The following is a 60948-nucleotide window of genomic DNA, read 5'->3' on the forward strand; positions in this document are numbered from 1 at the left end:
ACTCTAATGTGTCTTTTTTTTTTTTTTTTTCCTGGCTGTTTTTAAGATTTTTCTCATTACTACCACTTTTCAGCAATTTTATTATGAGTTGGTGTGGCTTTATTCGTGTTTCTTGTTTGGTGTTTGTCATGCTTCTCATAGCTATAGGTTTATAGTTTCATCAATTTTGCAGAATTTTGAATCTTTTTTTTTTTTCAAATATTTTTCTCTCCCCTCTTCCTCTTTTCCTGGGAATCCAGTTACATGTAGTTTTGATTGCTTGATATTGTCCCACAGATCATGATGCTCTGTTGATGTTTTTTTTTAAGGCTTCTTGTACTCTGTGACTTTTTTTTTTTTTTGAGGCAGAGTATCACTCTGTCGCCAGGCTGGAGTGCAGTGGTGCAACCTGGGCTCACTGCAACCTCCCCCTCCCGGGTTCAAGCGATTTTCCTGCCTCAGCCTCCTGAGTAGCTGAAATTACAGGCACTCACCATCACACCCAGCTAATTTTCGTACTTTTAGTAGAGACAGGGTTTCACCATGTTGGCCAGGCTGGTCTCGAAGTCCTGCCTTCAGGTGATCCACCCGCCTTGACCTCGCAAAGTGCTGGGATTACAGGCATGAGCCACCACACTCGGCCAGGCCAGTGAAAGGCTAATTTAGTTTCAATACTAAGATAACACTCTAGAGGTTTCTTCCCAATGTGTTGTATATAATGAAATCTTTCCACTATGTCTGGTGGGCAAATTAACTATTCCCAGCCTTGAGCTCCAGTCACGATTGTTCTACACCTTTCCGATGGTTGTTATTCTGGTCTTGGAGAATTTTTTTCTCACACACGTACAAATCAATACTTAGGACCCCTCCGCAGCTCAGTCTCTCCTTCCCTCTTCTTCCTTCCCTCCCTTTCATTTTTTTCTTTCTCTCCCTTTCTCCCTCCCTCTCTATGCCTTTTCTTCTCTTGTCTCCTTTGGGAATTCCTTTTCTTTTTTGAGACAGTCTCCCTCTGTCGCCCAGACTGGAGTGCAGTGGCCGGATCTCGGCTCACTGCAAGCTCCGCCTCCCGGGTTCACACCATTCTCCTGCTTCAGCCTCCTGAGTAGCTGGGACTACAGGCTCCTGCCACCGTGCCCGGCTAATTTTTTGTATTTTTAGTAGAGACGAGGTATCACTGTGTTAGCCACGATGGTCTCCATCTCCTGCCCTCCTGATCCACCCGCCTCGGCCTCCCAAAGTGCTGGGATTACAGGCCTGAGCCACCAGCCCAGCCAGGAATTCCTTTTATGAGGAGGTTAGTTAGCTTGATGGTATTTCATAATTCTTGTAGGCCTTCTTAAGTCTTTTTCATTCTTTTTTTCCTTTTGCTTCTCTGATTAGGTGATTTTATATGTTCTGTCTTTGGTCTTGCTAATTCTTTCTTCTGGTTGATCACGTCAGCTGTAGAAGCTTTCTAATGAGTTTTTCAGTTCAGTTACTGTATTATTTCTAGGATTTCTATTTGGTTAAAAAAAAATTTGGTTTCTATTTATTTATTAAATTTGTTATTTTGTTCCTGGGCTGTTTTCTGAATTTCATTTAATTTTCTATCCATATTTTTTGTGATTCCCTGAACTTTAAGAGAATTATTCTCAACTCTCTGTCTGACATTGTATACATCTTCAATTCTAGGTCCATTGGTTCTTTTTGATGGTGTCATATTTCCCTGAGTTTTCACAATCTTTGCACCTTTACATTGATGGCAGTGCATTTGAGGAGACAGTCACCCCTTCAAGTTTTTTTTGTCGGTGTTCTTTGGTAGTATTAGACCTTTACTAATTAGTATCAGAACTTAAATCTCGGACTGTTGTCTCTTCTCATTCTAGGGAGGACCTGTAATGAGCACCAGAACTAAAACACTGCAGTGGAAGTGATTCATTGTCCTGTTGTTATTTCCTGCTCTGGGGAAGACTTAGAGTGAGCACCAGAACTTAATGTTGCTCCAGAAATACATTGCTGCTCTGCCATTGTTTTCCAGGATGGGGAAGAATAAGTGGGTACTGGACCTTAATCCTGACCTTTTAGTTGTTTCTAGGCCAGGGAAAGGCTCCACACAAGAACCTGGGCTTAATGAAAAATCTGACCAGGGAATTCAGGCCTTCCTGTGAATTGTGCCCCCTGTGGCACTATGGCCTCAGCCTGTCTCTTTATCATGGCATCCCTGCTGATGGGAGCACAAAGTATCCATCAAAATCCACATGCTATTTGCTGCAATCTGTGTCCTGCTCTTTGTCTGCAATTCACTCTGGGTGGTTCAGCCCTCATTGCACCCCAGTGGTTCCTATGGGACAGGACTAGAGTAGGATTCCCTTGAAGATTTCCAGACTGATGGGAGATCAAATGTCCTCCTCTGATTCTCTTCTCAAACCTGGGAAATTCTCTGTAAGTGATGTTATGCAGGCTTGCCGGAGGGGCAGCACAGTCTGAAATGACTATTTCTCTTGCAAGTCATAATTCTCTCTGTCTGTGGGCCCAGGGGGTTTTTCTGCTTCTCCCCTGATTTCTGGTAAATTCAGGATGGTATTTTTTCCTGTCTTGGAGTAGTTTCAAGTTGCAATTTTTTGGGGCAGGGAGTGATGGTATGGGACCTTTTATCCCACCATCTTGCTCATATCTTCTCCCTCCCTCCCTCCCTTCTCCCCTCTCTCTGTCTCTCCCTCTCTGCAACTCCATTCTCTGTGGTACTCTGACCCACAAATTCTTGCTACTTTGGCCTCCCCAAACTGTAATCTGTCTTTTCTTTTTTTTTTTTTTGAGACGGAGTCTCGCTGTGTCGCCCAGGCTGGAGCCAGTGGCCGGATCACAGCTCACTGCAAGCTCTGCCTCCCGGGTTAATGCCATTCTCCTGCCTCAGCCTCCCGAGTAGCTGGGACTACAGGCGACCGCCAGCTCACTCGGCTAGTGTTTTTTTGTTTTTGTTTTTTTTTTTTGTATTTTTTAGTAGAGACGGGGTTTCACCGGGTTAGCCAGGATGGTCTTGATCTCCCGACCTCGTGATCCGCCCGTCTCGGCCTCCCAAAGTGCTGGGATTACAGGCTTGAGCCACCGCACCCGACCCTGTCTTTTCACTTATCGGAGAATGCCAGGTTCTATTTGGGCCCCCCTCCCTGTGTTGTGGCCTGGAAACTGCCTCCAGGCAATAAGCTGGCACAGTCACAGAGCTAACCTTATTTGTTTTCCTTCTCCCAGAAATATATCTCTGTGTTGCCTGTCATCCAATGTCTGAAAACTGTTGCTTCACATATATTTTGCCCAGGTTTTTAGTTAAGGTAAGAAAGCAAATCTTGTCCCTTTATTCCACCCTGATCAGAAACTTCTCAAGGTAGCTTTAATTTACATTTCTCTGATGCTGAATTCCTTTTTTTTTTTTTTTTTTTTCCTGAGACGGATTCTCGCTCTATCACCCAGGCTGGAGTGCTGGAGTGCAGTGGCGCGACTGATGCTGAATTCTTGATCAAAGAGTAGATGCATTTCAACTGCTGAGAATACTGCCTACTTGCTCTCCAGAAAAAATGTTACAAATTTATATTTTAAGAATTTGGGGGCCAGGCGCAGTGGCTCACACCTGTAATCCCAGCACTTTGGGAGGCTGAGGTGGGTGGATCACCTGAGGTCAGGAGTTCGAGACCAGCCTGACCAACATGGAGAAACCCTGTCTCTACTAAAATTAGACAGATGTGGTGGCACACACCTGTAATCCTAGCTACTTGGGAGGCTGAGGCAGGAATCACTTGAACTCAGGAGGCAGAGGTTGAGGTGAGCCAAGATCAGCCATTGCACTCCAGCCTGGGCAACAAGAGTGAAACTCCGTCTCAAAAAAAAAAAAAAAAAAAAAAGAGTTTTGGAGAGTGAGTATTTTCTTACATTCAGGACAATCCTAATGTTGCTAATCTTAAAACACTGGATATAGATAGGCAGTGATTAGAATAGGAAATACAAATGCCTTTAAACATATGAAAACATGCTCAACCCAATATGGAATACAGAGACCCAAAGCACAAAATTAGGAAAAAAAGTAATTTAGTAGAAGGAAACACCATGCAAAAACAGAAAATATCAACATGCTTTGTCTTTTGAGATGGAGTCTCGCTCTGTCACCCAGGCTGGAGTGCAGTGGTGCAATCTCGGCTCACTACAGCCTCTACCTCTCAGGTTCAAGCAATTATCCTGCCTCAGCCTCCCAAGTAGCTAGGATTTTAAGCACCTGCCACCATGCCTGGCTAATTTTTGTATTTTCAGTAGAGATGGAGTTTTGCCATGTTGGCCAGGCTGGTCTCGAACTCCTGATCAGGTGATCCGCCCACCTCAGCCTTCCAAAATGCTGGGATTATAGGTGTGAGCCACTGCACCCAGCCAAACAATATGTTTTTGATCAGAGAAGACAATGCATTCATAAAACAAGATGCTATTTTTTAAAAGAGACGTTTCCGAGAAAAAAAAAATGCTCTCATAAATTTAAAATGTGATCACAAAAGTTAAAAAAACAACAAGAAAACCCCAAGAAACAAAAGAAGGGTTGATAAAAGTTCTCATAAGTTGTACACTCACACACACTAAAGGACAAAGATACGGGAAATAAGAGGAAAACAAAGATTAAAAAAAAAAAAATAGAGCCAATCCAAAAAATCCAGTGCTTACATAGTAGGAGTTTCAGAAACAGAGAATATAGAGGAGGAAATTATCAACAAAATAATTGAGAAAAATTTCCCAAAACTGAGATACTAGATTGAAAGGGTCCAATGAGTGCCCAATACAGTGGATGAAAATAAGAATGAAACATATTATGGTGACATTTCAAAACACTAGGACCAAGAAAAGATTCTCTAAGTTTCCAGAGAGAAAGGGAGAGGAAGAGGAGGAGACAGAGGAGGAGGAAGAGGACAATGAGGATGAGGAAAAGAACGTGGTGACCATACAAAGAATCTGATATGAGAATAACATTGGACATCTCAATAGCTGTACTGGAAGCTGGAAGACAATGGAAAAATGACTTCAAATGATATCCAACTTAAAATTCTATACCCAACCAAATATCAAGCAAGTGGATGAAAGTGGAATACAGGCATTTTCAGGCATTCAAGATCTCAAAACAAATATATATATATATATATATATCCTACTAACTCAACATTAAGTGAAACATTAAGTGGGATATATATATATATCCCACTAACTCAACATTAAGTGACACTGATGAATATGTTCTACCAAAACAAGGAAGTAAACCAAGAAAGAGGAAAACAGGATATTTAGGAAAATAGGAGATCCAACACAAAAGGGAACCAAATGGAATATCCAGGAAAAAGTGAAGGATGATCCCAAGATTACAGTCATACAGCAAGTATAGAGGCCAATCAGAACCGTGTTATTTAAATGGCTGTCATATTGAGAAGTATCATGAGCAAGATTCTCCTTCCTTTTTGCTATTATTTTAATCTGAGAACTGAATGCCCAAATAAAGCCTGGCCCAGATTTTCATATATACTTGGCTTATTTGAATCATGTGCAGGTGCATCTCTTCGCTGCACACCCTGCCTCTTGGATTAGCTAAGAACACTAATTTCTCTCCCGTGAAAGGTTTTGCTTTGACCTATTCCTGAAAGTTTGAGGTAGGCCATAGTGAGGCCGTAAGCAGAAAATACAATGCAGCCTTTTCCCCTGTTCCTATTGGACATCCAGTACCTGAACATCCACATTCCTTCCAGATACCTCAACTGTGGTAAACCCTGTTTCACCGCATTCACTCATGACCATGTCCCCTGACATCCCAAAAGAGGCCCCTGAATTTTTTTAGGAAAGCTGAGGCCAGGCTATAGTCTAGTGATTCTGCACAAGTTGTTTTCTTGGAAGTTTTCATCTAATAGTGGCAATATTGACTTCTCCTTACACAGCTAAGTTTGTGCTTGCCACTTAATTTCTTTAAAATTAAGCAATGTTTTCTTAAAAGATACAAATATAGGTGGTACAGCTTTGTTACACAGGCTGGAGTGCAGCAGCATGGTGTTGCCTCACTGCAACCTCCGCCTCCCAGGATCAAGCGATTCTCCTGCCTCAGTCTCCCAAATAGCTGGGATTACAGGCACCCGCCACAGCGCCTGGTTAATTTTTTTTTTTTTTTTTTTTGTATTTTTATTAGAGACAGGGTTTCACCATGTTGGCTAGGCTGGTCTCGAACTCCTGACCTCAGGTGATCCACCCGCCTTGGCCACCCAAAGTGCTGGGATTACAGGCATGAGCCACTGCACCCAGTCAACTTTTCATTTTCTAATTATTCTTTAAATGCGTGTGTGTGTATATATATATATATACACACACACACAGATATATACATTTTATATACTCTTCCATGTGTGATACACTTCACAAACTTTACAATAAAAAAGAAAAAACATATAACAATGTTCATAACTGGAAAAGTTGGCCATAAAATTGAATGCATGCTATGATTACAACTATGTGCCTTATATAACTAGAGGGGAAAGAATGGAAGCCAGTTATATCTAAATAAGAATAGTGAATTATATTTAAAAGATTACACATAATTTTCTAACAAATGCAACAGTTTTCAAGTGACTCCAAATGCATTATCCCATTTGATCCTCACCATTCTGTGACACAAAGATTTTTAATGACTTTAATATTACTTATGAAGCAGAGGGCTCACATAGTTTAACAAAGTTTGTCCATAATCTGACAGCCAAGGGTAGTGGGCCTGGAACTCAATTCTCAGTCTTCTGGTTTTAACTTTGCCCTTTGCTCTGTCCTCTATGCCATACAACATCTCTATACCGTGCTATGTGCCTGCCTTGGTCAAGTGACAACTTACTAAGCCTCAACTTCTTCATCTGTAAAGTAATAATAACAATGATAGGGCTTCATTCAGAGTTATCAGGATTAAATGAAATAAATCATGTAAAGCACATAATAAGTGCTCAATAACTGTTAAGTATCAGTAATGGTAATGTTAAAATTAAAAACTAATTAGCTGAGTTCAAGTACTATTCAACTAGGCATTAGGCATACAAGAAAGAATATGAGCTCACTGTCCAGAACAGACACATAAACAAATTCAGGAACCTGTGGAAATGATGGCAGTATACACAGGATGCTATGGGAATCGGGAAAAGGAACATTTGGATTGAGATTGGCTGGGTAAAGGCAGCTGGGGAAGGCTTCCTTGAGATGTTACATCCTCTGAGATGTACAATTGAATTGGAAAAGGTATCTGAGATGATTATACTATCCCCTCAACCTCCACCTGAGAAAAGGAGACATGATGATAGTTAGAGTAGAGGCCAGGATATGACTATATCCAGAGTTTAATATTACCTTACTGAAAAGGTCTACAGTGGCTGTTAAAACAAATCAAAGGAATAAATACAAAAGATCACTTTTGACAAAAGATAAACAGTATTTTAAAAATCTTGAATATGTACTGGGGATTAGATAATATCAAGGAATTGTTAATTTTGTTGTGTGTGCTATGGTTACAATTTTTATAATAATTTTTAAAATGTCTTTATTAGAAATAGAGTTCAGTTTCCATAGTTATATTTAATTTATACATTTGGCCCACAATGCAAATGAGATGGAAGGAGTCAGGATTATTAAAAGAAGTATCCCAAGAAAAAAATCACCAGGAATTAAATGAGAAGAATAATTTTATCTGTACTTTTATATATTTTTGGCATTTTTATAATACAAAATTTAAATTAAAAAAAAAAAGTCAGCCAGGTGCAGTGGCTCACGCCTGTAATCTCAGCACTTTGGGAGGCCGAGGTGGGCGGATCACTTGAGGTCAGGAGTTCGAGACCAGCCTGGCCAACATGGTGAAACCCCATCTCTCCTAAAACTACAAAAATTAGCCAGGCGCCCTGGTGCACATCTGTAGTTCCAGCTACTCAGGAGGCCGAGGCAGGAGAATCACTTGAACCCAGGAGGTGGAGGTTGCAGTGAGCCAAGATCACGGCACTGCACTCCAGCCTGGGCGACAGAGCAAGACTCCATCTCAAAAAATTAAAATAAAATAAAGTCACTAGTGACCTTGATGGAAGCCATATCAGTGCTGTGGAGAGAAGACAGATGGCAAAGGATCAAAGAGTGCATGGGTGAAGAACTATGAAGGTAATGAGTCTAGCATGACTCAGGAATGTGGGCCATAGCTCAGTGGAATATCGGGTTGAGAAAGCACAGAGAGTTATATAAATACATAGATATATACAAAAATAAACATACTTTGGTTAATTCTTTTTTTTTTTTTTTTTTTTTTTTTTGAGGCGAGGTCTCACTCTGTTGCCCAGGCTGGAGTGCAGTGGCGCGATCTCGGCTAACTGCAACCTCTGCCTCCCGAGTAGCTGGGACTACAGGCATGCACCACCATGCCTGGCTAATTTTTGTATTTTTTAGTAGAGACAGGGCTTCACCATATTGGCCAGGCTGGTCTCGAACTCCTGATCTTGTGATCCGCCCACCTCGGCCTCCCAAAGTGCTGGGATTACAGGCATGAGCCATCTTGCCCAGCCTACTTTGGCTAATTCTAAAAGAAAGCTAAACACATATGTAGGTCTAAACAGATCATGCCATTGCCCTCCAGCCTGGGGGATAGAGCGAGACCTGTCTCAAAGAAAGAAAGAGAGAGGGAGAAGGGAAGGGGAGGGGAGGGAAGGGGAGGAGAGGGGAAAGGAGGGGAGCAGACGAGAAAGGAGAGGAGGGGGCAGAGGGGAAAAGAGAGGAGGGGGCAAAGAAAGACTAAAAAAGTAAAAGAGAAGGATGATAGATTAAAAACCCTGATGACAAAATACAAACAATTAGCCGGGCGAGGTGGCGGGTGCCTGTAGTCCCAGCTACTCGGGAGGCTGAGGCAGGAGAATGGCGTGAACCCGGAAGGGGGAGCTTGCAGTGAGCGGAGATCGCGCCACTGCACTCCAGCCTGGGCGACAGAGCGAGACTCCGTCTCAAAAAAAAAACAAAAACAAAAAACAAAAAACAACCCTGATGACAGACATGGTCCTAAAAGGGGAGGTGATTCAACTGTCAACAAAAAAGCAAAAGAAACTATATTCAAAACCGCATCCAATGGGACAAAATCTTCAGCTTTCTTTCAGCCCAATCCCCCACTAGTTTCAGGGAGACAGCAGCCATTGCCATTATGGCTGGGATAGAGCTATTCTGATGGAAGACCTGACACACTGGAGATGCCAACAAAAAGGAGAGAAAGCAACATAGCTACTCAGAGTGAAAAGTTCCATATTGAAAGACTCTGGCGTTGGGGTGAATCATGCCATTCACCCACAGCCCTGCTGCTTCACCACCAAGTTTAATCAGACTTGTTCCAGCAAATGACCTACCCACACCCTCAGGCCTCAAGTTCAGGAAAGGCAAGAGGTCTGACCTAGGTTGGAGTAACCCAAAAGGGTTAATATGGGCTCTGCCTGAGGTAACTGGGGCAGGGTTGGGGACTGGAGGTGTCAGTATCCATGTCAGAGAAATTCTAAGTCCCAAATTTGGTAGGTTTTTAATCTCAGGGGTCAGTCCAAACTTAGGCCAACTTTCTTTTGGTTTGAAATAGCAGCAGGCTGAGGCCAGGCATGGTGGCTCACGCCTGTAATCCCAGTACTTTGGGAGGCTGAGGCAGGCGGATCACAAGGTCAAGAGATCGAGACCATCCTGACCAACATGGTGAAACCCCATCTCTACTAAAAATACAAAAATTAGCTGGGCGTGGTCGCGCACCTGTATTCCCAGCTACTCGGGAGGCTGAGGCAGAAGAATCGCTTCAACCCAGGAGGCAGAGGTTGCAGTGAGCCGAGATCATGCCACTGCACTCCAGCCTGGGCGACAGAGCGAGACTCCATCTCTCCGTCTCAAAAAAAAAAAAAAAAGAAAAAGAAAAAAGAAATAGTAGCAGGCTGCTTGAATGGCTACTCACTAACAGTACTCATGCTCTTATTCTATACTAAATTCAATGATACAGGAATTTTGGCTCACCATTTCTCTGTAATTGAATTTCCACAGTTACCCCTAAGTTGGCCCCACAGCAGAAGAAAAATATTTCAAAATAATCATCATAAGAAAAAAAATTAATTTCAATGAGAGGAATAAAATTATTCCTCTCCTGTATGCAAACCAAAAAAAAAAAAAAAAAAAAATTTCCTTCCTTTCCCGCTACACCATCCAAAGATGTATCTGAATCAGTGGTCTTTTGAGAGCCAACAATAACTCCCAATTGTTAAGGAACTAGAATTCTACTAGAATAAATCATTTTCCTAACAATGCCATGCAAGAACTGGAAACTATTTGTTGCACTCTTTAGTTGTCTTAATAGGACATCATTAAAATTCCCTTTTCCATTCACTACTTGAGATGCAAAGCCAGGGAAATGGTCCACTACATGTGGGTAAAGACACTCTAATTAGTGTTATTGTAACCCGGTTTCCTGCCCGTGGATATGCTAAATCATGTGAACTGCATGAATAGCGAAATACAGTGGCAAGTGTTTCAGATCTGCCTGCTGTGCTGAATCTATATTCTGCCTCTAATTAGAGCTACAAAGATTTCCTATATACAAGTCCACATTTCTAACTCTCCACCCGTTATTGACTCTTCCTTGAAGCCACCTCACCCCACAGTCCTCTTGGCAATACTCACTCCTATGTATGTTTTTTATTCCCTGGAACACAATCCATTTCCCCTGGCCAGGAATTCTCACTGACGATACCTGGAGAGCAGAGTTATTCTCAGAGAACAGCTTGCCCAGTGCCAGGCTTCATTTGTCTTTCCTTATGGGTCATTTATCACAGGAAGGTGGCCTGTTGAGGTAAATCTCGATTGAAAGCCTGTATATTCTCCTGTGTGCAACCTGATTCCGGCACTGAGCAAAGGAAATTACTTTGCACCCTGCATATAGGGTGCACCAGTACAGAAATGAAAACGTCTCACCAGCTGGCAATAACACATGCCCTATCACTGTCTTTGGAAGACAGTCTTGAGTTCTTAGAGAAGAGTAATCACGTGGTATGGTGATTTACATATGCTACCTGAGATTTCCCCCATTCCAAAGGCTTTAACTACCTTAACATCAGAATCCAATGTCAGAGGTCAGGTTCCTAAACTTAGGCATGTTCCTACATTCATTTCCTCACCCTTTCCCACCTTCTCTCCACCCTGTTGAACTTGACATTACAGGTAGAATCCATTTATAAACAACTCAGGTACATTTATTCTTCATTCAGTAAACATCTGTAGGTTGCTGGTATGCACTAGGCACAATAGTAATAAGCAAATCCAAATCATTGAAGGAAAGTAGAATTCTGATTCTGAAGAATTATACATCACACTAATACAAGCATTCATTATTGATTTTCAATTTTTAGCGTCAATCTATACACAAAACTTAAACTCGATAAAAATATACAGGGTAGCATGTAAATGTTAGCAAACATGACAATGTGAAAACACAGATGACACGGTCTGGGAAGGGGAAGGCAGGAATCATTGTTCATAGGAAGGGTTGGGGAATCAAGAAACAATTTCTACGGTCAATGGAAGAATAAAAAAAGGTATAAATAAATTAAACCTATGAAGCTAATTATAGCAGACATGATTTGTGCCTGTCCTATTGCTGCCTCTCCTTCTCCCTCCCTTCCTACTGCTTTTTGTTGTTGTTGTCGTGAGCAGAGGCCATATTTTACTCATGTGTCCACATTATTCTTTGGGATTGGGTCAGAGCTCAGAAGGATTGAGGTAAATCATGATTTTGTAGATTATGGTAATGGCACACCCCTTGTCAGTCATGAATAGTGGGTATATGGCTGGTTTTAGTCGGAGACATGAGGAGGAATCTGCACTGGGCTTCCAGGAGTACTGTAAAGGAAGAAACAGACTCTCATATTCTTCTAGACATTATCTGAATTAATTAATCTTATAGCTGACTTATCTTGGGAAATGTTATTGTGAGAAAAATACATTTTCCTTACTGCTTCAATATTGAAATTGATTTTCAGTTACTAGCAGTGAATGTACCTTTACATAAGATAAACTACTGAGGAATTAAAAATGATGATTTAACTATACTGGAAGGAAGGAGAAAAGATGGGGGAGGAAATCCAAGTGAAGAAAACTTTCATGTAAATAGTAGAAAGTCAGTAGATAATAGATATATAACTGATTTTTTTTAAAGGGAATGGAGTAGTGGTATAATACTATTTAGAGAGATGGAAGTAGACATCAAAATAAACAGGAGTTAAAAATGGGACCAGAGTTGAGGAGGGGAGCAGTGGGTAAACGTTGCTTTCCATTATTAAGTCCTTTTGCACTATTTTCTTTTTAAACTATGTGCATGTATTATTTTGATAAAAGTTTTAAAATTGACATAAAAAAGAAAATGAATTTAAAATCACAAATTAATTTCCTCTTCTGGAGGCACTAGAAAGAAAGAAAATAGGAATTTTTCTCTGAGACAAATCAGCAAGTTAATAGAAGTGCTTTTAACCCAGGAAGAGTTCCAAGGGCTCCAGTGCTTTTCCTTGTGCTATTAGTGCAGTAGTATTCTCTTTGTGCAGATGTGGATTAGGCTTTTGGCAGTGAAAGTGTTTGAAACAGGAAGAGATAAAGGAGCTTGGAAGGCAAATAAAGAGAAAAATCCCCTAGCTACAGTCTAATCCGTTTTCCTTTCCCCATCCAAATAATGCAAATGACACAGATTCTCAGATTCCATTTTGTGACTGTCTGCCTGTTTGTTTTAGAGATGGGGGTCTCACTATGTTGCCCAGTCTGCAGGGCAGTGGCTATTCACAGGTGCAATCCCACTACTGATCAACACAGCAGTTTTGACCTGCTCCATTTCTGACCTGGGCTGGCTCACCCCTCCTCAAGCAACCTGGTGATCCCCTGATTTGGGAGGTTACTACATTGTGGCCAGACATAGTGTGGACACTCTATCAGCATAGCACACTACAGCCCAAAACTGCTGGACCCAGGCGATCCTCCCACCTCAGCCTCCTGAATAGTTGTGACTATACGCGTGCACCACAGCGTCCAGCTCCATTTTGTTAAAACAGTATTATATGAATTAGATAACTCAGCATGCTGGATTTCTCTCACTAAAGTAACTCACCAATTTTCTCCAAGCTAATTTCACTCTTAGAAGTACAACAGAAAATTGTCTTGGTTATCTTGACAGTGTCCTCAGGGATATGAACACAGATCACCCTTCAAAGTGGATCTCCCACACTTCTTTGATGTTGTTAACTAAAAGGTACTAATGCCCTAACTTGAGCGACCAGCACTGCTTTAAATCAGCCAGACGTTCCTCTCCAATAAATTCCAAAGCCTCCAAAGCTACAATTGTGTTCTCAGGAGAACAGAGTTACTAAAACAAGTTCTAGGAAGAGGATGATCCTATAACTTCCAAAGTCCAAGAGAAATAAACATTTAACTTCCAACTTTATTCACTTAGTGATGTCCCATTGAACCCACTGGTCAACAGGCCATTTGCTTTAAGTTGTTTTTCAGTAATGTAAGCCATACATATTGGTTTAAAGTCAGCTAAAATAAATCCTAACCTGAATCTAGTGAAGTCTTCTTTAACCTACTACAATATTAAATATATCTTTATCTAGCCATACATATTTCTATTAATATGTCCTTCAGAAAAACATACAATGTTGTACATTGCAGCATCTTTTCTTGAGGCAAAACTTAAAACAGAATCTGGAAACAATCTGAAAGTCAAATAGCAGGAGACTAATTGAATAAATAATGATGTAATCACTTTGTGGAATATCATGCAGCTATAAAATCAAAAACAAACTAGATAAAATTCCATGAATTGACAGAGAAAGTCGTTCATGATACATTGTTATATATTTAAAAAGCAAGTTGCAGAAATATGCACCCAATTTCATTCTATTTTTCTAAGAAAAGATAAGGTATGTATTCTTTTTTCATATAACTGAGGAAAGGTATGAAAGGGTATATGACAAACTTTTAATGATGATCATCTTAGTGCATGGAATTAGAGCACAGTAGAGTTTTACTTTGTATACTAGTGAATATTTTGAATTACCATATCAACCATGCATTATTTTGCATCAAGGGAAAAAATAAAATTCGTCTGTTGGGAATGTGAGAAAGTTATCAAATCCTTCTTTCCAAGATACTCCTAATATCACAATTTAATAAAAATATACCCAGTTTTTTCAATATCTTCAGTACATAAAGATTTTACAAACTTCTATAATTTTGTCATAATACTAGTTTTGTTTATCAAAAGGCTAAGACGTATAATATAGTAGGTAATTCACATACAGTTACTTATCTACTCCTCTACTAACAGCACAGGCTCTATTAGGTCCATTTTACAGACAAGAAAACAAAATAACTTAAACAAGATCACATAATTCTAGAAGGTAGCCTAGCCAAGATAATAGATAGACTGGAAAGCAGACCTAACTAGAAAGCCAATGTTCTTCCTAACACTATACTAGATCTATTAGGCACATACATCTAAGTTAAATCATTCACTTCATTTCAAATTCATTTGTAAATGAAAATAGCATTACTATGGGGATCTAAAAAACCTACCTTTTAGAGTTGATTTAAAAGGATCAAAGTGTTTAAAAAGGATCAAAGGAGCTTTCCCAGTCTTCAACAAATCCCTCTTCTTCCACTCATCACACTCGTTTCCTAAAGAAAACTGTCCTTCATGAGCCACCATGTCTTCTGGTACTCAAAGTCATACTCTTCCTGCCTTACATTCTCCTTCAATCTGTTTTACTTTTTTTGAGACGGAGTCTCGCTCTGTCACCCAGGGTGGAGTGCAGTGGGGCGATCTCAGCTCACTGCAACCTCAGCCTCCCGGGTTCAAGGGATTCTCCTGCCTCAGCCTCCTGCGTAACTGGGATTACAGGCATATGCCACCACACCCAGCCAATTTTTATATTTTTAGTAGACACAGGGTTTTGTCATGTTGGCCAGGATGGTCCTGACCCTCCCAAAGTGCTGGGATTATAGGCGTGAGCCACTGCGTCTGGCCTACATTCAATCTATTTTTCAAAAATTACCTCAGTGAAGTCTCTCCAAATTCTCTAGGTTTCTCTAGACTTCATACCTGATCAGGGATCTTCAATATTGAAGATTACCTCACGACTTCTAAAAGCTAAGATTGTATTCATATATCAGAATATCCTGCAGGTGTAGTGTTATGTTTTGTACATTAACAAAATAAAAAGTATTGCAGACTCACAGTCATTTAACTCTAATCTTTTTCAGTTCTACTTGCATATGGTTTGTCATTCCTGGCCTTGAATTTGTAATATTTGTTAGCAACTCTATTAGGGGGACAGTGGCCAACCATTTTTACAGGGAAATGCTCATTACAGCAAAAGACGAAAACTCAGTGGGGTTTAGAAAATGCAAAGCATAGTAAATAAGAAATGGGAAAATACACTAGGCGCCAGAGAGGAGGTAGCTCTGTCCCCTATTGTGTACCCTGAGACATGACTGATTTTATTACTGATGCTGTATTCCTACACAGTTTCAGGGACCAGAAATGCTTTTCATCCCATCTCTGGCTGGTCCAAAGATCATACTCCCCAGGGACCTAGCACTTCATAATAATGATTCATTATTTATTCTAGCCCCAGGACATTTCAAATGAGTGTTTCAAACCACTGCTGGTTATTATATTGGATTTAACTTTACTGATGCATTTATTGACACCACAGGATCCACTGAAATGCAGTGGTCTCCATAGCTCTTTGAAAGCTGCATCTTTATTTGATTTTCTTTCTCGAATCCTGAAACCTAGCACAAGAATCTTTCTGTGATAATTAATCAAAATAAACATATTTGTTGAATTAATTAATAAATGAATATTTAAACAAACTAGCAGAGTAAAATCTAATGACTTTCGAGTTTTAAAGAATTAATTATTTTTCTTAATGAGCATACCAAACGTTTTCCAAGCCCATGCCAAAATAGCCATGAAAGTAGGAGTGGCATCTGGTGTTACCTGGCATACTGAAGAACTAAATAGTTGCTGAGACAATGAATGACAAGCTAGATTACCAAAACAAGTTATCTTATTATTTTTCCTGATATCATACAAGTGCTATGGAGTAGAAATTGGAAACATGTCTGCTCCTTTTTTATCTACCTTTAACCTTTCTGCCTGGGGTCATTGCTACCTGAGTTACAGTGTCTATATATCCTACAAATAGAAAGAGACATAGGTCATCAGAGAGAAAATTCAGAAGGGTGCTTCCAAGTCATTTCCAGAAAACCAGCCTTCAGGATCAACAGAAGAAAAGAAAACAAAATAACACACCCCACCCCCAACCCTACCCCATATCTCCCTAAAGCACAGATACTGCTGATTGGAAAGGGTGCTTTAAACCCTGGAGAGAAACCTCGTCTGGAGTCTACTACAAGTAAATCTTCACAGTTGCATTTGCTTGAGCCCATAAGAAAGGACGTAGAGGAGTGAAAAGAAGAGGCTGTTAGTGTAAATGGTCAACCACATGCAGTCATGTGCCATATAACATTTTGATCAATGACAGATCATATTAATGATACTGGTCTCATAGGATTATAATACCATATTTTTACTACACTATATCATGTTTGGACACACAAATACTTACTGTTGTGTTACATTTGCCTACAGGATTGAATACAGTCACATGCTATACAGGTTTGTAGCCTAGGAACAAAAGGCCATACCATAGAGCGTAGGTGTGTAGTAGGCTATACCATCTAAGTTTGTGTCAGTACACTCTGATGTTCGCACAGTGGTAACACCAAACAACGCATTTCTCAGAATGTGTCCCCTTTGTTAAGAAACACATGACTATACTTCCCTTGGAAAATCCTTGGATTGGAATATGACTCAAATGATACAATAAAGCAACTGAATTATGAGATTTAAAAGCTACTGGTATTAACTGGTTTGGCAGCTTTCTTACTCTGATCTACAAGAATTTGCTTATGGAATTTCAAGGAGGCACACATGAACCTATCTTTCCTAAGAGCACCAAATGCACTAATGGTGGCTAAGTCACAAGCCTATGTATACGGAGAGACCTAGGAGGGAGGGCACATGTCTTGGCGGAGGGGTGAAAGGTACTGGTATTTATTTACTTTTCATGGCCATACTGTTGCCATAGAGATCTAAGTAACTCCCACATGTAAAACCCTTCAGTGGCTCCCCATTGCCCTGAAGATTACTCCCCTCCCTTAACATGTTTACCCTCTTTCAGGATCTGGCACAAAACTTCTCTATCTGGGATTTAATCAAATTAAACTTGTTGCTATTACTCATTTTAACTATGAGAAGAGGTAATAATAATTGCCAGAAAAAACTAATAGGCCGGGCACAGTGGCTCACGCTGTAATCCCAGCACTTTGGGAGGCCGAGGTGGGCGGATCACCTGAGGTCAGGAGTCCAAGACCAGCCTGGTCAACATGGTGAAACTAAAAATACAAAAATAAGCTGGGCGTGGTGGTGCATGCCTATAATCCAGCTACTCCGGAGGCTGAGGTGGGAGAATCGCTTGAAACCAGGAAGCAGAGGTTGCAGTGAGCCAAGATCGTGCCATTGCACTCTGGCCTGGACAACAAGAGTGAAATTCTGTCTAAAACAAACAAACAAACAAAACTAATAGATTATTTAAGTTTTTGTATCCAGAGGAGCTAAGCGAGTGCTTAAAAACAGTAGATGCATAATGACTAAATTAATGAATGAATAAATAAAAGAACAAACAAATGAGACATTTTTCTTATGTGATTCTGTCCACTTGTTTTGATACAAAATTTGCTAGTTTATATTCACAGGAGGAAAAAATTTTAAATATATCTACATATGCTAATATTCACAGGAATAAAAAATATCTATCTATCCATCTATCCATCTGAAAGCCCAACAGAATCAGGCATTTTAGATATGGTTGTTATCTTCAGTGGGGATTGCTGAACCCAAGAAAGCAAGGGATTTACTTGTGTTTACCTTTTCATCCTCAAGTCTAATTTTTTTTTTTTTTTTTTTTTTTGAGACGGAGTCTCGCTCTGTCGCCCAGGCTGGATTGCAGTGGCCCGATCTCGGCTCACTGCAAGCTCCGCCTCCCGGGTTCACGCCATTCTCCTGCCTCAGCCTCCGGAGTAGCTGGGACTACAGGCGCCCGCCACCACGCCCGGCTAGTTTTTTGTATCTTTTAGTAGAGACGGGGTTTCATCGTGTTAGCCAGGATGGTCTCGATCGCCTGACCTCGTGATCCGCCCGTCTCGGCCTCCCAAAGTGCTGGGATTACAGGCTTGAGCCACCGCGCCCGGCCAAGTCTAATTTTTTTTAATCATTCAACAAGCCAAAAGTCCCTGAAGCCAACTAAGCAAACCATATGATTGAAAATAAAATTGTAACCTGGTCATCTACTGACTAGGGAATTAATCAGGACCCCAACTCACTTCCTTAGTACCATTTTAGTCTGAAAAAAGAAAACAACTAAAGAAATCATGGCCAGGCACGGTGGCTTATGCCTGTAATCCCAGCACTTTGGGAGGCCGAGACAGGCAAATCACCTGAGGTCAGGAGTTCAAAGCTAGCCTGGCCAACATGGCAAAACCCCATCTCTACTAGAAATACAAAAATTAGCCAGGTACGGTGGTGGGCACCTGTAATCCCAGCTACTTGGGAGGCTGAGGCAGGAGAATCGCTTGAACCCGGGAGGCAGAGGTTGCAGTGAGCCGAGATCGTGCCATTGCACTTCAGCCTGAGTGACAGAGTAAGACTCTGTCTAAAAAATAAAATAATAAAAAAAAAGAGATAAAAAATATCTGGTATTAATGTATCACCCAGGCCAAAAATTGCAGACCACTGAGTATCAGAAAACAAACTGTCATCTAAAAATGTCTCCTGAATAGATATCACTAGTTTAAAAAGTATTAATGCAGTTTTCTAATTACATTAATGAAGTAGTTTAGAACAGAATGACTAATTCCTTTGCACAAATACGAAGAGACCTCTAGAGAATTACTTTGCCATAGAATCCCCCTTTCTCCCCAATGCTACCAGCAGCCTTAATAATAGTACCACCATCTACTACTCATTGCTCAGATCAAAAACCTAGTAGTCATCCTGGGTTCTTCTCTTTCACATCCAATCCATTTATAAGTCTTGAGAGCCCTGGCTACAAGAAATGTCTCTAAACTGACCATTTCTCACCTTCATTGTTACCACCCTTGTTTAAAGCAATTAACAGGTCTCCTTGACATCACATTTGCCATCACATTGGCAAGTCATTGACAACCCATTTGGCCATCTTCTTCACAGCAGACAAATTAATTTTTTCTAATTACATCAGACCTCATCCCTTTTCTGCATAAAACACTCAATGACTCTTCATTGCAACATGAATAAACTCCAAGCTCCCTACCATGGCCAAAAACGCCTTCAGTGATGCAGTCTCTGCCTTCCTCTTTAGCCTCATCTCCCTGACCATTCTCCCTTGTTCACCCCATCCCAATCTACTGGTCTTGTTTCTATCAGACATGCTGAGCTCAATCTCTTTCCCCTCAAAATTGTCAAATGATTGCCTTTTCCCCAACATTCACACTTTAATTCAGATATCATTCTTCTGAGAGATCTTTTTTTTTTTTTTTTTTGATATGGGAGTTTTGCTCTGTCACCCAGGCTGGAGTGCAATGGTGCGATCTCAGTTCACTGCAACCTCCACCCCTTGGGTTCAAGCCATTCTCTGCCTCAGCCTCCCAAGTGGCTGGGACTACAGGTGCCCACCATCACACCCAGCTAATTTTTTGTATGTTTAGTAGAGACAGGGTTTCACTATCTTGGCCAGGCTTATCTTGAACTCCTGACCTCGTGATCCATGCGCCTCAGCCTCCCAAAGTGCTGGGATTACAGGTGTGAGCCACGGCACCCAGCCTCTTCTGAGAGATCTTTCTTAACCAATTTAGTCAGTCTGTAATGCAACACTTTATCTTTTCATGGCTGGACTTATCATTTGTCTCCTCCCACTAAAGGGGAAGCTACTTATGGGGTCATCTGTGTTGTCCTTTTCCCTGTCCTGTGAACAGAACAGTTCCTAGCACAAAGTATGCATTAGTAAATACTTGCCAACTAACCCAGTACCACCATAAAAGGATATTCTTCTCCAAATAACAAAGCCTCACGTTCAGAATTAACACACCTGGAAGCTCCATTTTGAAAAACAAACAGTTTATCTCTTTGAAAGGAATATTCCAGACCACTGTGTGATAAGATTTGCATCCCTAAGTAAAGAAATGACTTGTCATGGGCAGACACCATAGGTAGTTCATCTTTCATTCTCACTGGATTAAGATGTAAAAGTCTGATTTCAACATCCTGAGACCTTCAAGCTAAACTTGATGAATTATTTCCCTTCTCTGGTCAATGGATAAACAGAAACTTCTTGTCAATTCTCACTATAATTTACTGAATCTTACATCTTTGGAAATCTGTTTGCTCCATCTCAGTGCAGTTACAGCTCCACTCTGTGGAAAAACAAGAAAGATAGGCAATACAATGTAGGTATGTTACCTAAGTGATCAGTGAGAAAATTTGGGAAACTATGTATAAGAGATTATAATCTGTAAAAACCTATGCACAAAATGTCAGAATGATAAAGAATATTTTATTCTTATCTAGACTGGATATGGTACTTCTAAAAATTAATTACGTATCAGGGCCCAATAAATATTTGATTATTTACATGCTGTCTTTCCCATCTTCCCGCCTCTTATTTCCATAGCACACTTGAAGCTGTTCAGCAATTTTCGCTTTTAACTATTGCATCTCTGTCAGTAAATACTCTGACATGTATAAAAATCACAAATACAAAACACAAAATTCATTCTAGTCAGATCCAGAAATGAGACAATTTAAAGCAAATAATTCCCTATATGTAAATACATAGAGATGCAGCCATGGAAACCAGCAGAGGCAGCACTCTCTTTTCTGAAAAGAAAAGACATATTTTTCACTGACTTGCATCCCTTGACCTTTGCCTAGGAAAAAAGATCCTTCATAAAATTGTCAATAGTTATGAATGACACTAAATCAAGACCTAGTCAATGTCCAACTGGCTCAGTTTCCAGGAGATCAGGTGCGGAAATAAGTTAATCTCTTCCCAAAAGGCTCAGAAATATTTTTAACATTTCTTAGGATTTAATACATTGCAATTTTGGGTCCTCGAGGCACCAAAGCATAGTCTGATTTCTAGTAACACAGCAACACCCAAACAAACAGCTACACAGTTTCTACTGGTTTACTGTTTAAGACTTTAAAACCATTTCAGGCCCAGTTTCAACATATGATTGATGGAAATAGGATAATTCTTTCCCTCCCTAGCCTCAGTTGGTAGAATTTGAGCTCCACTATATACTACTGGGTCTTTCATTGGACTAACTCATTAGAAGGCTTCAACTGTTAATGAAATTAGAAACTAGGCAAAGTTTGTCTTTGGTGACTCAAGAAAGATAAACCCTCATCTCCACTCTCCCCCATGCTCCTGTTGCTCTTTAGCTCTCAAGTTCTTTTCCTATCAAAACATCCTCTGTGCAAGAAATCAAAACTCCTTAGCATTAAAATAAATGTTTGCTAGAAGCTTCAAGGATGACCTTTCTCAAGGAGCTAAGGAAACAAACAGGAATCAGGGCTCTGAATTATCGTATGTTTTCCAGAATAAGAGAACAGGTAGGGAGATGACTGGGGAGTTTTCCCTGAACCTGTAAAATTGTACCACACAGCAGCTGCCTGCTTTGGCTACACTGTGGTTGTCAATTCAGTTAAAAACTTCAAAACCAGACTCTTCTCTCAAGTCGTTCATAATTCAGACAAGTAAACAATTAATTTTCATTTATGAAATAATTGCAAGGATATTTAAAGGACAGAATTAGTACAAAAAAGGTTACGTTTTACAGAGGAGGCAATGATTGAGTTTGGTTTTCAAGAATGAATAAGAATTTGTCAGTGGTTGAGGTTAAAGGACATTTTAAGCAATGGGATCAAAATGAGCAAGGTAAGGTGAACTGAAAAGCATTATATTAGTAGCATGGACTCTAATTCACCCTCTTCCCCCTCCAGAAGATTCTGACCTTAAGTATTATGAACTCTGCTTACAACTATCAGTGCTCAGTTTTAGGACACAAATATGTATTGAGAATATTATTGATGGATACTCACTGTGTGGAATACAGTGACGAACAAGGTACAGCCCAACCCCAAAGCAGTTTACAATACAATGAATGGGTTTAGACAGAAATGTATGCAAATAACATAAGATCACTCAAAATGAAATTCAGGATATCCCCCAATCTGGCCATAGTTCCCTGTATGGCTGCCAGCAGCTGCTTAGACCAGCCTTTACTCAGCTAACAGTATGCAGGCCTGTTAGAATAAGGAGAGCTCTGCTCCAAGTGTTGACAAATGTCCCTCCCACTGTAGCTAGATCAGCCTGCCTGATCATCCATGATGGAAGTTTGAGCTCACCAGGAAGCCTTGACTCCTTTGGCCAGATATCCAGCTGATTGTTTTGGACAATTATGAATTGGGTAAATATTTTCTTAAGGCGGAAACGTTAACAGTTTGGGTAAATGCTCTCCAAAGCTTCAGGTACGGAGTCAACCACACTTTTCCTTTAGAAAGTCTCATCCTCTTGCTTTTAACCTTTTAAAGTAGTATGGCAAGATTGGAATTCTCTGCTGCTTTTCTTTTTGCCTTTTTTATTTTCTTGAGTGCAGAAGCATGGAGGACCCATGTTAAGAGGTCCTTCCCTCTTGAGAAAGCATCTGAAGTCCAATCATCTGCCTTGAGATTCCCACTTATGGAATGATAGGAGCCCCTCATGTAAAATGAATGCAGTAACAAAAGATGAAAGCAATCTCAGTAAACACTGAGATCTCATTATATGAAAAAAAAATGTGAATGGGGTATTCTCTAGTTCAGAATCACAGAAGCATAGACTCAAAAAGACCTCAGAGGCCATTTCATCTAATTTCTCATTTTATGATTTCGGGAATTCATTTTCATTCATTGACTTATTCAAAACTCGAAATGATTCATCCTAGGTCAGCATTCATCTTACTGACTCTCAAAGTATAATCCCAGCAGCATTAACATCACCTGGGGCTTCCTAAAAACAAAAATTCTTTTTCATTTTACTTACTCATTTATTTATGAGACAAAGTCTCACTTTGTTGTGCAGGCTGGTTTCAAACTCCTGGCTTCAAGTGATCCTCCCACCTCAGCCTCGCAAAGTGTTGGGATTACAGGCATAAGCCACTGTGCCCAGCCAAAAAAACTTAAAATTCTTGAGTCCCGTCCCAGATCTACTGCATTGGAAGCTGCGGCAGTAGGGCCCAGCATCTGTATTTTAACAAATCCTTCAATTTATTATAGTGCATGTAGAAGTTCGAGAATTACTTCCCTATACACTATAAGTGAAATGTATTAGTCAGGGCTATATAGTTTAACTGGTTTAAGCAAAAAAGGGAATCTGTGCTCTATGCAACTATTAAGTTCAGGGAATAATAGTTTCTCCAGAATATCTGTGAAAAACACTACATTTTTGCAATGACTCCCCATTTCCTTCCCCACCAACTACATACTCCTCTGTTACAGTTGTACATAATCTTGCTCCCAAGTTGCCTAACTTGATTTTCCACTGCTCTTCAACAGGCATCTCAGCTAGACTTTGTGGTCTCCTCTCCATGCCTTGACAATGCCATGTCCATTTCCCTCATTCTCATTTCATCCATGAGGTTCCCCTTGACCACAACACTTTCCATTCCCTCCACCTATCAAAAATCCTGCCCAGACATTAAGATTTAAGCTCACATTCCACTACTTACATAAAAAATCCTTTGTCTGCTCCAACCCTTTCTTATAACTGTCTTATTAACTCTCACAACATTTAGTCTCTGACTCAAACAATGTAGCTGTTAATTACGTTTCTGTCTTAGGGACTGTTTTGTTGTAAAAGAACCCATCTGTGTTAGCTTAAATAAATGCAGATAGTGGTAAGGATTCGGATGGATTTCCCATAATCCAACTGCAGGATGATGAGCTAAACCTCAACAGGTTTGAAAGTCTTAAGTATTAGATAAGAGCACTTACTCCTCATGTTGCAATATGAGTAGACATATACTGGCCTGTCGCCTTAACCCTCAATCAATATTAATTATCTGACTGGTGAGTTTGAAGGAAGAAACTACACATGCTTTGTGCAGCCCTTTCCTTTCTTCTCCTTGGGGATCTTCTGTATGGGGCATTCAAGGGCAGGCCCCACAGCTGGGAAAAACCATGGTGGGACAGTGGGTAGCACTGCAGTTTTCCAGGTCTACCTGTGATTAAGTAGATAAGTTTATTTCTGCAGTGAAGTTGACAAGCCCCTTGATACTGCAAGATTAAAGTTGTCTTCCTGGCCAGGCGTGGTGGCTCATGCTTATAATCCCAGCACTTTGGGAGGCCAAGGCAGGCAGATCATGAGGTCAAGATATCGAGACCATCTTGGCCAACATGGTGAAACCCCATCTCTACTAAAAATACAAAAATTATCTGGGCGTGGTGGCACGTGCCTGTAGGCTCAGCTACTCAGGAGGCTGAGGCAGGAGAATGGCTTGAACCCACAAGGCAGAGGTTGCAGTGAGCTGAGATTGGGCCACTTCACTCCACCCTGGTGACAGAGTGAGACTCCGTCTCAAAAAAAAAAAAAAAAGTTGTCCTCAAACGGCTTAAACAGCAATAAACACTTTTATTTCCATGTGCCTGACTTAATTATCTGTCCCTCAGTTGGTTTGGAACTCAGGAGATGAAAAAGGGGGTGTTATCAATGGTCACACTAAAATTTAGGTAATAGGCAGTGATCCTTTCTCTATCTGGAGCTGCATATTTAGGATTTCTGCTGTAATCCACTCCAATTCATCTCACTCTGAAAACTAACTTCTTTTTAACTGGATCTTCTGGTTCCTCACTAACCTGGGCTTTTATATGGAACTAGTGTCATTATTAGTGACAGAGACTACTAATTTTCACCAAAATTTAATCTCCTCTGCTTCTTTAGTAACAGAACACCCAAAGAGGTATTGAATGGTGGCCCAGAATAAAGAATACATTTCTCACCTAGGTGTTACCGTTTGTTAAAGTTCTCACCAATGAGATTTAAGTGGAAGAGCTGTGCACACTTCCCAGAAGATATCCTAGAAAGGGAAGGAGTTTGATCTTTTCTTCACATTTCTTCCATTCCATTGATTGAAATGCAGTTCTAATGTCTGGAGTGAGGGCAGCCATTTTGGACCATGAGAGAGAAGCAGAGTTGTGCTAGATCTGGCTTATAGGAGCTTAGGAGAGCAGATGGTTGAACAATGAGGAATTCTGCAAGCTGGCTGTTAAACCATTGTAGCTTGAAATTGGCCATGGTGGGAGTATTTCTACCATGAAAATCAGGCAAATGCTACAACTTATGCCATTTTTCCCCCCAGAGGGCCAGTTTACCAGCCTACCACTGGATAAAAGCCACATGTTGAAAATGGTAGAGCAATAAGACAGAAGGGGTCTGAGTCCCTGATGATCATGAAATGGCTAGCCAGATGAGCCTTCAGGACTGCCTATATTTACATGAGAGAAAAATAAGTTTCTATCTTGCTTGGGCATTGTAATTTTTGCTTTCTGCCCCTCAAAGCCAAATTTAATTGTAACTAAAGCCCATTTGAGGCACTAGACCCAACTCAGCACTATCTAAATACAGTTTTGGGGTCATTAAGGAAACTGAGAACGAAAATGTAACTAGTTCAGTTTAGGTCAGGTATTCACATTCCTGGTGCAATCTGTGGGACCAGAGATGTGGGTTCCATGGTACAAACCTGGCCACCTAAACCTATCCTTTCAGCAGGGACTATTGATTCACATCTGAAAAAGAAGACATGGGCTGACAGACATCCCAAAATAGTTTACTATGCTACCATTTACTATATTAGCACATATTAAATACCATTTGCCATATTAGCACATAGTAAATGGTAGTAGAGCACATAGTTTTTCTTTTCCTTTTTTTTTTCTTTTTTTGAGATGGAGTTTCAGTTTATTGCCTAGGCTGGAGTGCAGTGGCGTGATCTTAGCTTACTGCAACCTCTGCCTCCTGGATTCAAGTAATTCTCCTGCCTCAGCCTCCCGAGTAGCTGGGATTACAAGCATCCACCACCATGCCTGACTAATTTTATATTTTTATTAGTAAAGGGGTTTTACCATGTCGGTCAGGCTGGTCTCAAACTCCTGACCTCAGGTGATCCACCCATTTCGGCCTCCCAAAGTGTTGGGATTACAGGCATGAGTCACCACGCCCAGCCCTTATCTAATATCATTCTATGTAGTATCTATTCCTTTTAAGCCTATTTGTCTGAATTATTTTCCAAAAACATTTTATAAATCATTGTTCATATGCATTTTTCCTTTAATTACTAGATAGAGATTTTCTGTTTTGCCATGAGTGCAGTAGACTGTTTTATACTCTGTCAGTCACTGAGCACTCTACTATGCTGTCCTAAGTATCTTGTTTATTCCAATATGGTCTCTCTCCATTTATTTTATGTTCTAGCCAACCACTTTGACCAATAATGCCTGACAAAAGCTATTCAAATGATGGTGCTGTACCTGCTTAAAGGAATAAGAAAGAGAACCACAGGAGACCTTCAAATACCTGTTTTACTGCAGCTCTAAGCACCTTCAAGGAAACAGAGGATAAAGTTCCTTAGGGAATAAGAGACTTGTAAAGATCTTTTGACTATAGGAAAACCCTCATAAACATGACTGCATCCAAGGAGGATTGACCAACAATCATGTGAATATGGAGCTAGAGGAAGACATAGATAGAGGCATATCAGACTTTAGGGGATCTGAAAACACTGGAAAAACTACTGTCACTGTAGTTTTTCAGTGGAAATGCATTTCCAGTGGACTTTGCTATCATGACCTTTTATACTGCTGATTCACTTAGGGCACCCAAATTCAACGACACAATGCAGCACTCAAATGCATCTACTTAAAGTGGATGTGCGTGTGTGTGTGCAAGTGTGTGTGTATTTCATATCTGAGTTGATATATTATTGTTAATCAGATTATAAACTCCTGGAGGACCTTGAGAGAAATAAATAAATAAGACAGGATCCTTAACCTATTAAATAAAAGAGAAAAATAAAGAGAATACTACAAAATGGTGTGAAAAGTGCTATGAGAGAGGTAAGCAGAGTGCAGTGTTCATAAAAGTTGACTTTCCAATATCCATTTCACCCCTTATGAACAGTCTAATCCACGCATGAGAATCCTATTCCCTTCACTGGCCATTGGTTTCAGAAGTGAACATCTGATTCAGTCTTGGTTAATGAGACACGGATGGAAGTGGAAAGTTTTCTGAGAAAGTTTTCTCACTCCTAAACTAAAGACACAAAGAAGAGATGCTCCCTCTCCTTCGCTGAACTTTGGACTGGGCTTACTGTAAGGCAGCAGATATTATTTCAGCACATGGAAAAGAAAGCCTGGAAAGAAAAAGGTATCTGAGTAGACAGACTTTAAATGCCATAGGAGGAAGGCCTAGACCAACTAGGCCTTTTTGCATGATAACTAATTGCAAAAGTCTTATCCCTACTCCTTACTATGTTATAGGGCTAGGACGAAGTCTAAAGCAAGACCACAAGCACAGCACCTTGGCCAGCCCAACTGGCAGTGTCAAGAACAAAAATTCCAATTTTTTTTTTCTTCTAAGAGTGAGATTGAGTATTTGATGGTGAGAAAAACAAAATGATTACTAGGAAAATTTTTTTGGGGAAATGGAACTATTCAATGATCCCTTCCCCAAATTCTTCATCCCTCAACTACTCATACAGGAGTTTTGCTTTCTTCAGGTGTACCTCAAGAACCACAGGTTTCTCAAGAGATGGGTATACTAACCAATCTCTGTAATTATTTCTAAATCCTGTCCTTTCAGAGTCTTGTTCTACACTCCACTGGTCATGTGAGGTTCTTAATCCTCACTGTGCATCAAAATCACTAGATCAAAAACAAAACAACAAAAAAGCCCCTAAAACTACAATACCCAGACCAATTGAAACTAGTATGAAGCCAAGGCTAAGAAACACTAACTCATTGTACTGGGGGCTAAACATCAAGAATCGCAGAGGAAGTCCTGGAGCTAAGAATAAAACTCTACTTCACATTCTATGTCTAGAGAAGTTACAGATGTAGGGGACAGACATCCTCATGTAGGCATTAAAGGCAGTTAATACTTCAGCAGACTCACTTCTCTGATTAAAGACTTGGAGAAAACAGAGGTCACGCTGGGCGGGTGGTTCACATCTGTAATTCCATCACTGCCAAGGCAGGCGGATCACTTGAGGTCAGGAGTTCGACACCAGCCTGGCCAACAAGATGAAACCCTTAAAAAAAAGAGAAAAAGAAAAAGAAAAGAAAAGTCTCTACTTTAAAAAAAAAAAGAAAAAGAAAAGAAAAATTAGCTGGGTATGGTGGCACACACCTGTAATCCCAGCTACTCGGGAGGCTGAGGCAGGAGAATCGCTTGAACCTGGGAGGTGGAGGTTTCAGTGAGCCAAGATTATGCCACTGCACTCCAGCTTGGGCGACAAAGTGAAATCCTGTCTCAAGAAAAAAGAAAAAGAAAACAGGCATCGTCTCTTAGGGAGATGCATTTTGTAGAGAGCTGACTATCCCTTCCACCATCTCTTACTGTTTGGGGTGTTAGAATGTGACCTAGGCATTCCACATGAACTAGAATGTGCTTCCCACCAACACCACTAGGCTAGGGATTGGAGATTGGCTCTGATCTGAAAGTTGTCACATCATTGACCTGACACAGCACCTGATCCTTGGGAGAGCAGAGGGAGGAGAGAGGTGCTGAAGCTGAGAAGTGCCAGAGGACAGACTGCATTGCCACTCTTTGGAATAGCAAGAATAAAGAGTTTTGCACGGCACTGATAAACACCAAGGAAGGTGGTGGGAGGCTTAAGCCTTTATGCTTTCCCATGAAACTGGGTACTATGGTATGAAGATTATTATACCTGAGAGAGGTCTCCACCTGGAGCTTGGTCACAAATATCCTACAGAGTCCACAAGAACCAGCATATATGTCTCAAGAGAGACCATATTCAGACTCCTTCCTATGGATTTAACCAAAGGACAGTCTGTTGGCCAAATAAACAGCCACAATCTGTGGAGAGAAGTGAGGACAAGACAACCTCACTAGAGGCAGGCAGGTAAGAGGAGTCAATGTTAGCTTCAGTTTCAGAGGGTAACCACAGGAAAGGGGACTAGGATGTGAGAGAAGAGACCAAGACCCCCCACTCCACCCTCCAGTATTTAAGATTACTAGACTATTCTGGGGGTAGATAGAAGAGAAAGAAGACTTTTGGATAGAAAATGATTTTTACACTTTTTAAATGAACACTTCTGAATCTTAAGATTCCAATGAGAGCATTTTTAATAAACTGGATGTGACACAAGTTATAGAACTAGGCTGAAACATCATTAAGGAAGCTTACTACCCAGCAGGCAAAGAGTTTTTTAAAAAACACTGTTAGTAGAAATTATGGGGAAAATAAGATCCTTTCATGTTTATACCTTAACATAAGGAAAGATTCTCATGAAATTGGTTAAGCATGGTAATGTCTGCACTCTTTGAATGTGAGTTGAAGTGTTGACTCTCCTAAGTGACACATTTATGTTTCCAAGGTGATTTTCATGGAGACAAAAGGTGGAGAAGGACAGTCCTGTGAAGTGGCCGCAACATTCGAAGGTAACAGTAAGTCTTCATCAAGAGCCAGACAAGCCTCAGAATAACAGGTAAATAAATAATTTAAAGCAGAGGTCTCACATTACCAGACCAAGTCCCAACCAAGCAAATCATGTTCCTTATTTGAAATTCCTCTAAGTGTCACAAAAGTTGTTGTGTTTGTGATGTAGGTTTTGACTGTCCTCATGTTACCAGAAAGGGGTCCTGATCCAGACCCCGAAAGAAGGATATTGGATCTCGCACAAAAAATAATTTGAGGTGAATCCATAAAGTGAAAGCAAGTTTACTAGGAAAGTAAAGGAATACAGGAATGGCTACTCTATAGGCACAGCATCCCAAGGGTTGCTGGTTGCCCACTTTTACGGTTATTTCTTGATTATATGCTAAACAAGAAGTGGATTATTCATTCCCCTTTTTAGACCATATAGGGCAAACTGTCATGGCGCTGATGGGAGTGTAGCAGTGAGGACAACCTGAGGTCCTCATCGTCATCTTGGTTTTGGTTTGGTGGGTTTTAGTCGGCTTCTTTACTGCAACCTGTTTTATCAACAAGGCCTTTATGACCTGTATCTTGTGCCCACCTCTTATCTGATCCTGTGAGTTAGAATTCCTAACTGTCTGGGAATGCAGCCCAGTAGGCCTCAGCCTTATTTTATCTAGCCCCTATTTAAGATGAAGTTGCTCCGGTTCAAACACCTCTGAGTTGAATGAAAAGCATTCAAAAATAACCAAATAAAAAACTTTATGTGGATAAAGAATCAGAAAGACTGTGGCGACAATTCTGAGTCAAACCTTCACCATTTTCCCCTCCTTCCTGTAGTGAAATTAGACTCAGGAGAAGTTCCAGGATTTAACAAACCCAGGAATAACAGTCCATATTTCAACACTGAAAAGTTTTCTTACTCTGTTTACCAACTATGGGGACTATGACTAAAATATTACAAGAAATAACTCATGTCTCAAGACTCAGAGCCAAATTAATTTCACCTATCTATAATTTGCTACACAAACAACCACTTTCCCAGAGGCCTCTGTTCCCATAGGTCAATAAACATGAGATGACTCCACGATGAGACTCCCAGGCTTCAGACAAGTCCATAGTCTTAGGTAATTATGATCTGAGGTGGTTTTGAAGCTCCTCTTACACACACACACACACACACACACACACACACACACACCCCAAACCCATCCCTCCTACCCTCTGCACCCCGCCCCATCTCTGGGCCAAAACTTTCTTTCCAGTGGGTCTGAAAAGTACTGCCTGAAATTCTCAGCATTCCTGTCATTCCCTAAGGGCTGAGGCAGCTCTCTAAACATTCTTTCAGGCACCTGAGGAATTGGGCCACCAGCTCTTCTGTGGGGAGCCAACAGGAAATTAAGTATAAAGGGCAGCAAAAGTATTTGGGGAGATGATAATGAGGCATAAAGGAAACATAAAGAAGGGTGGGGGTGCAAGAAAAGAAGTCTGGTCTACCTACACACTTTGCCCTGCAGACGGCTCCACCTCTCAGCACGTGTGATGACTTACCTAGGAATGGAATGTGGGCCGGGGAGGGGAAGCTGGTACAAAGCTGTGGAGGCTGGAAAGGAACCTGGGGCCCTCGTACAAAACAGTGACTTTTAGCTGGAATCACTTGCCAGAAGCTTGGGGAAAAAATGTTTTCACTGAGGGGTCTAATTGGATGTCAAAAGCCCTCTACAGAAAGCCTGGCTCCTAGAGCTTCCTAGTTGCTGAGCTGGGCTATCCTGGCAAGAATCCTCTCCCTCCTCCTTTCTTTCCCTCTTCCTCCCTTCCTCTTTCCCCCCCTTTTCTCTTTTCCACACACAATCTGACAGTTTATTTGGGACAATTCTTTGGAGAACTGGGATACACCTGCAGTATATTCATTTTTAAGCCATGGACAAACCACTAGAGGGCAATGCCATCACTAATCGCTGAAACTTTCCTGATTTCCTCTGGCTTCAGCATTCAGCACGCCTATCCACACATCCTGTGACAGGATGTTTCTGAACTTTTCCTTTCCTTCAATTCTCATTGTAAATAAACAACCTCGGGGTGAATACATCCAGATGCACATCATAGACATGCAGTATGAATTGCACAGGCCAAAGTTTCTGGTCTATCTGGAACAATCTTGCCTAATATGCACCACAGTTCAGAAACCAGAGCTTAAGCTTGCATTTTTGTCCTGAATTTCTGCCTGAATTTTGGAGTTTCTCTCAACTGCTATCTCTAAGGGCAAAAGGAGCCCTTCAAAGAAATGAAAAGCTAAATAATCCAGCATAGCCCATTTGTACAGGATTTCTGTTTTGTTTCCATATTCAAGTTACAAGTATTTGGTTTGCTTAAATGCAGGGTTGTCCAAATGGTCAAAAGCTATTAGTAGATTAGTCATGTATGCAAACATGGGGAGCAGGAGCAGATGTTTCTATGTGTATAAATGGGGTCCCAATAAATTTGGTCCTAGCCAGGGCATACCAAAGAAAGCAAAGCTACAGCCAGGGGTGGTGGCTAATGTCTGTAATCCCAACACTTTAGGAAGTTAAGGCAGGAGGATCACTTGAGGCTGCGAGTTCAAGTTTAGCCTGGGCAACATAGCAAGACTCCATCTCTACAAAAATAAAAATAAATTAGTCAGGTATGTACTGTCATACAGGTGTGTACCTGTAGTCCCAGCTCCTCAGGAGGCTGGGGTGGGAGGATCCTTTGAGCCCAGGAGTTTGAGGCCACAGTAGCTATGATCACACCACTGCACTCCAGCCTGGGTGACAGAGCAAGACCCTGCCCGATAAAAAAAAGCAGGGGGAAGGGAAGGGAAGAGAAAGAGAGAGAGGGAAGGAAGGAAAGAAGAAAGGAAGGGAGGGAGGGAGGGAGGGAGGGAGGAAGGGGGGGAAGGAGGGAAAAGGAAAGGAAAGGAAAAAGGAAAGGAAAGGAAACAAGGCTGCTAGAAATTTTTTTTTTTTGAGACGGAGTGTCGCTCTGCTGCCCAGGCTGGAGTACAGTGGCCAGATCTCAGCTCACTGCAAGCTCCGCCTCCCGGGTTCACGCCATTCTCCTGCCTCAGCCTCCCGAGTAGCTGGGACTACAGGCGCCCGCCACTGCGCCCGGCTAATTTTTTGTATTTTTAGTAGAGACGGGGTTTCACCGTGTTAGCCAGGATGGTCTCGATCTCCTGACCTCGTGATCCACCCGTCTCGGCCTCCCAAAGTGCTGGGATTACAGGCTTGAGCCACCGCGCCCGGCCCGGCTGCTAGAAATCTTAAGTGCAGTGGCTCATGCCTGTAATCCCAGCACTCTGAGAGGCCGAGATGGGTGGATCACCTGAGGTCAGGGGTTGGAGACCAGCCTGGCCAACATGGTGAAACTCCATCTCTACTAAAAATACAAAGATTAGCCAGGCATGGTGGCGGGAGCATGTAATACCAGCTACTCGGGAGGCTGAGGCAGGAGAATCGCTTGAACCCAGGAAGTGGAGGTTGCAGTGAGCTCAGATCATGCCACTGCACTCCAGCCTGGGTGACAGTGTGAGACTCCTTCTCAAAAAAAAAAAAAAAAATCTTAGAACTCCTTGAACTTTTTTGGCAGAATCTCCCTTCCTATGAGTTCAACTAGTGTTCTTAGGCACACACTCTGCTCTCCTGTATAGGGGCAGACTAGCATCTGACTTCTCTGAGACTAGTATTTCAAGAAGTTCTGCAAACTAACCTACTGAAGTTAGATTGAAGATCCGGGTAAAAATGTAAATCAGAAAGTATTCAATATATCAGGTAAAGGACATAACAGGCTATTCATGGACTAGAATACTGCTGCCTCTAGCACTGGTGCTGTACTTCTTCAAGTACAGCACTTCTTCAAATATTTGCTGATGTCAAGCTTATCCTCCATTTATCAGCAGAGGCAGATAAGGTGAGGAAAATATTTGTAGGCAGAGAGATTTCTGGAATTTTCCTAAAGTGCTGAAATACCATCCAGAGTTCAAGTTGGCCATATTTGGACAATGACTGCTATGTTATTTTTTCTATCTCTTGTATTTTCACTGCTATATAATAACATTAACACTCTTTACACAAGGTCAGTGCTATTTACCTAAGACTTTCCCAAATCTTTCCCATTCTCTCCCCTCAAAGGGTCATGAACACATTCTGTGTTTCTGAAGGAAAACATATAATAAAGGAAAAGTTTATTGAGATTAGTCAGGTGGGGATTGTAATTCACCAAATCTGCATTTCCTAGGAAGAAGATAGAGCAGAAAACTAGTCCCAGGGTTTAAAGATTACAATTCATAGAAGACGCCTATGGTTGGGCCAACACTGTATTTCACAGCAGGTGAAGAGAGAAAAAGTACAGAAAAACAAACAAGGATGGAAGTATGGTGCAGGAGGGTGCACAGTGAATAGAAGAAAATGCTATGGAAGACTACTCACCGAGCAAAACCTGTCTAGGTGGAATGCGGACTGAAGGTGGAGATGAATTCAAGGGTTTTACAGAGGGCACCTGTCACCTAATCACAGCCCCAACGACGCTACCAAGAAAGCATCATGGCCTTTTCTTTTACAGGCACTTTGTTTACAGGACAAATCAAGGAAATCAAGGAAAAGGCACCTTTTCTCTTCCAGATCACTTTTAGAATCCAAGATTTGGTACACTGAGACAAATAAAAACACATAGCTAGGAAAGGGTAGATGAGATCCCACTTGTAACTTGCCTAAATAGAGTTGTTTCATTACCTGGCAACTTAAGTTCAATCTGTATTATTCTGAATGTATAATTGATGTGGCCATCTGTTTCCAGTAAAGGAACTTTTGTTTTGCTTTTTTCCCCTCACTTTCACTCAGGAGGAATGGCTTTCTCAATAGGAGAGAGGCGTGTTCGCATGCCCTCAGAAAAGGTGTTTGGAATAGAAAAACTCCCCGGAATCACAGATTAAAATGCCAGCAGAGTTGAGTATGTTCTTCCCCATTTTGAGCTAGTTAAATGAGAACTCACGCCATCCTCCACGCAGAGAACTTCTCAGGTAAAACTATTAAAGCCATGGAACCATCTACTTAGTGGGGTTATTAAAATCCTATGGCACTCTGGTGAACAGTGTTGTGGACTGGCAGCCAAAATATCTTTTCCAATTCTAGCCCCTATATTTCCTGGAGTTATAGAAGTAAAGCAACTAGGAAAGCTGTAGGTCTTCTCACCCACTTTGTAGATATTTATTGAGTACCTACCCAATGTTTTAGGCACTGGAATACAATAATAAATGAGATCTAGCACAGTCCTTGCCTTCACAGTTCAGAGTCATGAAGGAAACAAACCAGTAAAAAGGCAATTGCAACTTCGTACCCACTAGCATGGCCATCATAAAAGAGAGAGAGAGAGAGAGAGGAGAAAAAAAAAAGGAAAGAAAGAAGTGTTGGTGAGGACACGAAGCAATCAGAACCCTCATATAGTGTTGGTGTCAATGTAAAACGATGCGGCTACTCTAGGAAAGTCCTCCAAAAGCTCAATACAGAATCAGAATAACCATACGATGTAGCAGTATCACTGCTAGGTACATACTCAAGACCGCTGAAAACATATGACCATACAAAACTTGTATACGAATATTCATAGAAGCATTATTTATTAATACCCAAAAAGTGGAAACAATTCAAATGTCCATCAGCTGACGAATGGATATACAAAATGTGGTATATACATACAATGGAATATTTCAACCATAAAATGAAATGAAGTACTGATACATAATACAACATGGATGAGCCTTAGAAACATTATATTTAGTCCAAGAAGCCAGAAACAAAGGGACAAATTTGGTAGGATTTTGTTCATACAAAATGTCCAGACTAGGGAAATAAATAGAGATAAAAAGTAGATTAATAATTGTCAAGGGATTTGGTGAAGGGGAAACATGGAGTGGCTGTCAATGGGTGTCTATGTGGGTTCTTTTAGGAGTGATGAAAATGTTCTCAAATTATATAGTGATTGCATAACCTTGTAAATATATTAAAAACCACTGAATTGTACAATTTAAAAGAGTGACTTTGATGTTATGTAAATTATATCTCAATAAGACAAGGTAATTATAATACAATAGGATGATGGCCATATTAGAGGGTGCTAGTCTACATGTGTGGGGTAGTGTTGGAGAAAAGGTTCAGAAAAGCTTTCTGAAAAAAATGACTTTTAAGCAGTGATCACAAAAGACAAATAGGAGTAAGAAGGAAAAGGAGGAAGAATAGATGGATGCTAAAGGAACAGCAGAATATGCCCACGGCAGAGGGGAGAGAGAGCACATGGCACATTTGGAGGAATCGTGGTCCTGCTGGGCTAAAACATGGTGTTCACAGTGGAGAGAAGTAAGGCTAGGGATAGAAGGAGGAAACTAGTCAAGCTAAAGAATTTCTACTTTATCCTAATTATAACGGGAAACCATTGAAAGAGCTAAAGAACAGGAACGACAAAATCTGATTTGTTCTTTGGAAAGGTTGTTCTAAATGCAACGTGAAGAACGGACTGGCGGTAAAGCAAGCATAGGGGCCAAGAGATTAGTTAGGAGGTTATTGCACTAACACAAGTCTGACCTGACCAAATAGGGAAAATTGGAAGGTACTGGGGAAGTTCTTCCAAGCTCCCTGTAATGCTCTGCCAACTATAACAGTACTAGGCTCTGCCAGGAAGCAAGATGTGGTTTCATAAGGAGGTGGTGCCAATGCTAAGGCTGCTAGCAAGCCTTCCAGCAGACTCCACTCCTGCTTTTGGCCCAAACTTTATACTCAATCTCCTCTAGACTTGGGCTCCCTTTTCCCTTCGCAGTGAACATAAAGATCCTCACCATGTGCAACAGAGAGATCATCTACTGTAAGAGTATGGATTTCAGAGTCAGAAGCACCTAAGTTCAAATTCCTACCCTGCCATTTCCAAGCTTACGTGATAAGATATACTTAACCTCTTATCTCAGTTTCCTCGAATGTGAAATTAGGAAGATAATAACATATCTCAGTTTTGTGCTAAGGATTATATGTGATTACAGACGTAAAAAAGCCTTGCACCAGACCTGTCATTTACTAGGTGCTGAATAAATGTAGTCTTAGTGCTCTTTGGATCACAATCCTATAGTTACCATCATAATTCTTCAATGCAAGCATGAAACCAAAGGGTGTGGCCTGCTACTGTCAAAATTTTAGTGAGCTAGGAGGACTACTCCACATCTTCCTAGAAATAGGTATTTGCTAGTTGACAAACGTAAGTTATTTGTATCCATGGTTCCTTAAAATACCATTTCAAAGCCAAATGTACTTAGGGCCAGGTGCAGTGGCTTGTGCCTGTAATCCCAGCACTTTGGGAGGCCAAGGCAGGTGGATCACCTGAGGTCAGGAGTTTTGAGACCAGCCTGGCCAACATGGTGAAACTCCATCTCTACTAAAAATACAAAAATTAGCCAGGCTTGGTGGCAGGCGCCTGTAACCCCAACTACCCAGGAGGCTGAGGCAGGAGAATTGCTCAAACCTGGGAGGTGGAGGTTACAGTGAGCCAAGATCACGCCATTTTACTGCAGCCTGGGTGACAAGACTGAAACTCCGTCTCAAAAAAAAAAAAAAAAAAAAAAAAAAGGCTGGGCACGGTGGCTCATGCCTGTAATCACAGCACTTTGGGAGGCTGAGGTGGGCAGATCACCTGAGGTCAGGAGTTCAAGACCAGCCTGCCCAACATGGAGAAACCCCATCTCTACTAAAAATACAAAACTAGTCGGGCGTGGTGGTGTATGCCTGTAATCCCAGCTACTCAAGAGACTGAGGCAGGAAAATCGCTTGAACCTGGGAGGCGGAGGTTGCGGTGAGCCGAGATCACGCCACTGCACTCCAGCCTGGGCAACAACAGCAAAACTCCGTTTCAAAAAAAAAAAGACAAAAACACAGTCAAATGTATTTAAAGTAATTCCTAAAAGGAAAGATCTGAGAGCTCCTCAGACAAGTCATCAAACAAGCGCTTGTTTATGCTCAAGCAGGAAGGCCAAAGTTCCAGGTAAAGGCTCTCCTTTCTAGAATCAGCATAACTGCAAGGCAACAGACCATATAAATAGTTTGAGGCACTGAACAAATGGAATGTTGTCTGGAATGATAATGTGGAAAGAGTTCATGTTAACACAGCAGACCATTTAATGTAAAGAACCACATTTTAAAAGCTACCTAGAGCTTTCTAGGTACAAGTGTTTTGTTCAGGTTTTTATGCAGACAGAAACAATTTAAAAACAGGCAAGGACAGAAGGTATCAAAATGTGTTTTAAAATCTATCTGAAGGAGTTCATTACTATCAGCACTAAAACCCAGTCTTTACTCTCCTCCTTAACCAGGATGCAGTTCCTAGAGATAAAATACAATTTTAATGCTGATCTAATATAGTAAACAATCCTCAGACCTTTGGAAAGATTTCTCTCTCTCTACACACACAAGTGCATGCGCGCGCACACACACACTCACACACACACACGTTTTATCTTCCATGTATCCCTCTCCCCCTCCTTCCATACTATGAAGTAATATTTAACCCCAAAGAAATAACAACCTTGTTAAGTTTGTTTCCTTCTTTGCTAATCACTGCAATGGATTTCAGAAAGCACAAGGTGGCAGAAGCACACTAGAAATCCAACTGGAATAAAGGCTACAGTACAACGTGAACATCATGAAAATGGCAGCAAACTCTATTTTTCATAAAAATAAATGAGTACTTTTTCATCATAACAAACATGCTCAACAAAATTTTGAAAATGTGACAGGTAGAAAAAGGTAAGGGGATTGTATTACCCAGACATATGGACAAGTGTTTAATTCTTCCTACTACAATTATTAGTTGTGATTTTATCAGATATGCAACTTTATATCCTCCCTTTTAAACTCAAGCACTTTCAAACCTGATTTATTCAAACATCTCTTTGTTTCAAAAAAGATTTAAGGCATCTGCATGTGTCCACATTTTTATAAACATTTTCAAAAGATCATTGATTAGAACATGGCTAATTTTATCTAGCCATTTTCCCATTAGCAATGATTAAGTTAAACATTATCAATGACACCTGAGCCAGTAAATTTACATTTTAAGATCTCTTTTCAAAAAAAATAAACAAACAGGCTGGGGGCGGTGGCTCATGCCTGTAATCCCAGCACTTTGGGAAGCCAAGGCGGGCGGATCACCTGAGGTCAGGAGTTCGAGACCGGCCTGACCAACATGGTGAAACCCAGTCTCTACTAAAGATACAAGAATTAGCCAGGTGTGGTGGTGGCCGCCTGTAATCCCAACTACTCAGGAGGCTGAGTGAGGAGAATCGCTTGAATCCGGGAGGCAGAGGTTGCAGTGAGCCGAGATCACACCATTGCACTCCAGCCTGGGCGACGGTGAGACTCCGTCTCAAAAAACAAATAAAAACAGCCATCTGAGAAAATCAGACATGAACAAATAACATTTTATTCCAAAACAGAATCAAATGATGCTATCCTGTTTACTTTTTGCACTGGCCTGTGGGTACCTGGACCTTTGTTTTCTTATTTTACAAACCTGTATCTACAGTGTGTGTTTGTGTGTTTAGAAAATCATTTTATACATCGAAAATATAATGCAATAGTTTTTAAAATACTTAAGTATTGTGGTAGCAGTCAAAAATTATTTATACTTTTAAAAGATTGCTACCAACTAGATTTGCCCCTGGAAAATTAACCAAAGCCGTAATTCATTTGCTACTTTGGAATCAACATGAATACTAAAAACAACTGTATAAAATAATTTGGTCTAGTCATCTGCTTTAGACAGGTGAAAAGCCATTATTATTCCCCTCTATTATGGCCTCAGGCAAGTAAAGCCAACATCAGTGGAAGACGGTGCTCAGAACCCTGTCAAATATGGGGAAAATTCTGTATCTCTGGATGTCTTGTGACCTTAATTCAGACCTTTAATCCACAGGTCAAAATATGTAAAATTAGAAATAATGTAATGACTCTTCGCCCTTTTAACTGAAACGCAATTTTCTCCATTATATGAGCAAAACAATTACTTCCATGGGAGAGGAAATTCAATTGTCAGGAACAGAAGTTATTACATTCCAGCAACTTCTGAATGTTTAGTCTTTGAGTCTTTCGTAAGCACTAACTAAGCAATCACAGGGAATTCTCTTCAAGGAGCATTCTCATTCATGATTTTCTCCAGGCCCCAGTGAGAACTCTAAATTAAAGGGCTCTCCGCCCGGCACTCATGCCTGTAACCCCAGCACTTTGGGAGGCCGAGGTGGGCGGATCATGAGGTCAGGAGATCGATCGAGACCATCCTATCTAACACAGTGAAACCCTGTCTCTACTAAAAATGCAAAAAATTAGCCGGGCGTGGTGGCGGGCGCCTGTAGTCCCAGCTCCTCCTTTTGGGAGGCTGAAGCAGAAGAATGGTGTGAACCCAAGGAGATGGAGCTTGCAGTGAGCCGAGATCGCACCACTGCACTCCAGCCTGGGCGACAGAGCAAGACTCTGTCTCAAAAATAAAAAAAAGAAGGGCTCTCACTCTTTATGGCTTTACTTGCTTATTCCTTCCCCAGTAGCTTAGAAGAAATTTCCCTTTTTATTCAAATGTGCTCAGCCAGGTCAGAGAGGAGATTTCCTGAACTCTGAGCACCAAGGTTAAATCTTCCATGGTCTAATACCTTGCAAGCTGCAAATAATTGAAGAGGGGGAAAAAGATCACCTTAAAGAAATTATTAGTATAGAACCTTTCTGCACTTTCTCAACATTTCTTCCCCTTAGGCCTGCATGAGAAATTCAAGACCAAGTCTGGATAATTCAACTATAAACTCAGCATCAGAATCTTTTCTGCCTTCCTATTTGCTAAGGTTTCCAAAAACTGGGCTTATCCATTTCCAGAGCCCTGGAAAACATTTGAAAACATGAACTACATTAATAATAACGTGCCTCCTCTACAGAGCATCCACATTTTTTAAACGCCTAGAGATCCTGGCTTGGGAAAGCTAGGAAAGTAAATACCAACTATGATGACTGGAGAAACTAATCTAAATTCCTCTGCTGAATCTTGTCCCCAAACTTCCAATAAAAATAAGTTAGGTTTTGGCCCTCAGAACTATTCCTTACAAAAATTGCTTGTCATTATACCAGAATAGTTTCCCCCATTTTCTGTTTGTTTGTTTTTCCTCTAGTTCTATTCTTTCCCACATAGATTAAACCAAAATAAGATTAGCCAAACCTAATTTGATTCTAATCCAAGCCACACACCCTATGTATTCCATTACAAATCAAGTTTAATTTACTGACTTCCTTGGGTCCCAACTGAATGACCTACTGGAAGCTATGAAAGGGGTCACTGAGTAAGATTGCAGGCCAAAAAAAGAATGTGAAAAACACAAGCAAGCCTGGAAACAAATTCACCCAAAGACATAACTTGGTTAAGATGTTTCTTGTGGAATTTGAATGCTAAAAGATCAAGTCCCCTAACAGGAAAAGCAGCCAACAGAAAAGCAGATGCATTAATTCACTCATAATTCGTTCGTTAATTCATTCATTCAACAATTATACACAGACCTCTCATATTCATGAGTTTTAACAACAGTAGAAACTTCAGGAGAGTATTTTCTTTGTGGTGCTCAGTTCAGCATTGAAGCCAGTCTCCCATTACCACAGGATTTTTTTCTGTATGTTGTAAAATCTGTGAACATAAACTTTACTTTTTAACTGCTTTTTTTTTTTTTTTTTTTTTCTGGTGATTTGGAAGCTGAATTAAAAACTTCCCCTTTAATTTTGGCAATGAGTAGCTTTTAGATTCTTTTAATCCAAGGGATTTTACGCCTTCTGAAGTCAAGGTTTTCCTCTAAAGAATAAAGAATTTTGTTTGCTAACAATGTGAAAGTAAGAGCTAATATAATAGCTACATATGGTCTTATACCAGTGATAAGTCACTAATGTTGTTACAGCTTATGTTACAAACGTTCACAATATTTTTGATCCTCAAAATCACCCTCATGACAGCAGTACTACTGCAGAGAGGTGTGAGGAAACGAGTGAAAAACCCAAAAAGAAGAAAAAGCAAAAGCCCCAGAAGGTTCCTCAGGAGAATGGAACAGAAGACCCATCTCTTTCTCCAAACCCATGAAAAAAGAATCTTTTTCCAAGGAGGAGATGATGAGTAGTGATCTTGAAGAGACCGCTGGCAGCACCAGTCTTCTCAAGAGGAAGAAATCTTCACCCAAGGCGGAAACAGTTAATGACCCCGAAGATGCAGGCAACAGAAGGGCCTCCAAGAAAAAGAGGAAATTCTCCAAAGAGGAACCGGTTAGCAGTGGACCTGAGGAGGCTGCTGGCAGCAAGAGCAGCTCCAAGAAGAAGAAAAGGTTCCATAAAGAAGCCCAGGAAGATCAGAATGCAAATAAACAGTCTCTGGGAGGCGGGGCATACCATAGCTCAAGGTGACATATCCTACCTTGTCTACTTCCCCAGTAAAAAAATAAATAAAAATTCACACACACACACACACACACACAAATCACCCTCATGAAATAAGAGAGGAATTATTATAACCACTTTGAAGATTAGGAAGTGGAGGCTCAGGAAAGGGAAATGATATGTCCAATGTCACTTTTTCTAAGTGGTGAATTCAAATCTTAAGACTATCTGATCACTGTTCTTTTCTACTTTTCCTCAATTAATATTTAGTTTAAAATTTAAGATTTTGTGTATTTTGTTCTAGGGGTTGGGACTATAAAGCTATACACATATATAAAATTCCTCCTTAGCCTAGGCAACATGGCAAAACCCTATCTCAATAACAAAAAAAAAAAAAATACAAAAATTAGCTGGGCATGGTGGTGTGCATCTGTAGTCCCAGTCACTTGGGAGGTTGAGGTAGGAGGATAGCTTAGGCCCCAGAGGCAGAGGTTGTAGTGAGCCAAGATGGTACCACTGCACTCTAGCCTGGGGCAACAGAGCCAGAAACTGTTCAAAAAAAAAAAAAATCCTCCTTATGATTCAAGAGATTCCTGCATAGTCCTCAATCTTTGATTTTGCTGTAAGAACAGATCATCTGCCCCATTTGGCTTAAAAACAAAAATTAAACACATAATACAAACATGAGACTACAAATACATTAGACTTCCAATAAACAGAACAAAAATGTTCAGTTTAGTTACAGCATGTCATTTGGTGAACAGAAAATTAGAAAAATGATTTTAGTCCCCATTACAGCATTATTTAACTAGAAAACTTTGGGTAAATTTCTCAAATTCTGTGCCTCAGTTTGTATACACTATTAAATGGGGATAAAAAAATTGTCCTTCAAATGTTATAACAAGTACAAAATCCTTAAATCTAAAATTGGTATATATTTCCTAGTTCTACTGGTATAAGAATTCTGAAAAAAGAGAAGAAAAGTTCATTTCCAGTTTCGTCTCACGCAATAGTTAACATACAAGGTAGTTTTTTTTTTTTTTAAGTTTGTTTAGTATCTAGAATATTGTGTACACATTCATTAAATTCCTTAAATTCTTTTAACTGATACCCTTTGGACCCTGAATCCAAAATTATGTAGCCATTTTCCCTGTTACACAAATAGACTGGTTTGCACAGGTTACACAGTATGTTAATGGCAGAATCAAAGGTCAAAATGTCTGATCGATATCCTAACCATGCTAGGATCATCCACCGCTAACAAGACAGAACTGTGACAGTCTCTTTAACGTCAGCAGAATTCTCTAAGCTGAGCCTTATTTTAGCTATCAGTTTCCTTCAGTTCCCATGCTGAATTTTATCAGATCTGCTTCTTTCTCTTTCTCTATTCATGCCTAATAAGCAAAGAAATAAAAAATAAAAGCTATAAAAAGCAGAGCACAGCATCTGGATAATCCACAAACCAGAAAAACCTGACTGACAAATAAGAGTTAACTAAATGGATTTTTTGTGGGTTTGTTTTTTTTGAGACAGGGTCTCACTCTGTTGCCCAAGCTGAGGGCAGGCACACAATCACAGATCACTGCAGCCTCAAACTCCTGGGCTCAGCCGATCCTCCCACCTCAGCCTCTTGAGTAGCTGGGTCTACAGGCATGCACCATCACACCAGTCTGATGTTTTGTTTTGCTTTGTAGAGACACTTCTTGCTATTTTGTCAAGGCTGGTTTTAAACTCCTGGCCTCAAGTGATCCTCCTGCCTGGCCCTCCCAAAGTGCTGGGATTACAGTCGTGAGCTACTGTGCCTGGCTGGATTTCTTTTCTACAGTTTAGAAACTGAATCTTCTTCAATCACATAATGAGTCTCAGGATATAATAGCAAGATAAAATGTGAGTTTGTGATTAAATTTTATTTTCATGAATTTTTTTGCATAGCCAGAATCACAAAACAAAAATGAGGAAATGCTTAAGTTGATTTACAAAAAGTGAAAGAAAAAACACAACTGTGGGAACTCCATCACCAAAACAGTAAAAAAAAAAAAAAAAAAAAAAATTCTCAAAAACCTTTCAGAAAAGGTAGTCTAGACACCCAAAGAAATTCATAAATTGACTGGCTGGAGAAGATCTGTTGAAAATATATACATAGAACTTACAAATTAAGAAGTAACATATGGAGTAGGTAGCCAAAGCGTATGTGGAAATAGTAGCGATAGTTCTGCATTTACCATGTGATTTATATTGGGCAATGCATTTTTTAAATCTATTATTTTACTTAATCCTTACAAATGCTAGATTGTTAAGAAGTCCTGCTAGTCCTTAAGGGAAATAATCTCTCCTTATTCTGTACTTGTTCACGTTATATCTATACTCTAAATGTAAACTTATCGAAGACAAAAACAATGTGATTCATGTTAGTCCTGCCTTAGGCATCTACAGTTGCCTGCCCAATAAATAAACTAGTAGAGTTTAAATGAGTAATTTTCAAACTTTGGGTGCATAAGAACCTTGTGTAGATCCTATTAAGAGGGCAAAGCTCTATAACCCACACCCCAAAAAATGACTCAGTATATCTGAGTTTGATCTAGTGCTTATGTGAAATATTCAACAAACACTTACTAAATACTTTATGCAGTAGGTATTATTAACTCCACTTTACAGACAAGGAAACAAAGCCTTCAGTAAATAAAGTAACTTGCTAAAAGTCATAAAACTTAGATAAGAGTCAGCACAAGTACAATAGACAAGATCTCTCACTCATTCATTCCTGTATTCACTTATTCAACAGGTATCTGAATACCTCCTATAGCCTTTTGCAAGAGAAATGCATTCAGATAACAAAAATCAATTATTTCTGTACTATTAGCTGACAGTCCTGAAAAGCTACCCTCTACCAATGTAGTACTGGAATATACATCAAAAGGGATGCAAATCAAGAGGCAAGAAAAAAGGGACGTTCTAGTTTTATTTCTAGAGATAGCAGCAACTATTTTAGAAACAGCTGTTTCCTTTGGACACTAAATTTTTTTCAATGGGGAATATTTTAAAAGGTGCTTTTTCTAGGCCTGGCACAGGCTCAAAACGCCTGTAATCCTAACAGTCTGGGAGGCCAAGGTGGATGGATTGCTTGAGCTCAGGCGTTCAACACCAGCCTGGGCAACAAGGTGAAGACTCAACTCTACAAAAAATACAAAATTAGCCTGGCATGTTGGCATGAGCCTGTAGTCCCAGCTACTTGTGGGGGCTGAGGAAGGAAGATCACTTGAGCCTGGGAGGTCAAGGCTGCAGTGAGCTATTGCGCCAGTGCACTCCCACTTGGGTGACAATTTAAGTAAGACCCTGTCTCAAAAAAAGTGCCTTTTAAATATCTTTTTCTGTTTAATGTCTTGGTTGTCTTTTCACTGTTCAGAAAATTCATCTACCTCTTTAAATCTGTATTATCTTTGGTAATCCCTATCAATCTATGTTAAAAGTCCCCAATATTTTTATTAATAGTTAAAAAGATTCTGTTTCCTGCTTTTTCTGTTTAATATCACTTATGGAAAAAATAGTTCCTACTATGTCTGAATTTTTTTTTTTTTTAGACAGGGTCTCACTCTGTCACCCAGGCTGCAGTGCAGTGACACAATCTCCGCTCACTGCCACCTCTACCTCCCAGGCTCAAGCAATACTCCCACCTCAGCCTCCCGAGTAGCTGGGACCACAGACATGTACCACAATGCCCAGCTAATTTTTTGTATTTTTTGTAGAGATGGCATTTCACCATGCTGCCCAGGCTGATGTCAAACTTCTGGGCTCAAGTGATCCGCCTGTGTTGGCCTCTCAAAATGCTGGGATTGATTATAGGTGTGCACCACCCTGCCTGGTCCTGAATTTAGAGATGAAACTTTATTTCTTATATTCCACAAATTTCACATCATCACAAGTAAATATCCCACGTTTATGCTGAGCAGAGTACTGACCTACTTACTAGAGTGTATTTATCAGATATGTAGAGTCTAAGAATGGTAAGTATAAGATCCAACATATTTAAGGAAAAAATACAGCATGAAGAAATTGTCCCGTATGTATAATTTCAAATTAATACATATAATTGGACAAACAAAATATCCACTTCCCAGTTAAATTCTTTTTCTAGGTCATAAAATAAACATTACTTTCAAACTTGCGCAATTCAGCAGAAAAAATGTTTTGTTCTAGACCCTTTCAAGTGCCCCTGTGACCTTCTCCCGCAATGATGAAAAAAAAAGCCCTATTGCCAACACCTATACTTGCTGCCTTAAAGTATGTGTATCCAAATCAATAAAAAATGCTTCTTGTTGTACAGGAACAGGGGCAGGTCAGTAGACAAACTTCCTGCTTTGGTATGCTTCCTGTTTTCTGCTATCAGGACATACCTGTAAGTAGTAATCAGGATCACTGACAAAACAAATTGAGAAGTAGAGAAAGAAACTGACTTGTTGCCAACCCACCTGAATTCAAGCTAATTCTTCCTGTTTATTTAGTTCCTGTTTCAGCTTGGTTAATGACACTTCCCTGGAATGTATTTGTTTAGGAGTCCAAGCAGAGCCATTTCTTACTAGGAAAACAGGCCCAGAGTGAACCAGAGATTTGAGAGGAAAAGAAACCTAACTGGGAAACATTTTAAGCTTCTCAAGTAAACTAACTCAAGAAACTCTCTCTAAAAGATGTTTTCCTTTACCCAAGATTTTGTTCAATGTTCCTTCAGTAGCTACAATTTACCAGGGACTGTAGAGATTACATCTGTGTCAACATTTCTGCATTCTTTTTTAGAACAGAGTTCTGATTTACTTCAATTGGGTTTCTAAGGGACATAGAGTTTTCCTAGAAAAGCAGAAACTTATGACCAGAAGACAATTTTGTTAATAGTCCAGAAGCTTCCTTATATATTTTTTAACTTTCAGGAAAGACAACCATTATAATCTTCTCAACTTCATTACTGATATAACCATATTATCTATGAAAATGCATTGTATCACACAATTTATATGCATTATCTCATTTGTTCTTCACAATGACCCAACCAAGTTAGGCACTAGAAAAGTAAAGCAACTTGCCCTATGTGACACAGCTAGTAGTGGTAGAGCCAGGATTTGAATTCAAGTAGGTCTAACTTGGAAGCTAGTGCTCAAGTGGGTCTGATTTGGAAGCCATCACTTCATTAGGTGGTGCTTGTACAGAGAGCCTTAAATGCAGCACTCAGATGTAATAACCATGGTTCAGTCAGATGTTCAATGCATTTTTCTAAATATTTCTATGATTGAAACCAATCTTTCCATCTCAATTCCTTCAAAGCTTGCCTTAAATACTAGATCCTAAAGAAGTCCCTCCTAGTCCTTTAAGGAACGAATTAATATCTCTCCTTTGCTTGTGCACATTCTATTCTCCATACGTAAGCTTTTTTGAGAATGGAACGAGGCCGATTTCCTATGCACTCCTGGTGCTTCTCATACACAAGTAAAAGGACTGTATCATAGTTACAGAAACAGGCCTCCAACTGTTGTTTGTAATACTGAATTCATATCATGTTCTAAAGAGGCAAAATAAATAAGCGTTAATTTCTACTCTGCTCAAAATATAGTTTTTATAACTTCCTATACCACATAGCTTCATAGTATTTTGTAATCCCTAGTCTTTCTTCTACACACACCCGTGCTGCAGACTAATTTTATTAGTGGTTAGATACCTCAATTTTCAGGTACTGGCAAATATCTGATTTAACTTATATCATCATGTGATCTCAAGTAAATAAAATATCTCCCTCAGCCTTATTTCCCCATCTACAAATAGATTGATCAACTTCTAAAAAGTCAGGAAGATGTTATAAACTCATTTGAGGCCAAATAAAAGACTTCTCAAGTATCCTAAGGATGGAATTTAAGTTGTTTTAAGAGCTTTTAAAAATCAATGTATAAAAGGCTAAATAAATACTATTCTAAGTTAATAAATGAGCTAGGTACAGTAAATCCCCCAAACTGGATCTAATTCCCCCACATGTTCTCAAATGAAAGAAATATTCACATAAGAATCACAACAAAAGAATAAAACGTTGGCCGGCACGGTGGCTCACACCTGTAATCCCAGCACTCTGGGAGGCTGAAGTGGGTGGATCACCTGAGGTCAGGAATTCATGACCAGCCTGGCCAACATGGTGAAACCCCATCTCTACTTAAAAATATGAAAAATTAGTTGGGCATGGTGGTGCTCACTTGTAATCCCAGCTACTCTGGAGGCTGAGGCAGGAGAATCGCTTGAACCTGGGAGGTGGAGATTGCAAGTGAGCCAAGATCGCGCCACTGCACTCCAGCACTCCAGGCTGGGTGACAGAGCGAGACTCCATCTCAAAAAAAAAAAAAAAAAAAGTGTCTTGACCATTCAGTTCCCCACTCCTGCCATCAAAACAGTAAAAGGATGATTATTCCAACCATAATGGGAGTGTTTCTCAAGTAACTAGATACAAAGAGCTTGTCAAGTACACTGCACTTTCACCTCAGTTGCAGATCTCAGAAGGAAAAACACAGGAATAAATAGATTTAATTGTGGGTGACTTTGGGAATTTTATGAGCTATAGGAACCCAAGATATTTGGAAATCCATTATAAAATTAAGAACAGAAACTGAGTGTAAATAATTACAAATGCTTTAGAGGATCAAAATGTATGAGAAAATGTGGGATTCTGACTGCCCACCAAGCACCTAATAGCACTGACCATTAAGGACATGACTTCTGGGCAAAAATAAAATGCATGTATAGGGGGCGGGCTTCAAGATGGCTGACTAGAAGCATTTCACGCTCGCCTCCTCCAGTTACAAGAACCAAAAATAGGCCAGGTGTGGTGGCTCATGCCTGTAATCCCAGCACTTTGGGAGGCCAAGGGGGGCAGATCATGAGGTCAGGAGTTTGAGGCCAGCCTGGCCAACACAGTGAAACCCCGTCTCTACTAAAAATACAAAAATTAGCTGGGCATGGTGGCATGCACCTGCAGTCCCAGCTACTCGGGAGGCTGAGGCAGAACTGCTTAAACCCGTGAGGCAGAGGTTATGGTGAGCCGAGATCGCACTACTGCACTCCAGCCTGGACAACACAGCGAGACTGTCTCCAAAAAAAAAAAAAGGAACCAAAATAATGTATAAACAATCACGCTTCAAACACTATCCAAAAGAGAACACTAGAATTAAACAGAAAAGTGTCATGAAATACCAAAAGCACAAAAGGAGAGGGAAGAAAGGCAGTCTGTTTGGCTGGGAGCCATGGGTGACTTCCCAGTGTGGGGCGAGGTAAGTGAGAGACTTTTAGAAGTACACATCTCCACCATGGAATTATGCATTCCTGACCACAGTAGAACCCCTTGATCCTCCCTATCCTTGAAACTAATAGGGAGCTGCCAAGAGACCATGGGACAGAACTGCTGTCTCACATACCTTCTGAATCCTAAGTGGCTACAGCAAGGCATCATTTTCAAACCTGGCCTTCGGCAGACTGCACTCTGTGCTGGATCCAAGCAGCACCGGTACTGATGAAAAAGGGAAACTCAGACTGTCATTGCTGGGACTGGGGCACAAACTTGAGAGCACTCCTGTTGGCAGGGCTGAGCAGCCAGTGAGGTATGAGCTGCAGCTGCCAGTCCTGTGACCTTCTAGGACTGGGCCATGAGATGGATGCACAGTCTCTACCTGCTAACCCAGGTTGTGGCCACTGGAGCCAGCTTCGCCCTCTCCAGCTGCTACCACTCATCATATAAGCATTCTGCCTGGGACCTGGTATCACCTGATTCCAATCCAGTTCACCAAAGCTGGTGCCGACTCTCACCATTGGGGGATTTCAGCAAAAGCCCACCCAGCCTGATTTCACCTCTACACCCCAACGAGAGAGAGGACACTGCTCAGGACCCAGAAAATCGTTCTGCCACTGCTACTGCCATTGTCCACATAATGCTGAATGCTCAGGGGCCTGAAAATCTGCCCACCTGCCTAGTTCATTGCTGCCACTACTGGAATACAAACAAGCCATCTGAAAAACCAAGAATCAGCCCACTGGTGACTGCCAACACAAGTGACAGTGTATGCCACCCTGGCACACAAAGACAGCCATAGGAAGCCTACTGCTGCTACCACTAGGGCCTGAAAACTGGCTTGACATCCCAGTCTCCAGCACACAGCTTTGCCACAGCCTTCACTAATAACAGTACACTAACCCACAGAGGAAATCACAGATACTACTAATGCTGTTTATAGCTGAAGAAATAACACAGAGAGAACACTACTGCATACACCCAAAATCAAAGCCAAACTGCCCTACACAACCAACACCACAGATATGTCTTAAGGAAAAAGTTCTCCCCCACAAAAGTAAATCCAGGCCAGGTGCAGTGGCTCACCCTTGGAATCCCACCACTTTGGGAGGCCAAGACAAACCGATCACCTGAGGTCAGGAGTTCAAGACCAGCCTGGCCAACATGGTGAAACCCCGTCTCTACTAAAAATACAAAAATTTGCCAGGCGTGGTGGTGCACATCTGTAATCCCAGCTACTTGGGAGGCTGAGGCAGGAGAATCACATGAACCTGGGAGGCAGAGGTTGCAGGGAGCCAAGATCGTGCCACTGCACTCCAAAAAAAAAAAAAAAAAGTAAATTCAAAAATAGGAAAAGCAATTGTTATACCAGATGTACAGATATCAGTGTAAGGACACAAGAAACATGAAAAAATGAGGGAATATGACACTTACAAAGGAATATCATTATTCTCCAGCAATATCTTTTTTTTCTTTGAGACGGAGTTTCGCTCTGCCACCCAGGCTGGAGTACAGTGGTGCAATCTCAGCTCACTGCAAGCTCTACCTCCTGCATTCATGCCATTCTCCTGCCTCAGCCTCCCGAGTAGCTGGGATTACAGGTGTCCGCCACCACATCCGGCTAATTTTTTTTTTATTTTTAGCAGAGAGGGGATTTCACCATGTTAGCCAGGATGGTCTCGATCTCTTGACCTCGTGATCCACCCGCCTCAGCCTCCCAAAGTGCTGAAATTACAGGAGTGAGCCACTGCACCCGCTTTTTTTTTTTTTTTGGAGATGGAGTCTTGCTCTGTCACCCAGGCTGGAGTGCTGTGGTGTGATCTCGGCTCACTGCAAGCTCCGCCTCCTGGGTTCAAGTGATTCTCCTGCCTCAGCCTCCCGAGTAGCTGGGGCTACAGATGCACACCACCATGCCCAGCTAATTTTTGTATTTTTAGTAGAGACAGGGTTTCACCATGTTGGCCAGGATGGTCTTGATCTCCTGACCTTGTGATTCACACACCTTGGCCTCCCAAAGTGCTGGGATTACAGGCTGAGTCACCGTGCCCAGCCAGCAATACCTCTTAATCAAAAAAATTTTCTGACTCCAAAAATGGGGGGGGGGGGGGGAAAAAAAAAAAACCCAAAAAAAAAAACCAAAAAAAAAAAAAAAAAAAAAACCAAACCCAGAAAAACAATTCAGGATATAAATGAGAAATTTACCAAAGAGATAGAAATTTTTAAAAAGAACCATATAGAAATTCTGGAACTGAAGAATTTACTGAAAAAGTATGAGACATATTAGAAAGCTTTAACATTAAACTAGGTCAAGCAGAAGAAAGAAATCTCAGAACTTGAAGACAAATCTTTTAAAATAACCCAGTCGGGGGGGAAAAAAAAAAAAGAAAAAATATAAAAAGTAATGAGCAAAGTCTAGGTGACACTTGGGACCACATAAAGAAATCAAATTTAAGGCCAGGTGCAGTGGCTCACGCCTGTAATCCCAGCACTTTGGGAGCCAAGGCAGTCAGATCACCTGAGGTCAGGAATTCAAGACCAGCCTGACCAACACAGAGAAATCCTGTCTCTACTAAAAATAAAAAATTAGCCAGGCATTGTGGCACATGCCTGTAATCCCAGCTGCTTGGGAGGCTGAGGCAGGAGAATCGTTTGAACCTGAGAGGTGGAGGCTGCAGTGGGCCAAGATCACCCGGGCAACAAGAGTAAATTGCCATCTCAAAAAAAAGAAATCAAATTTAGGCTGGGAGCAGTGGCTTATGCCTGTAATCCCAGCACTCTGGGAGGTCAAGGTGAGGGAATCACTTGAGGTCAGGAGTTCAAGACCAGCCTGGGCAACATGGTAAAACCCCATGTCCACCAAAAAATACAAAAATTAGCCAGGCGTGATGGCATGCACCTGTAGTCCCCAGCTACTCAGGAGGCTGAGGCAGGAGAATCGCTTGAACCTGGGAGGCAGAGGTTTGCAGTGAGCTGAGATTGTGCCACTTGTACTGCAGCCTGGGCAACAGAGAGGACTGCATCTCAAAAAACAGAAAAGAAAAAGAAAAGAAAAGAAAAGAAAGAAATCAAATTTCAAGATAATAGATGAAAACTGCTCAAGTCAAGGAAGAGATTTAGATATTCAAATACAGAAGGCTCAGGAATACCCGGGTAGATACAATGCAGATAGGTCTTCTTGCATGTTACATTGTACTCAGATTGTCTAAAGTCAAAGATAAACAAAAATCCTAAAAACAGCATAAGAAAAGCATCCAGTCACCTCTAAAGAAAACCCAATCAAACTTACAGCAGATTCCTCTGCAGAAACCTTATACATAAGAAGAGAATCAGATAATATATTCAAAGTGCTGAAAAGACAAAACTGTCTGCCAAGGATACTATATGTAGCAAAATTATCCTTCACAAATGAAGGAGAAATGAAGCATTTTCTGGACAAGCAAATGCTGAGAGAATTTATATATTACCACTAGATTACAAGAAAGGCTCAAAGGAATCCTAAACTTAGAAGTGAAAGGATGCCACTTACCATTGTGAAAATATACAAAAGTACAGGCCGGGCACAGTGGCTCACGCCTGTAATCCCAGCACTTTGGGAGGCCGAGGCAGGTGGATCACGAGGTCAGGAGTTCAAGACCAGCCTGGCCAAAATGGTGAAACCCCATCTGTACTAAAAATACAAAAAATTAGACAGGTGCGGTGGCAGGTGCCTGTAATCCCAGCTACTTGGGAGGCTGAGGCAGGAGAATTGCTTGAACTCAGAGGGCAGAAGTTGCAGTGAGCCAAGATCATGCCACTGCACTCCAGCCTGGGTGAAAGAATGAGAGTCTGTCTCAAAAAAAAAAAAATATATATATATATATACACACACACACACACACACACACACAAAAGTACAAAACTCACTGGTAAAGCAGTCACACAAAGGAGACAGAGAAAAGACTCAAATGGCCCCATTTGAAAAATCTACCAAACTACAATGACAAACAATAAGCGAAAAAGGAAAAATAATATATAAAATCGCCAGAAAGCAATGAACAATTATGACAAGAACGTAATAACCCTGAAGGTAAACGGATTAAATTCTCCACTTAAAAGATACATAGTAGCTGAATGAATTAAAAAACATGATCCGACTTTATGCTGCTTACAAGAAACTCATGTTAGCACTAAAGAAACAGTTTGAAAGGGATGGAAAAAGATATTCTACATAAACAGAATTCAAAAGCAAGCAAGAATAGCTATACTTGTATCAGATAAAACAGACTTTAAGTCAAAAACAGTAAAAAGAGACAAAAGTCTTTATATAAGGATAAAAGGATAAGTCCAGCAGGAGGTTATAACAATTTTAAATATATATGCATCTAACAAAAGGAGCACCCAGATTCATAAAGCTAATATTACTAGATCTAAAGAGAGAGAAAGACTGTAACACAATTGTGGGGGACTTTGAGACTTAAGTCCCAGCATTAGATAGATGACCTAGACAGAAATTCAACACAGAAACATGGATTTAAATTGGACGTTAGACCAAATGTACCTAACAGACATTTACAATACATTCCCCAGACTGCAAAATATACATTCTTTTCATATATATGAGACATTCTCCAGGATAGGCCATATGTTAGGCCACAAAATAAGTCTTGACTTATGTACTTAGAGATGTCGTTTCACTCCATTGCCCAGGCTGGAGTGCAACGGCTCAATTTGAGCTCACTGCAATCTCTGCCTGCCAAATTCAAGTGATTCTACTGCCTCAGCCTCCCGAGTAGCTGGGATTACAGATGCCTGCCACCATGCCCGGCTAATTTATGTATATATATGTGTGTGTGTATATATATATTTTCTGAGGCAGAGTCTCACTGTCGCCCAGGCTGAGTGCAGTGGCACTATCTTGGCTCACTGCAAGCTCCGCCTCCAGGGTTCACACCATTCTCCTGCCTCAGCCGCCTGAGTAGCTGGGACTACAGGCATCTGCCACCACGCTCAGCTAATTTTTTGTATTTTTAGTAGAGACGGGGTTTCACCGTGTTAGCCAGGATGGTGTCAATCTCCTGACCTTGTGATCCTCCAGCCTTGGCCTCCCAAAGTGCTGGGATTACAGGTGTGAGCCACTGTGCCCGGCCTAATTTTTATGTTTTTAGTAGAGATGGGGTTTCACCATGTTGGCCAGGCTGGTGACAAATTCCTGACCTCAGGTGATCCACCCACCCTGGCCTCCCAAAGTGCTGGGATTACAGACATGAGTCACTGTACCTGGCTCAACAAATTTTTAAAAATCAAAATCATACCAAGTATCTTTTCAGACAATAGAATAAAACTAAGTATCAGTAACAAGAGTAACTCTGGAAACTATACAAATACATGGAAATTAAACAGCATGCTCCTGAATGATAACTGAGTCAATGAAGAGATTAAAACAAATTTTTTTAATGCCTTGAAACAAATAAAAATGGAAATGCAATTTATCAAAACCTGTGAGATATGTGAAAGCAGTGCTAAAAGGGAAGCTTGTGGTAATAAATAACTACATCAAAACAGCAGAAAGATTACAAATGAACAATCTAACAATGCACCACAAGGAGCTAGAAAAGCAAGCACAAACCAAACCCAAAATTAACAGAAGAAAAGAAATAATAAAGATTATAGCAGAAATAAATGAAGTAGAGAATAAAAAGCACAAAAGATAATGAAAAGCTGGTTTTTCTTAAAGATAACATTATAAACCTCTAGCTAGAATAACCAAGATAGAAGAAACAAATATACAAAATCAGAAATAAAAAAGGAAACACTACAAGTGATACCGCAGAAACAGAAGAGATCATCAGAGACTATTATGAATAAATATATGCTGACAAACTGAAAAACCTAGAGAAAATGGATAAATTCCTGAAAACGTACAGCCTATCAAGATAGAATCAGAAATAGAAAACCTGAACAGACCAAGAATGAGTAATGAGATTTTATCAATAAAAAGTCTCCCAAAAAAGAAAAGCCCAAAACTGCATGAATTCATAGCTGAATTATACCAAATGTACAAACGAGAACTAATACAAATCCTCTTGATATTATTTCAAAAACCGAAGAGAAGGGAATTCTAACTCATTCTATGAGGTCAGCATCTCTCTGATTTGAAACCAAAGATGTAACAAAAAAAAAACAAAACAAGAAAACTACACGCCAATATACACAGATGCAACAATTATCAATGAAGTACTACCTAATCATATTCAACAGCACATCAAAAAAAAAATACACCATTACCAAGTAGGATTTATCTCAGGGATGCATGGAAAGATGGTTCACCATATACAAATCCATAAACATGATACATCACATCAACAGAATGAAGAACAAAAAACCACATGATCTTTGCAATAATTTCAGGAAAAGCATTTGGTAAAATTCAATATGCCTCAACTGCCTCAACATAAGAAAGACCAAATATGACAAACCCATACCTAACACAGTGCTGAATGGGGAAAACCTAATTAGAACAAGTCACTACTCCTATTCAACACAGCACTGGAAGTGCTAGCCAGAGCAATCAGGCAAGAGAAACAATAAAAGGCATCCAAATTGGAAGAGGGAAAGTCAAATGATTCCTCTTTGCTGATAATACAATCTTGTATCTAAAACAAACTAAAGACTACACCAAAAAAAAACTCTTAAATTTGATAAATGAATTCAGTAAAGTTGCAGGATACAAAATCAACGTACGAAAATCAGTTGCATTTCTCTACACCAGTAATAATCTAGCCAAGACAGAAATGAAGGCAATCCCATTTACAATAGATATTAAAAAAAAAAAAAAAAAAAGATGAAATGCCTAGGAATAAATTTAAGCAAGGAGATGAAAGATCTCTATCAAGGAAAACTACAGGCCAGGTGCAGTGGGGCTCACGCCTGTAATCCCAGCACTTTGGGAGGCCAAGGCAATATGTAATCCCAGCTACTTGGGAGGCTGAAGCGGGAGAATTGCTTGAACCCAGGAGGTGGAGGTGGAGGTTGTGGTGAGCCAAGATCGCACCATTGCACTCCAGCCTGGGCAACAAGAGTGAAACTCCGTGTCAAAAAAAAAGGGGGGAGCGGGGGGACTACAAAACACTGATGTAGTCCTAGCTACTAGGGAGGCTGAGGTGGTAGCATCACTTTGAGCCCAGGAGTTTGAGTCTGCAGTAAGCTATGATCCTGTCTCTAAAAACAGCAATAACAAAAAACACTAATGAAAAAAATTTGTAACACAAACAAATGGAAAAACATACCATACTCAAGGACTGAAAAATATCATTAAAATGACCATATTGCCCAAAGCAATCTACAGATTCAATGCAATCTGTGTCAAAATAGCAATGTCATTTTTCACAGAATTAGAAAACACAATCCTAAAATTCACATGGAACCAAAAGAGCTGGAACAGCCAAAGCAATCCTGAGCAAAAAGAACAAAGCTGGAGGTATCACGTTACTTGACTTTAAAATATATTACAAGGGTATAGTCACCAAAACAACATGGTATCGGTATACAAACAGACACACAGACCAATGGAACAGAGGCGAGAACCTAGATATGGGATAAAGCTAAATGTTTACAGCCAACTGACAAAGCTAACAAGAACTTACACTGGGGAAAGGACAACCTCTTCAATAAATGGTGCTAGGAAGATTGAATAGCCAGATGCAGAAGAATGAAATAGGATCCCCATCTCTCACCATATACAAAACCAACTCAAGATGGATTAATGACTTAAATGCAAGACCCAGAACTATAAAACTACTATCAGAAAACATAAGGAAAACACTTCAGGACTGTATTAGTCCTTTCTCACACTGCTATAAAGATACCGAGACTGGATAATTTATAAAGGAAAGAGGTTTAATTGGCTCAAAGTTCCGCATGGCTAGGAAGGCCTCAGGAAACTTACAATCAAGGCAAAAGGCGAGGGGGAAGCAAGACACATCTTACATGGTGGCAGGAGGGCAGGGAGCGCCAGATAATTACCAAACAACCAGATCTCATGAGAACTCACTATCGTGAGAACGACAAGAGAACCTGTCCCTGTGGTCCAATCACCTCCCACCAGGTCCCTCCCTCAATATGTGGGGATTACAATTTGAGATGAGATTTGGGTAAGGTCACAGAGCCAAATTACATCAAGGACATTGATCTAAATAAAGATTTTAGAGCTAAGACCTCAAAAGCACAGACAACAAAACAAAAATAGACAAATAGGACTATAAACTATAAAGCTTCTGCACAAGAAAGGAAACAATCAACTGAGTGAAGAGATAACATGTTGAATGGAGAAAATATTTGAAAACTATTCATCTGACAAGGGGCTAACATCCAGAATATATGAGGAACTCAAATAACAGTAATAAATAATAATAATCCCATTAAAAATTGGGCAAAGGACATGACTAGACATTTCTCAAATGAAGTTACACAAATAGCCAATAGGTATATAAAAAAAAAAGCTGAACATCACTAATCATCAGGGAAATGCAAATCAAAACCACAATGAGATATCATCTTACCCCAGTCACAATAATTATTATTAAAAAGACAAAATATCAGATGCTAACAAGGATGCAGAGAAAAGGGAACTCTTATACACTGTTGGTGGAAATATAAAGTAACACAGTCATCATGGAAAACAAGTATGAAGAATTCTCAAAATACTAAAAATAGAATTACCATTTGATCCAGCAACCCCACTGCTGGGTATCTACCCAAAGGAAAAGAAATCAATATATCAAAGCAATACTTGCACTCACATGTTTATGTAGCACTGTTCACAATAGCAAAGATGTAGAATCCACCTAAGAGTCCATCAATGGATAGATGGATAAAGAAAATGTGGCATATATACACAATGGAATATTATTTAACCATAAAAAATAATAAAACCATGTTATTTGCAGGAACATGGATGAAACTGGAGGTCATTACGTTAAGTGAAATAAACCAGGCACAAAAAGAGAAACAGTGCATGCTTTCACTTATATGTGGAAGCTAAAAAATTTGATCACATGCAGACAGAGAATGGAAAGATACTAGAGACTGGGAAGGAGAGGGGGAGGAAAGAGATTAAAGAGAAGTGGGTTAAAGGATACAAAAATAAAGTTAGATGAAATGAATAAATTCAATGTTTGATAGCTGAGTAGACTGACTATAGTTAAGACAAATGTATTGCACTTAGATGATGGACACTCTAACCTGATTTGATCACTATGTATTATAAACACGTAACAAAATCTCAAATGCACTCCATGTATTTGTGAAAATAAAGTAGTAAGATTCATTTAACAAAAATTAATGGAAACATGAATTTGTGCACCAAATCCCTACTCTCAGTTTCTCAAGATTAAGGGAATAAATTTGTCTTTTCCAAACATTAGACCTATCAGCATAATTTTTTCATCACAAATTATGACCCATGACATGTACTGACACCATCTCTTTCAAAAAACAAGCAGAGTTCAATTTTCATCTTTTGGAAAGGATCAAAGAACATTCTAACAACCAGTTCTCAATTCTGTGTCAACACTCTTCATTGGGTAACTAAAAATTAAAATGGTGTCGGCTAGGATTTTTTTGTTCACTACTATGTTCCTAGTACCTAGAACAGAGCAAAAAGTAGGCACACAATAAGTATTTGTGAACCAATACAAAAGACAAAATGCGAGAATTTTAGGCTTCAGTTGCTTTTCACATTCTGGAAGAAAACTGGATCCTTCCGTCTAGATGGAGGTACTAAGGGAGTAGAGGAAGGGTTTTGCCAGAATTATGAAGTGGTGTCCCAGGTGATGGCTGCCAGTAACTGGGTTTTATTCCAGGCACTGCAGAGGGTCTTGGTGGTTCCATCAGTCAAAAGGGCAACTTCACAGCCTGTTTTGAGCCATCAACCAACACTTTCCTCATCAGGACTGCCTCACAACCAGCTGTGAAAACTTACCAATGATTGGCACCTCCACACAGACCTCCATTCAGATATGGCTAGAGATGAAGTATCTAATCAGAAGCACAATTTGGGCACCACTTTTTAAATTATGTATTTAATTTACATAGTTCTGATGTCCTTTCACACCTAATATCTATAAATTTTTACATAGTTATGCGGCTACTACCTAATTTGAACACAACTACTAAAAAAAGTCTTGCTTTTTATAGTCAATCTTTAAAACAAGTCTTGCTTTTTATAGTCAATCTCCTGAAGTCCATTACATACATGCATGGATTTGAATTTTCAAAAAAAAAAAAATCAAGATACAGTCAGTTGTCCCTCAGCATATTTAGGGGATTGGGTCTAGGACCCCCTATGGATACCAATTATCTGTGTAGTATTTGCATATAGCCTATGCATACCCTCCTGCATACTTCATCAGCCCTAGATTACTTACAATACCGAATACAATGTAAATGTTCTGTGAATTTTTTAAATTTGTATCTTTTAACTGTTGTAATTTTAATTTTTTCCTAATATTTTCCATCTATGGTTGGTTGAATCCATGGATTAAAAATCCATGGATATACAGAGCCAACTGTACATCTATTATCTGCTGTCTTGCACAGAATATAAGTGAGAAAATAAATTTTAAGAAGGAAAAGAAACAAGCATATTTCTGTCATCATCTTAAAAATTTTCAGTGAAAGTACAAGTTGGAGTCCGGTCACGGTGGCTCACACCTGTAATCCCAGCACTCTGAGAGGCCAAGGCGGGCAGATCACCCGAAGTCCGGAGTTCAAGACCGGGCTGGCCAACACGGTGAAACCCCGTTTCTACTAAAAATACAAAAGTTAGCTGGGCGTGGTGGCAGGTACCTGTAATTCCAGCTACTTCGGAGGTTGAGACAGAAGAATTGCTTGAACCCAGGAGGCGGAGGTTGCACTGTCCGAGATGGTGCCACCGCACTCCAGCCTGGGCGACAGAGCAAGATTCTGTCTCATAAAAAAAAAAAATAGTACAAGTTGGAGAATGTTTCGAAGTCCTTATAGACTTTACAATTAAAAACTCCATAAATGGGCCACGTGCAGTGCCTCATACCTGTAATCCCAGCACTTTGGGAGGCTGAGGTGGGTGGATCACCTGAGGTCAGGAGTTCAAGACCAGCTTGACCAACATGGAGAAACCCCATCTCTACTAAATACAAAAATTAGCCAGGTGTGGTGGTGGGCACCTGTAGTCCCAGCTACTCGGGAGGCTGAGGCAGGAGAACTGCTTGAACCGGGAGACAGAGGTTGCAGTGAACTGAGATTGTGCCACTGCACTCCAGCCTGGGAAACAAAGCAAGACTCTATCTGGAAATAAAAAACAAAAAACAAAAAACACAAACCTCCATAAATGCCCTGTTTTTTATACCATCTAATAATTTA

At 40.4% G+C, this 60948-nt stretch overlaps 1 pseudogene; it reads left to right on the forward strand.

Moving 5' to 3' along the window:
* Positions 1 to 21664: 21664 nt before the first annotated feature.
* On the forward strand, positions 21665 to 42293 carry LOC112634934 (annotated as a pseudogene).
* Positions 42294 to 60948: the final 18655 nt, after the last annotated feature.

This window comes from Theropithecus gelada, chromosome 11 (genome assembly GCF_003255815.1).
Source record: "Theropithecus gelada isolate Dixy chromosome 11, Tgel_1.0, whole genome shotgun sequence".
NCBI lineage: Eukaryota > Metazoa > Chordata > Mammalia > Primates > Cercopithecidae > Theropithecus > Theropithecus gelada.